This window comes from Hypanus sabinus, chromosome 3 (assembly GCF_030144855.1).
Source record: "Hypanus sabinus isolate sHypSab1 chromosome 3, sHypSab1.hap1, whole genome shotgun sequence".
NCBI classification, from domain to species: domain Eukaryota; kingdom Metazoa; phylum Chordata; class Chondrichthyes; order Myliobatiformes; family Dasyatidae; genus Hypanus; species Hypanus sabinus.
Window position 1 is genome coordinate 88,861,230 of NC_082708.1, and position 72,089 is coordinate 88,933,318.

The 72,089-nt window shown below is 45.2% G+C and overlaps 1 protein-coding gene across 1 annotated transcript; it reads left to right on the forward strand.

Annotated features, from left to right (window-relative positions):
• The first annotated feature begins 2,391 nt into the window (after positions 1-2,391).
• On the forward strand, positions 2,392-56,191 carry LOC132390916 (uncharacterized). Its single transcript, XM_059963451.1, has 4 exons — positions 2,392-2,524; positions 6,297-6,394; positions 23,616-24,687; positions 56,106-56,191. Exons 1-3 carry the CDS (start codon positions 2,392-2,394, stop codon positions 24,252-24,254), a joined length of 870 nt encoding a protein of 289 aa, XP_059819434.1. The 3' UTR covers positions 24,255-24,687; positions 56,106-56,191.
• The last annotated feature ends 15,898 nt before the right edge of the window (positions 56,192-72,089 follow it).

A 72,089-nucleotide genomic window follows, 5' to 3' on the forward strand; every position in this document is an offset into this window, starting at 1 on the left:
AATTCAATTCTGGCACTGTTCTGTAAGGAGTTTGTACGTTCTCCCTTTTTCCTTCCACATCCCAAAGTCATACCAGTTATTGGTTAATTGGCCATTTAAAGTTGTCCTGTCTTTAGGTTACTTTTAATCAGCCTTGTTGGGGGTTACTTGGCTGCAAAGGGCCAGAAATGCCTACTCAGCTCTATATCGCTAAAATACACGAAAAATAAAAAATACGTAAAGTCGCCTGGTCAGAGGGGGAAATGAAAACTATGAATTGTAAAAAGTGGCTAGCAGCTCAGGCACAGGGAGTGGAACACAGAGGTAGGGATGGCTAGTTCAGATCCCATGAAGCTGGAAAATGCCATCCAGCCTGGAGGACGGAATATAGCCAGACAGATGAGGTACAGATCCCCATCATCAGACAGCAGGTTTCAGATGGAAAGATGAAATGGGAATTGGAATGGGCAGTTCTACATGCAGATAACTGCAAGCTCAGCCTCACCCCTGCAGACTGAAAATGGAAGTGCCAAAATTTTGATGTTGAATCTGCTATGGCTGTATGGGGAAGTGTTATGTTTCGTAACTCCAAAACATAAAAGCAAGTTGAAATGAAGGCAAGGGGGTTGGAAATGTGAGTACTACTTCGCTTTTACCTGAGGCGAGGTGTATACGTATGACACGGCAGCATACTGACACATGCCATTTACGTACGTTTATATATAGTCCACAATGTATCATGTAAACTCCAAAGAATGCTTAATCAAACAATATATTTGCAATATTACTGAAATATTAAATACACAACACTCCTCCCTGCCTATATACACAGTATACTACATTATAGAATGACTATAGAGACATCCAGCACATAGTAAAGTTCCAATAAAAAGTATTAACCCCCTCCTTGGAAGTTTTCATGTCTTAATGTTTTACAACATTTTGCTGCATTCATTTTACCCTCTATCTTCACAACCTTCCAGGATCTGCTGCAGTGAAGCATCCCCACAGCATGAAGCAGCCACCACCATGCTTCACGGTAGGGATGGTGTGTTTTTTTGTGATCTGCATTGTTCGGCTTACACCAAACGTAAGAGTTTAGTCAAAAGGCCAAAAAGCTCAGTTTTGGTTTCATTGGACCATAAAATCTTCTTCCAGCTGATTTCAGAGTTTCCCACAGGCCTTCTGGTAAACTCTAGTCAAGATTTCATGTGAGTTTTTTTCAACAGTGGCTTTCTCTTTGCAACTCTCCCATAAAGCTGCAACCTGGGCAACAGTTGTCATATGTGCAATCAAACTCATCTCAGCCACTGAAACTTGTAGCTTCTCCAGAGGTGTCATAAGTATGGTGAACTACATATACCAGTCTGGACACGACCCCCCCGCTGACTGCTCCTGTGGCTCCACCCACTGACTGTGGCTCCTCCCACGGACCCCGGTATAAAGGTGATTGGAGACACTGCCCCGGCCTCAGTCTCCAGGATGCAGTGTGGTGGTCAATTGCTGCTTGTTCTTTCTTCCAGACAATAAAAGCCTATATCTCGCCTCTCGTCACCAAGAGTTATTGATGGTGCATCAATTTTATTGGCTGGAAGTTTTAAAACATGGAAAGTATTTTATGTCCGGAAAAATTAGACATGGAACCCCAAGCTCTAGAAGCAGCTCTTGCCTTTGAACTCTGGCTTGCATGCTTCCAATCATACTTGGAAGCGATTCCAGTGACTGAGCCTGCCACAATGTACAAAATACTGCTATCCAGAGTAAGTCTGAAAGTATTCTCCCTTAACAGGGACCTGCCAACCTACCAAGGGGCACTGGACGCCCTCAAAAGACAGTACCTGCGGCCGGTGAACACCGTCTACACAAGACATCGCTTAGCGACGTGGCGACAGCGACCCGACGAGTCAAGCGGGCAGTTTCTCCGAGCCCGACAGACACTTGTGCGAGCTGGCGACTGCAAAGGACTGATGGTGGAACAACATGCGGAGCTGCTAGTACGAGACGCCTTTGTTACGGGGATCAGGTCAGTGTACAGGCACCAGCGGCTGCTGGAAAATGCCGATCTTACCTTATGCTCGGCGATCAAGAGGGCCAACATGCTGAAGACTGCTCTGCACAATGCTGACACTGTCCAGCCGCTAGATCACCCGCCGGTTCTGTGGTCGCTGCAGACCCCGCCAACTGGATCCACCAACGCCGCTGCCAGTCGCAAGTCCACGAACTCCCTGAAACCGACCACAGCTGCTGCTAGTCACAAGTACACACAGTGTTACTTCTGCAGACTCGAAAAGAACCCCAAAAACGCTGCCTGGCCCGAGAAGCTACCTGCTCCAGCTGCGGAAAGAAGGGCCATTTCGCCAAGGTCTGTAAGTCAGAACCACGAGCGGGGTCAGGCAGCACTGCATGTGAGGCATGGGGGCCGCCATCTTGCCTGTCCGCCTCGTGCAAGACATGGGGGCGGCCATCTTTCTCGACATCACCTCGCCCTGCCCCCGACCCACCAGTGCTTACTGGGCATCAAGACGGCGGTTCAACTCTGGCCTCTGTAACCCTCGACCAAAGCACCTCCACACCAGCTTGCAAGGTCAATGATGGACATCCTGGTGGAGTGGCATAGGACTAGCTGCCTGTTTGACATGGACAGCACTGAGAGTTTTATTAACCTGGACATGGTGCAACGCTGCAGACTCGTGACACGGCTGGTAAGCCAACAGGTCACCAGGGCTTCTGGGACGCATTCCACAGATATCCGGGTGGGTTGTGTAGCGACATTGGTGGTGCAGGGCACAGAATATCGGAACTTTGCATTACTGGTCATGCCTCAATTGTGCGTGCCTGTGCTATTGGGGCTGGACTTCCAGAGCCACCTCGAAAGTGTGACTATGGCATATGACCGGCTCCTCCCACCACTCACTGTCAGGAATCCTCAGTTTTGTGGGACTTCGTCATATATTCCACTACTGACCACACACACACACCAACCCACACATCCCACCCAGCACCATGCCAACAGCTGCGCTACTGACACCACTTGCAGCCTCTCCACCCTCAAGATCACTTCCCCACCGCTATTTGCCAACCTGACCCCCGACTGTAAACCTGTGACAACTAAAAGCAGAAGGTACAGTGCAGGGGACAGGGCCTTCATTCAGTCAGAGGTGCAGCGGCTGCTCAGGGAGGGGATCATTGAGCCAAGCACAAGTCCTTGGAGGGCCCAGGTGGTTCGGTCCGGGCAGAAAAATAGGATGGTCGTGGACTATAGCCAGACCATCAATAGGTTCACGCAGCTTGACGCATACCCCCTACCCGGCATCGCGGATATGGTCAACGAGATAGCTCAGTACAAGGTGTACTCGACAATAGATCTGAAATCTGCTTATCACCAGCTCCCCATCCACCCAGAGGACCGTCTCTACACCACCTTTGAGGCGGGCGGCAGGCTCTATCACTTCCTGCGCGTCCCCTTTGGTGTCACAAACAGTGTCTCTGTTTTCCAGAGGGAAATGGACCGGATGGTGGACCAGTGCCAACTGAAGGCCACATTTCCCTATCTGGATAATATCACCATCTGTGGTCACGACTGGCCGGATCACAACGCCAACCTCCAATGATTTTTCCAAGTGGGCAAAGCCCTGAACATTACTTATAACAGGGACAAGTGTGTGTTCGGAACCACCCGACTCGCTATCTTTGGGTATGTCATGGAGAATGGAGTCATTGGCCCTGACCCCGACCGTATGCGCCCCCTTTTAGAACTCCCTCTTCCTACCACCCTCAGAGCCCTCAGATGGTGCCTGGGCTTCTTTTCCTATTACGCCCAATGGGTCCCTCACTACGCAGACAAGGCCCGCCCCCTGGTCAAGTCTACCACATTTCCCCTCTCTGCCGAGGCCCGCGCGGCCTTCAGTCGCATTAAAGGGGACATTGCCAAAGCAACGATGCATGCGGTGGATGAGACCATTCCCTTCCAAATAGAGAGTGACTCCTCCAACTTCACGCTGGCTACTACCCTCAATCAGGCAGGCAGGCCAGTAGCATTCTTCTCTCGTACCCTTCAAGGCCCTGAAATTCGGCACTCCGCGGTGGAGAAAGAAGCCCAGGCCATAGTGGAAGCTATTAGGCACTGGAGGCACTATCTCGCCGGCAAAAGGTTCACCTTGCTGACCGACCAGCGCTCAGTTGCGTTCATGTTTAGCATCCAACAGCGGGGCAAAATCAAAAATGATAAAATTTTGCGGTGGAGAATAGAACTCCACCTACAACTATGATATCCTGTACCGGCCTGGAAGGCTCAATGAGCCCCCTGATGCCCTATTCCGGGGAACATGTGCCAGCGTGCAGCTCGACCAGCTATACGCCCTCCATGCAGATCTTTGCCACCCGGGGGTCACCCGATTTTACCATTTCGTGAAAGCCCGGACCATGCCTTACTCCCTTGAGGACATCAGGATGATGACCAGGGACTGCCAAGTCTGGGCTGAGTGCAAACCGCACTTCTACCATCCTGAAAAGGTGCAACTTATCAAGGCCACCCGCCCCTTTGAGCGACTGACTGTTTACTTTAAGGGCCCCACTTCCCTCCACCGACCACAATGTCTACTTCCTCAACATTATCGAAAGTACTCGTGGTTCCCTTTTGCCATCCCCTGCCCCGACGCCACTGCCACGTCCATCATAAAAGCCCTGTGCCAGCTCTTCACTCTGTTCAGATATCCTTGCTATATCCACAATGATAGAGGGTCCTCCTTTATGAGTGACGAGCTGCGCCAGTACCTGCTGGCTAGGGGTATTGCTACTAGTCGGACCACGAGCTATAATCCCCGGGGAAATGGACAGGTGGAGAGGGAGAATGCTGCAGTATGGAAGGCCATACTTCTAACCCTTAAGTTGAAAGGGTTGCCGGTCTCTCGATGGCAGGAGGTCCTCCCCGAGGCACTCCACTCTATCCGCTCCCTGTTATGTACGTCCACCAATGCCACCCCTCACGAGCGCCTCTTTTCTTTTCCCAGGAAGTCTGCCACTGGGACCACCCTACCGGCTTGGCTGACATCCCCAGGGCCAGTGCTGCTCCGGAAACAGGTGAGGAGCAATAAATACTCCCTGCTGGTTGATAGGGTTCACCTTCTACATGCGAACCCCCAGTATGCCTAAATGGTCTTACCTGATGGGCGGGAGGACACGGTCTCCGTCTGTCATCTGGCGCCTGCAGGAGCAGCAGACCACTACCCCAAACACTCCACTGTAACTATGAACCCTGTACCCGAGGTGACACCGCGCACACCGAGCCCTACACAGACTCCTCACGACACTCCTATACCGGGCGTCTCGCACGCACATATACCAGGTGCCTCGCACATGCATGAGGGATCACTGACGCCCAGAGGGCTGACAGCTCCAGTTAGGCCGGAACCAGCACAACCACCGGCACCTGTGCAATCACACCTGTGCTACGTAGATCGCAGCGACAGATTCGACCACCTGATAGACTTAACCTGTAAATATACTTGTAAGAAACTTTGCCCCATGGGGACTCTCTTTTAAAACAAAGGGGGGGTGAATGTTGGGAACTACATATACCTGTCTGGACATGCCCCCCCCCGCTTACTGCTCCTGTGGCTCCTCCCATGGACCCCGGTATAAAGGCAATTGGAGCCTGAGTCGCGGCCTCAGTCTCCAGGATGTAGTATGGTGGTCACTTGCTGCTTGTTCTTTCTTCCAGCCAATAAAAACCTATATCTCGCCTCTCGTCTCCGAGAGTTATTGATGGTACATCAATAGGTCTCTTGGTGGCCTCCCTCACTTGCACGGTCACTCAGTTTTTGAGGACGGCTCCAGGCAGATTTACAACAGAGGAGCTTGGTGTGTTCCTTTGTTTTCATGGCATAGTTTTTGCCAGGATACTGACTCACCAGCAGTTGGACCTTCCAGATACAAGTGTATTTTTCCTACAGTCAATTGAAGCACCTTGACTTCCCATAAGTCTCCAATAACAGGTTTCCATTTAACTAATTATGTGACTTCTAAAACCAATTGGCTACCTTAGTGATAATTTGGTATGTCATATTAAAGCGAGGGGGGGGGTATGAATACTTATACAATCAATTATTTTGTGTTTTATATTTGTAATTAATTCAGATCACTTTGTAGCGATCTGTTTTCACTTTGACATGAAAGAATCTTTTTCTGTTGAGCAGTGTCAACAAATAGCCAAATTAAGTCCACTGTGATTCAATGTTGTAAAACAATAAAACATGAAAACTTACAAGAGTGGTGAATACTTTGTAAATTTTTTGTAAATTTTAAATTTTCCCACTCAGGTCAAAGGCTTAATTGCTATGGAGGCTTTGTTTTACTTCTAAGGAATAATGTCTTTCTTGACATGGTGCTGGGGGCTTACTTTGCTTGGCAGGTGGCTGTAAAACAATCTCCGTGGTGGTTGTAGAAGCTGTCTCCAAGACTGCAGGAAATGATTCTGATAGTGGTAGCAATCTCCCCGTGTAGTAGAGTGGTCCTGCCCTGTCCTTAATCTTTCCGAGTACCCATTTTTAATCACCCCTGTTGTACCTGGCCAAGACTGCTTGTTCAGGAGTGAAACATCAAACCTTATTGTTTGATGAGCCTTTAGTTTGTCTCAGCTGTTTGTCCTGCATCCTCCTTCAGAGTCCTGAATAAGGGTCTCAGCCCAAAACTCAACAGTTTACTCCTTTCCACAGATACTGCCTGACTTGCTGAGTTCTTCCAGCATTTTGTGTGTGTTGCTTTGGATCTCAAGCATTGGCAGATTTTTTTGTGTTTGTACTCTTTCTGAGACTGGTTGTGAGGAGGTCTAAGCAAGAGTGTGAGGAACAACCCAGGAACAGCATAGCTAGTAAGTTTTTGGTTGTGGAGTGTGCTGCTTTGTGATATGGTAGGTTTTAGTGTGCTTCTGATGATGTGCTGCATTTGGCTTACACCAAGCATAGTGTTTAGTCTGATGGCCAAAAAGCTCAATTTTGTTTTCATTGGACAATAGAATCTTCTTCCAGCTGACTGCAAAGTCTCACACATGCCTTCTGGTAAACTCTTGTTGAGATTTCATGCGAGTGTTTTCAACAGAGTCTTTCTCTTTGCCACTCTCTCATAAAGCTGCAACTGTTGAAGCACCCAGGCAACAGTTGTCATATGCACAATCTCTCCCATCTCAGCCAATGAAGCTTGTAGCTCCTCCAGAGTTGTCATCGGTCTCTTAATGGGCTCCCTCACTAGTTCCTTTCTTTCAGGGTTGCTCAGTTTTTGAGGATGGCCTGCTCAAGGCAGATTTACAGCTGTGCAATATTCTTTCCATTTCTTCATGATTGACTTAACTGTACTCCAAGGGATATTCAGAGACCTGGAAATTTTCTTGTATCCATCTCTTAACTTGTGTTTTTCAATAACATTTTTGTGGAGTTGGTTGGAGTGTTTCTTTGTCTTCATGGAGTGTTTTTGCCAGGAAACAGATTCACCAGCTGCTGGACCTTCCAGGTATAGGTGTATTTTTCCTACAATCAATAGACAATAGGTGCAGGAGTAGGCCATTCAGCCCTTCGTGCTAGCACCACCATTCGCTGTGATCATGGCTGATCATCCACAATCAATACCCCGTGCCTGCCTCTCCCCATATCCCTTGACTCCACTATATTTAAGAGCTCTATCTAACTCTTTCTTGAAAGCATCCCGAGAATTGACCTCCACTGCCTTCCGAGGCAGAACATTCCACAGATCCACAACTCTCTGGGTGAAAAAGTTTTTTCCTCAACTCCATTCTAAATGGCCTATTCCTTATTCATAAACAGTGGCCTCTGGTTCTGGACTCCCCCAATATGATCGGGAACATGTTTCCTGCCTCCAGTGTGTCCAATCCCTTAATAATCATATCTTTCAATCAGATCCCCTCTCATCCTTCTAAATTCCAGTGTATACAAGCCCAGTCACTCCAATTTTTCAACATATGACAGTCCTGCCATCCCGGGAATTAACCTCGTGAACCTACGCTGCACTCCCTCAATAGCAAGAATGTGTTTCCTCAAATTTGAAGACCAGAACTGCACACAATACTACAGGTGTGGTCTCACCAGACCCCTGTACAACTGCAGAAGTACTTCTTTGCTCTTATACTCAACTCTCCTTGTTATGAAGGCCAACATGCTATTAGCTTTCTTCACTGCCTGCTGATTCTCCATGCTTACTTTCAGTGACTGATGAACATGGACACCTGGATCTCATTGTACTTCCCCTTTTCCTAACTTGACACCATTCAGATAGTAATCTCCCTTCCTGTTCTTGCCACCAAAGTGGATAACCACACATTTATCCACATTAAACTGCATCTGCCATGTATCTGCCCACTCATCCAAGCTGTCCAAGTCACCCTGCATGGCCATAACATCCTCCTCACATTTCACACTGCCACCCAGCTTTGTATCATCTGCTGCTGTTACTTTTAATCCCTTCATCTAAATCATTAATGTATATTGTAAATAGATGGGGTCCCAGCACCGAGCATTGCGGTACCACACTAGTCACTGCCTGCCATTCTGAATTCAAAGATTCAAAGTACATTAATTATCAAAGAACGTATAAATTATACAACCATGAAATTTGCTTGCTCACCGGTAGCCACAAAGCAAGAAACCCGAAAGAAACTAATAAAAGAAGCAGAATCAAAATAAAAGACCAACACCTGATGCACAAGCGAAAGGAAAAAAAAAACAAAAAAAAATGCAATCAATTGAAGTGAAAGCAACATTGCAAACCAATCTATTTCCTCAGAACCAAAACCTGAAGTAGGCCCAAAGTTTTGCATATAAATTCATTATATTAGTGGGCATGGAACACAGCAGCTGGGGCAGTCTTCATTGCCTCAGTACCATGGAGAGAGGAGTGACCATCATTGAGAGCGAGCAAAATTGGCATTCACCTTGGATCCTGACACCCTGTCTGTCTGGGCCAGCGTTTAAACTGACGAAACTCCAGAACAGTAAACGACTCCAGTGCCCTGGAAAGAGAAGCAAATATGGTGAGCGAGCGAAATTGGCTCTCAACTCCAATATGAGCCAGAATTTATATAGACTAAACAGTGGATTCTACCTAACACTAGGACCGAGATACCGCAAAGGACTTGGAGACTAGAATACGCAACCCAGTGACTTGCTCTGGGCCCAGATTTCACTATCCAGGCCACAGACACTCTCGAAAACTTCAAATCACTCAGCGCCCAACGTCATCCATACTCCCTCCCTGTCCAGTTGTACGGGTGTCGAGCTATACACAGAGCGATCCATCCTCACTTCCTGCCCAGTTGTACGGCTGTAGAGCTATACCCAGAGTGATCCATCCTCACTTCCTGTCCAGATGTACGGGTGTCGAGCTGTACCCTGAGTGATCCATCCTCACTTCCTGTCCAGTTGTATGGGTGTCGAGCTGTACCCATAGTGATCCATTCTCACTTCCTGTCCAGTTGTATGGATGTCGAGCTGTACCCAGAGTGATCCATCCTCACTTCCTGTCCAGTTGTACGGGTGTCGAGCTATACCCACAGTGATCCATCCTCACTTCCTGTCCAGATGTACGGGTGTCGAGCTGTACCCATAGTGATCCATCCTCACTTCCTGTCCAGATGTACGGGTGTCGAGCTGTACCCTGAGTGATCCATCCTCACTTCCTGTCCAGTTGTATGGGTGTCGAGCTGTACCCACAGTGATCCATCCTCACTTCCTGTCCAGATGTACCGGTGTCGAGCTGTACCCAGAGTGATCCATCCTCACTTCCTGTCCAGTTCTATGGGTGTCGAGCTATAACCTGCGTGATACATCTTCACTTCCTGTCCAGTTGAACGGGGATCGAGCTGTACCCAGAGTGATCCATCCTCTGCTCCTGTCCTGTTGTACGGGTGTCGAGCTGCACCCAGAGTGATCCATCCCCACTTCCTGTCCAGTTGTATGGATGTCGAGCTGTTCCCAGCTTGATCCATCCTCACTTCCTGTTCAGTTCTACGGGTTTCTTGCTGTACCCAGAGTGATCCATCCTCTGCTCCTGTCCTGTTGTACGGGTGTCGAGCTGCACCCAGAGTGATACATCCTCACTTCCTGTCCAGTTGTACGGGTGTCGAGCTATACCCACAGTGATCCATCCTGACTTCCTGTCCAGTTGTACTGGGTGTCGAGCTGCACCCAGACAGATCCATCCTCACTTCCTGTCCAGTTCTACGGGTGTCGAGCTGTACCCAGAGTGATCCATCCTCACTTCCTGTCCAGTTGTACGGGTGTCGAGTTGTACCCACAGTGATCCATCCTCACTTCCTGTCCAGTTGTACGGGTGTCGAGCTATACCCACAGTGATCCATCCTCACTTCCTGTCCAGTTGTACGGGTGTCGAGCTGTACCCTGAGTGATCCATCCTCACTTCCTGTCCAGTTGTATGCGTGTCGAGCTGTACCCACAGTGATCCATTCTCACTTCCTGTCCAGTTGTACGGGTGTCGAGCTGTACCTTGAGTGATCCATCCTCACTTCCTGTCCAGTTCTATGGGTGTCGAGCTATAACCTGCGTGATACATCTTCACTTCCTGTCCAGTTGAACGGGGATCGAGCTGTACCCAGAGTGATCCATTCTCACTTCCTGTCCAGTTGTACAGGTGTCGAGCTATACCCAGAGAGATCCATCCTCTGCTCCTGTCCTGTTGTACGGGTGTCGAGCTGCACCCAGAGTGATCCATCCCCACTTCCTGTCCAGTTGTATGGATGTCGAGCTGTACCGAGAGTGATCCATCCTGATTTCCTGTCCAGTTGTAGGGATGTCGAGCTGTTCCCAGCTTGATCCATCCTCACTTCCTGTCCAGTTCTACGGGTTTCTTGCTGTACCCAGAGTGATACATCCTCACTTCCTGTCCAGTTGTACGGGTGTCGAGCTATACCCACAGTGATCCATCCTGACTTCCTGTCCAGTTGTACTGGGTGTTGAGCTGCACCCAGACAGATCCATCCTCATTTCCTGTCCAGTTGTACGGGTGTCGAGCTGTACCCAGAGTGATCCATCCTCACTTTCTGTCCAGTTGAACGGATGTCGAGCTGTACCCAGAGTGCTCCATCCTGATTTCCTGTCCAGTTGTACTGGGTGTTGAGCTGCACCCAGACAGATCCATCCTCATTTCCTGTCCAGTTGTACGGGTGTCGATCTATACCCAGCTTGATCCATCCTCACTTCCTGTCCAGTTGTACGTGTGTAGATCTATACCCAGAGTGATCCATCCTCACTTCCTGTCCAGTTCTATGGGTGTCGAGCTATACCCTGCGTGATACATCTTCACTTCCTGTCCAGTTGTACGGGGATCGAGCTGTACCCAGCGTGATCCATTCTCACTTCCTGTCCAGTTGTACGGGTGTCAATCTGTACCCAGAGAGATCCATCCTCTCCTCCTGTCCTGTTGTACGGGTGTCGAGCTGTACCCAGAGTGATCCATCCTCACTTCCTGTCCAGTTCTATGGGTGTCGAGCTATACCCTGCGTGATACATCTTCACTTCCTGTCCAGTTGTACGGGGATCGAGCTGTACCCAGTGTGATCCATCCTCACTTCCTGTCCAGTTGTACGGGTGTCGAGCTGTACCCAGAGAGATCCATCCTCTCCTCCTGTCCTGTTGTACGGGTGTCGAGCTGTGCCCAGAGTGATCCATCCCCACTTCCTGTCCAGTTGTACATGTGTCGAGGTGTACCCAGAGTGATCCATCTTCACTTCCTGTCCAGTTGTACGGGTGCCGAGCTGTACCCAGAGTGATCCATCCTCACTTCCTGAACAGGTGTACGGGTTTCGAGCTGTACCCAGAGTGATAAATCCTCACTTCCTATCCAGTTGTATGGATGTCGAGCTGTACCCAGCGTAATCCAACCTCACTTCCTGTCCAGTTCTACGCGTTTCGAGCTGTACCCAGTGATCCATCCTCACTTCCTGTCCAGTTGTACGGGTGTGGAGCTGTACCCAGAGTGATCCATCCTCAATTCATGTCCAGTTGTACGGGTGTCGAGCTGTACCGAGAGTGATCCATCCTCACTTCCTGTCCAGTTGTACGGGTGTCGAGCTGTACCCACCGTGATCCATACTCACTTCCTGTCCAGTTCTACGGGTTTCTTGCTGTACCCAGAGTGATACATCCTCACTTCCTGTCCAGTTGTACGGGTGTCGAGCTGCGCCCAGACAGATCCATCCCCACTTCCTGTCCAGTTGTATGGATGTCGAGCTGTACCGAGTGTGATCCATCCCCACTTCCTGTCCAGTTGTATGGATGTCGAGCTGTACCGAGTGTGATCCATCCCCACTTCCTGTCCAGTTGTACGGGTGTCGAGCTGTACCCAGAGTGATCCATCCTCACTTCCTGTCCAGTTGTACGTGTGTCGAGCTGTACCCAGAGTGATCCATCCTCACTTTCTGTCCAGTTGTACCCGTGTCGAGCTGTACCCAGAGTGCTCCATCCTGATTTCCTGTCCAGTTGTAGGGATGTTGAGCTGTACCCAGCTTGATCCATCCTCACATCCTGTCCAGTTGTACGTGTGTAGATCTATACCCAGAGTGATCCATCCTCACTTCCTGTCCAGTTCTACGGGTGTCGAGCTGTACCCAGAGTGATCCATCCTCACTTCCTGTCCAGTTGTACGAGTGCCGAGCTGTACCCAGAGTAATCCATCCTCACATCCTGTCCAGTTCTATGGGTGTCGATCTATACCCATAGTGATCCATCCTCACTTCCTGTCCAGTTCTACGGGTGTCGAGCTGTACCCAGAGTGATCCATCCTCACTTCCTGTCCAGTTCTACGGGTGTCGAGCTGTACCCAGAGTGATCCATCCTCACTTCCTGTCCAGTTGTACGAGTGCCGAGCTGTACCCAGAGTAATCCATCCTCACTTCCTGTCCAGTTCTATGGGTGTCGAGCTATACCCTGCGTGATACATCTTCACTTCCTGAACAGTTGTATGGGTTTCGAGCTGTACCCAGAGTGCTCCATCCTGATTTCCTGTCCAGTTGTAGGGATGTTGAGCTGTACCCAGCTTGATCCATCCTCACATCCTGTCCAGTTGTACGTGTGTAGATCTATACCCAGCGTGATCCATCCTCACTTCCTGTCCAGTTCTATGGGTGTCGAGCTATACCCTGCGTGATACATCTTCACTTCATTTCCAGTTGAACGGGGATCGAGCTGTCCCCAGCATGATCCATCCTCACTTCCTGTCCAGTTGTACGGGTGTCGAGCTGTACCCTGAGTGTTATCTCCCCACTTCCGGTCCTGTTGTACGGGTGTCGAGCTAAACCCAGAGAGATCCATCCTCACTTCCTGTCCAGTTGTACGGGTGCCGAGCTGTACCCAGCGTGATCCATCCTCACTTCCTGAACAGTTGTATGGGTTTCGAGCTGTACCCAGAGTGATCCATCCTCACTTCCAGTCCAGTTGTACGAGTGTCGAGCTGTACCCAGCGTGATCCATCCTCACTTCCTGTCCAGTTGTATGAGTGCCGAGCTGTACCCAGAGTGATCCATCTTCACTTCCTGTCCAGTTGTACCTGTGTAGAGCTATACCCAGAGTGATCCATCCTCACATCCTGTCCAGTTCTATGGGTGTCGATCTATACCCAGCGTGATACATCCTCACTTCCTGTCCAGTTGTACGAGTGTCGAGCTGTACCCAGCGTGATCCATCCTCACTTCCTGTCCAGTTGTACGGGTGTCGAGCTGTACCCAGAGTGATCCATCCTCACTTCCAGTCCAGTTGTACGAGTGTCGATCTATACCCAGCTTGATCCATCCTCACATCCTGTCCAGTTGTACGTGTGTAGATCTATACCCAGAGTGATCCATCCTCACTTCCTGTCCAGTTCTGCGGGTGTCGAGCTGTACCCAGAGTGATCCATCCTCACTTCCTGTCCAGTTCTATGGGTGTCGAGCTATACCCTGCGTGATACATCTTCACTTCATTTCCAGTTGAACGGGGATCGAGCTGTCCCCAGCATGATCCATCCTCACTTCCTGTCCAGTTGTACGGGTGTCGAGCTGTACCCTGAGTGTTATCTCCCCACTTCCGGTCCTGTTGTACGGGTGTCGAGCTAAACCCAGAGAGATCCATCCTCACTTCCTGTCCAGTTGTACGGGTGCCGAGCTGTACCCAGCGTGATCCATCCTCACTTCCTGAACAGTTGTATGGGTTTCGAGCTGTACCCAGAGTGATCCATCCTCACTTCCAGTCCAGTTGTACGAGTGTCGAGCTGTACCCAGCGTGATCCATCCTCACTTCCTGTCCAGTTGTACGGGTGTCGAGCTGTACCCAGAGTGATCCATCCTCACTTCCTGTCCAGTTGTACGGGTGTCGAGCTGTACCCAGAGTGATCCATCCTCACTTCCTGTCCAGTTGTATGGGTGTCGAGCTGTACACAGAGTGATCCATCCTCTGTTCCTGTCCAGTTGTAGGGATGTCGAGCTGTACCCAGCGTGATACATCCTCTCTTCCTGTCCAGTTGTACGGTGGTCGAGCTGTACCCAGCGTGATTCATCCTCACTTCCTGTCCAGTTGTACGGCTGTCGAGCTGTACCCAGAGTGATCCATCCTCTGTTCCTGTCCAGTTCTATGTGTGTCGAGCTGTACCCAGACAGATCCATCCTCACTTCCTGTCCAGTTGTACTGGGTGCCGAGCTGTACCCAGACAGATCTATCCTCACTTCCTGTACAGTTGTACGGGTGTCGAGCTGTACCCAGAGTGATCCATCCTCACTTCCTGTGCAGATGTACAGGTGCCGAGCTGTACCCAGAGTGATCCATCCTCTGTTCCCATCCAGTTCTATGGGTGTCGAGCTGTACCCAGCGTGATTATTCCTCACTTCCTGTGCAGTTGTACGGGTGTTGAGCTATACCCACAGTGATCCATCCTCACTTCCTGTCCAGTTGTACGGGTGTTGAGCTATACCCACAGTGATCCATCCTGACTTCCTGTCCAGTTGTTTGGGTGTCGAGCTGTACCCAGAGTGATCCACCCTGACTTCCTGTCCAGTGGTAGTGATGTCGAGCTGGACCCAGTGATATCCATCCTGATTTCCTTTCCAGTTGTAGGGATGTCGAGTTGTACCCAGCTTGATCCATCCTCACTTCCCGTCCAGTTCTACGGGTTTCTTGCTGTACCCAGAGTGATACATCCTCACTTCCTGTCCAGTTGTACGGGTGTCGAGCTATATCCATAGTGTTCCATCCTCACTTCCTGTCCAGTTGTACGGGTGTCGAGCTGTACCCAGAGTGTTCCATCCTCAATTCCTCTCCAGTTGTATGGGTGTCGAGCTATACCCACAGTGATGCATCCTCACTTCCTGTCCAGTTGTACGGGTGTCGAGCTGTACCCAGAGTGTTCCATCCTCACTTCCTGTCCAGTTGTACGGGTGTCGAGCTGTACCCAGAGTGTTCCATCCTCACTTCCTGTCCAGTTGTACGGGTGTCGAGCTGTACCCATAGTGATCCATCCTCACTTCCTGTCCAGTTGTACGGGTGTCGAGCTGTACCCATAGTGATCCATCCTCACTTCCTGTTCAGTTGTACGGGTGTCGAGCTATACTAATTGTACTGGAGGATTGAAGGGAGGCGAATTTTGTCCCCTTGTTCAAAAAAGTAGTAGGGATAGTCCAGGTAATTATAGACCAGTGAGCCTAACGTCTATAGTGGGAAACCTGTTGGAAAAGAGATAGGATCTATGGGCATTTAGAGAATCATGGTCTGATCAGGGACAGTCAGCATGGCTTTCTGAAGGGCAGATCGTGCCTAACAAGCCTGATAGAGTTCTTTGAGGATTTGACCAGGTATATAGATGAGGGTGGTGCAGTAGATGTGATCTACATGGATTTTAGTAAGGCAGTTAACAAGGTTCCACACTGTAGGCTTATTCAGAAAGTCAGAATGCCTGGGATCCAGAGAAGTTTGGCCAGGTGGATTCAGAATTGGTTTGCCTGCAGAAGGCAGAGGGTCATGGTGGAGGGAGTACATTCAGATTGGAGGGTTGTGTCTAGTGGTGTCCCACAAGGATCTGTTCTGGGACCTCTACTTTTAGTGATTTTTATTTATGACCTGGATGTGGGGGTAGAAGGTTGGGTTGGCAAGTTTTCAGACGACACAAAGGTTGGTGGTGTTGTAGATAATGTAGAGGATTGTCGAAGATTTCAGAGAGACATAAATGATCTGGATGATGGGGTGGTAAATTGGATTAGTAAGTATGCTGATGATACTAAGGTAGGAGGTGTTGTGGATAATGACGTGGGTTTTCAAAGCTTGCAGGGAGATTTATGCCGGTTAGAAGAATGGGCTGAACGTTGGCAGATGGAGTTTAATGCTGAGAAGCATGAGGTTCTACATTTTGGCAGGAATAATCCAAATAGAACATACAGGGTAAATGGTAGGGCATTGAGGAATGCAGAGGAACAGAGAGATCTAGGAATAACAGTGCATATTTCCCTGAAGGTGGAGTTTCATGTAGATAGGGTGGTGAAGAAGGCTTTTGGAACGCTGGCCTTTATAAATCAAAGCATTGAGTACAGAAGTTGGGATGTAATGTTAAAATTGTACAAGGCATTGGTAAAGCCAAATTTAGAATATTGTGTGCAGTTCTGGTCACCGAATTATAGGAAAGTTATCAATAAATTAGAGAGAGTGCAGAGACGATTTACTAGGATGTTACCTGGGTTTCCGCACTTAAGTTACAGAGAAAGGTTGAACAAGTTAGGTCTCTATTCATTGGAGCGTAGAAGGTTGAGGGGGGATTTGATTGAGGAATTTAAAATTTTGAGAGGGATAGATAGAGTTGACGTGAATAGGCTGTTTCCATTGAGAGTAGGGGAGATTCAAACGAGAGGACATGATTTGAGAGTTAGGGGGCAGAAGTTTAAGGGAAACACGAGGGGATATTTCTTTACTCAGAGAGTGATAGCTGTGTGGTATGAGCTTCCTGTAGAAGTAGTAGAGGTCAGTTCAGTTGTGTCATTTAAGGTAAAATTGGATAGGTATATGGACAGGAAAGGAGTGGAGGGTTATGGGCTGATTGCGGGTAGGTGGGACTAGGTGAGATTAAGAGTTCGGCACGGACTAGGAGGGCCGAGATGGCCTGTTTCCGTGCTGTGATTGTTATATGGTTATATGTTATATTGATAGGATGCAGAAGTGGGCTGAGAAGTGGCAGATTGAGTTCAACCCAGAGAAATGTGAGGCGGTACACTTTGGAAGGACAAGCTCCAAGGCAGAGTACAAAGTAAATGGCTGGATACTTGGTAGTGTGGAGGAGCAGAGAGATCTGGGGGTACATGTCCACAGATCCCTGAAAGTTGTCTCATAGGTAGATAGGGTAGTTAAGAAAGCTTATGGGGTGTTAGCTTTCATTAGTCAAGGGATAGAGTTTAAGAGATGTGATGTAATAATGCAGCTCTATAAAACTAGTTAGGCCACACTTGGAGTACTGTGTCCAATTCTGGTCACCTCACTATAGGAATGATGTGGAAGCATTGGAAAGGGTACAGAGGAGATTTACCAAGATGCTGCCTGGTTTAGAGAGTATGGATTATGATCAGAGATTAAGGGAGCTAGGGCTTTACTCTTTAGAGAGAAGGAGGATGAGAGGAGACATGATAGAGGTGTACAAGATATTAAGAGGAATAGACAGAGTGGACAGCCAGCGCCTCTTCCCCAGGGCACCACTGCTCAGTACAAGAGGACATGGCTTTAAGGTAAGGGGGGGGAAGTTCAAGGGGGATATCAGAGGAAGGTTTTTCACTCAGAGAGTGGTTGGTGCATGGAATGCACTGCCTGAGTCAGTGGTGGAGGCAGATACACTAGTGAAGTTTAAGAGACTACTAGACAGGTATATGGAGGAATTTAAGATGGGCGGTTATATGGGAGGCAGGGTTTGAGGGTCGGCACAACATTGTGGGCTGAAGGGCCTGTAATGTGCTGTACTATTCTATGTTCTATAAACCAGCAGCAATAGAGTTCACTCTTGAAGTCTGGTTCTGATGTTAAAACCACTATCTTTATTATTATCTACTTATAATATAGCAACTTAACCAACATAAACAGAAGTTAACAGTGTTATGTGTGTGTGTGTGTGTAAACTATCGAGCTCAGGGGAACAAGGATCAGAGTCATGAGATGATAAAGCATGGAATTTCAGTTCATCCATGGAATAAGTGATGGGAGAGAGATGTTTGTAATCCAAGGTAAAACGTAGGGAGAAGGCAATTACATCAAATTCCACAGGTTCCATGATGGAAATTAATAAATTTCAGTGGTCGAAGATCCTCCATCGAGCCGTTCCAAATCCACATGTGAATTACCACCAACGTGATCTGTCACAGGAGTGTCATCTTCAAGGGGTCACCACATAACATGCCCAGGCAAGGGTTAACTTCGAGCGGTCCCACAAGACATTCCTATGGATTATACGAAGTGACAGTCAGTCACACATTCGATGTGCACTGGATCGATAATCAACCCACCCTTGTGGGTATAGCAGAGTTACACATCCCCAGCTTCGACAAGCTGGAGCTGCTACCTTTTCCAGGTGCGCTTCTCTCTCTCTCTCTCTCTCTTCTTCTGACTTCTGACTCTGACTGTGACTGTCTGTGTCCTTGTTTTAAAGGTAAACAAGCTGCGAGTCAGTCAGTGAACAACATCATAGTCCTGCCTCACTGAAGCGCTCTTTTAAAGTGACAGTCCACAGCAAACGAAACCTGTGGGTTCGTAATGCAGTCCATTGAGTCTGCTCCAGTATTTCAACACAGCAGATCCATTTCCCTCTCAAATGCACTCTCCTGCCTCCCCCCTGTAAACTTTCATGCCTTGACTAATCAAGAACCTATCTACTCCATCTTAAATACACCCAGTGTCTTGGCCTTCACAGCTGCCTGTGGCAACAAATTCCATGGATTCACCACCCTCTGGCTAAAGAAATTCCTCCCCATCTCTGTTTTTAATGGGCATCTCTCAATTCTAAGGCTGTGTTCTCTGGTCCTAGACTCTCCCACCATAGGAAACATCCTCTCCATATCCACTGTATCTAGGCCTTTCCACATTTGATAGATTTCAATGAAAATCCCCCTGATTCTTCTAAATTCCAGTGTGTAAAGGACCAGAAACACTAATTATTCCTCATACGATAAGCCTTGCATTCCTGGAATCGTTCTCATGAGCCTCTTCTGAACCCTGGATAAAGTCAATACATCCTTTCTTAAATAAGGGGCCCAAAATTGCTCACAATACTACACGTGAGGCCTCGCCAGTTCTTTATAAAGCCTGAGCATTACATCCTTGCTTTTATATTCTAGTCCTCTTGAAATGAATACTAACATCGCATTTGCCTTCCTCATAAATGACTCAACCTGCAAGTTAACCCTTAGGGAATCCTGCAGAAGGACTCCCAGGCCCCTTTGCACCTCTGATTTTCAAATTTTCTCCCTGTTTAGAAATTAGTCAATGCTTTTATTCCTTCTACCGAAGTGCATAACCAGACACTTCCCTACACTGTATTCCATTTGCCATTTCTTTACCCATTGTCCTAATCAGTCCAAGTCCTTCTTCAGCCTTCCTGCTTATTCAGTACTACCTGCCCTTCCATTTATCTTTGTATCATCCACAAACTTGGCCACAAAGCCATTATTTCTGTCATCCAGATCATTGACATGTAACTTAGAAAGAAGCCGTACCAACACTGATGCCTGCAAAACACCATTAGTCACTGCCAGCCAACCAGAAAAGACTCACTTTGTTCCTCTGTTTGCCTCCTGCTGATCAGCCAATGCTCTATTCTTGCTAGTATCTTTATAGGTACATTAGCACAGCTTACGCCATTGGTGTTTAGAAAGATAAAAAGTTTGAGAAATTATTAGTATCATGTTTCACTTGAGAAACACACATTTTCAATCACATAGGGATGTATGGGGTGACCAGGGAGGGGTAATAACTCTGGTGAAGGGACCATGTCCATTCCAGGGCAATTCATTCACATCTGATCCCCACTAAACACACAGCTCTCCCTATGGTTTAAAGCAGCAACAGTGGCCACACCCCACTTCATTGCCTTGACATGTGGACTAAACCAGGTGAGGGTAGTGGCAGGCCTCTCATCGCGGTGGGTCACCAACATGCATGTCCTACAATCTAAAGTCAGGTAGGGTGGATTGGATCAAATTGACCAACGATGAGATCAAGCAACACACACAAAATACTTAGCAGGCCAGGCAGCTTTCATGGAAAAGAGTACAGACAATGTTTCGGGCAGAGACCCTTCGTCAGAACTTGTTTACTCTTTTCCATAGTTCCTCCAGCATTTTATGTGTGTTGCTTTGATTTTCAGCAGCTGCAGATTTTCTCTTGTTAGAGATCAAATAGCCAGGAAGGTGGGACTGCAATGCTTCATGGTGAGTGAAGGGGATGAAAAGCCAGAGGAGAAGTCTTGGTAATCCACTGCAACCAGTTGTGACAATTGCCCACACCACTGGACTGATACGAGGCTGATAGAGGGGAAATGCTCCAGTGCAACAGCGTGTCAACTTAAATAAAACTCTCCCACACAGGTTTCTTCACATTTCAGAACAATCCAAATCAGAATCAGGTTTAATTTCACTGGCATATGTCGTGGAGTTTGTTAGCCTTGCAACAGCAGTTCAATGCAGTACATAATAATATAGAAAAAACCTGTGAATAACATTAAATACATGTATATATTAGTTAAATTAAATAAGAAGTGCAAAACCTAGAAATAAAAGAAGTAGTGAGGTAGTGTTGCTGGGTTCAATGTTCATACAGGAATTGTATGGCAGAGGGGAAGAAGCTGGTCCTGAATAGCTGAATGTCTGAGTGACTCCAGACATCTGTACCATCTTCCACACGGTAACAACAAGAAGAGGACAAGTCCTGGGTGATGAGGGTCCTTAATGATGGAAGCTGCATTGTTGGGGCATCGCTCATTGAAGATGTCTTGGATATTATGGAGGCCATGATGGAGCTGACTACATGTATGAATCCCTGTAGAAATCCGTCATTGTTGGATATGGCAGACAACCATTCAGGGTAAGATCAATAAACAGTTATAGGATACAAGGTTAACTTTATTGGGCACACTGAAACATACAGTGATGTTTGCTTCTAGGACACAGTTCCAGGGTATGCTGGGGCAGCCCGCAAGTGTCGTCATATTTCCAGAGGCAGAGCAGCATGTGCACAGTTCACTAACTCAGGACTGGGGCAGGAAGCTGAAACACCCAGAGGCAAGACAGCATGTGCATAGTTCACTAACCCAGGATGGAAGCAGGAAGCTGAAGCACCCAGAGGCCAGACAGCATGTGCATAGTTCACTAACCCAGGACTGGAGCAGGAAGCTGAAACACCAAGAGGCCAGACAGCATGTGCACAGTTCACTAACCCAGGACTGGAGCAGGAGTTTTCGTGATCTTTTTACTGAAGGTAGTTTGATGTCTTTTGGCCAACTTTCCAACAAATTTAAGTTACCTAAATCTAATTTTTTTAGATATTTACAAATTAGAAATTTTTTATATAAAGTTTTACCATCCTTTCCTAATTCAACTTTAATAGATTTTTCAGATATGATTTTTACTTTGAATCCCTGTCAGAAGGGATTAGTGGCTCTTATTTATAATATGATTATGAAGATACAACCAGAGGTATCAGGTAGAATTAAACAAGAGTGGGAAAAAGAACTTCAATATAATATATTAACAGAAAAATGGGAAAAAAATTACAAATGGTTAATTCTTCTTCTATATGTGCTAAACATGCTTTAATACAATTCAAGGTCGTACATAGAGCTCATATGTCTAAAGATAAGCTTGCTCGGTTTTATTCTCATGTGAACCCTCAATGTGACAGATGTCATTCAGATGTGGCCTCATTGACCCACATGTTTTGGTCATGTCCTACCTTACATAACTATTGGAAGGACATATTTGCTACCATTTCCTCAATTTGGAATATTGATTTACAACCTCGTTTTATCACTGCAATTTTTGGTATACCAAATGAAGACGGTAGTCGACTTTCCCCTTCAATTAGATGAATAATCACCTTTGCAACATTAATGGCCAGAAGGTCTATATTACAAAATTGGAAAGAAGTAAATCCTCCTACCACATTTCAGTGGTTCTCTCAAACTATCTCTTGTCTGAGCTTAGAAAAAATTAGAAGTACTATTTTCGATTCATCAATTAAATTTGAAGAAACTTGGGGACCGTTCATTCGACACTTTCATATGAATTAATTTGGCCTCTTCCAGACCTTCTCTCTTTTTATTCTTGTTCTGGTATGGAGTTCCGGAGTTTTTGACACTATCATATACAAATAAACTATTATTATTGCCCATGTTAGTTTAGGTTTTTTTTTAATATACATTTTTTCTTGCATTTTTTCTTTCTTTTGATGATTATTCTTATCCTTTTTCATGTATAATCAATATAGGTTTGATTGATTATTGTACAACTTTTTTGCTGATATTTTAATAAGATATTGGTATCTTATTACTAATTTAACTTCAAGTCTAGTGTATTCATAACCTATTTAATACAATATTATGTTATGTTTTTTATATGAAATTTAATAAAAAGATTGTAAAAGAAAGGACTGGAGCAGGAAGCTGAAGCATCCAGAGGCAAGACAGCATGTGCACAGTCCACTAACCCAGGACTGGAGCAGGAAGCTGAAACACCCAGAGGCAAGACAGCATGTGCACAGTTCAGTAACCCAGGACTGGAGCAGGAAGCTGAAGCATCCAGAGGCAAGACAGCATGTGCATAGTTCACTAACCCAGGACTGGAACAGGAAGCTGAAGCACCCAGAGGCAAGACAGCATGTGCATAGTTCACTAACCCAGGACTGGAGCAGGAAGCTGAAGCACCCAGAGGCAAGACAGCATCTGCACAGTTCAGTAACTCAGGACTGGAGCAGGAAGCTGAAACACCCAGAGGCCAGACAGCATGTGCACAGTTCACTAACCCAGGACTGGAGCAGGAAGCTGAAGCACGCAGAGGCAAGACAACATGTGCACAGTTCACTAACCCAGGACTGGAGCAGGAAGCTGAAACACCCAGAGGCAAGACAGCATGTGCACAGTTCACTAACCCAGGACTGGAGCAGGAAGCTGAAGCACCCAGAGGCAAGACAGCATGTGCACAGTTCACTAACCCAGGACTGGAGCAGTGTGGTGAACTATGTGCCTGTCTGGACACGCCCCCTGCTGACTGCACCTGTGGCTCCTCCCACAGGCCCCTGTATAAAGGCGATCTGAGGCCTGCCGCTCAGCCTCAGTCTCCAGGACATAGTATGATAGACACTCACTCCTGGTTCCTTCTTCCAGTCAATAAAAGCCGATATCTCGCCTTACGTCTCAGTGTGAGTTATTGATGGTGCATCAAGCAGGAAGCTGAAACACCCAGAGGCCAGACAGCATGTGCACAGTTCTCTAACCCAGGACTGGAGCAGGAAGCTGAAGCAGCGAGAGGCAAAGCAGCATGTGCACAGTTCACTAACCCAGGACTGGAGCAGGAAGCTGAAGCACCCAGAGGCCAGACAGCATGTGCACAGTTCACTAACCCAGGACTGGAGTAGGAAGCTGAAGCACCCAGAGGCCAGACAGCATGTGCACAGTTCACTAACCCAGGACTGGAGCAGGAAGCTGAAGCACCCAGAGGCCAGACAGCATGTGCACAGTTCAGTAACCCAGGACTGGAGCAGGAAGCTGAAGCACCCAGAGGCAAGACAGCACGTGCACAGTTCACTAATCCAGGACTGGAGCAGGAAGCTGAAGGACCCAGAGGCAAGACAGCATGTGCACAGTTCACTAACCCAGGACTGGAGCAGGAAGCTGAAGGACCCAGAGGCAAGACAGCATGTGCACAGTTCAGTAACCCAGGACTGGAGCAGGAAGCTGAAGCACCCAGAGGCCAGACAGCATGTGCACAGTTCAGTAACCCAGGACTGGAGCAGGAAGCTGAAACACCCAGAGGCCAGACAGCATGTGCACAGTTCACTAACCCAGGACTGGAGCAGGAAGCTGAAACACCCAGAGGCAAGACAGCATGTGCACAGTTCACTAACCCAGGACTGGAGCAGGAAGCTGAAACACCCAGAGGCAAGACAGCATGTGCACAGTTCACTAACCCAGGACTGGAGCAGGAAGCTGAAGCAGCGAGAGGCAAGACAGCATGTGCACAGTTCACTAACCCAGGACTGGAGCAGGAAGCTTAAACACCCAGAGGCAAGACAGCATGTGCACAGTTCACTAACCCAGGACTGGAGCAGGAAGCTGAAACACCCAGAGGCAAGACAGCATGTGCACAGTTCACTAACCCAGGACTGGAGCAGGAAGCTGAAGCAGCGAGAGGCAAAGCAGCATGTGCACAGGAAGATGTACAGGCTCCTTGCACATTGCTTGAGCTCTCTACTGAACTTGAAAAACAATGTTACATTGGGCCTGTCAATGCTACAAATAATCTTGTAAAAATATCGCCTTGTTTTCTAAATTTTTGGCATTGTTTTTCAAATATTCCTTTCTGAGGGAGGGAATGCAGAGACAACACAGGTCTATAAATCATTTTCACATCCCCCTGACACTCCACTCATTCACTTTATCCTGCTAATTTTAAAAATATGACTTCTGGACACAATCCTTCATCGAGAGGTATGTATGTCAAACTTACAAGTGATAGATTATCAATTATAAGTAGACTGAGTATATAAATTTTAATTCATCATGTCTTGAATTTCATTTCTCAAACCTGTTTTCTCAGTTATCTGACATCCACACATACTGTATATTTAGTAAACACTTTGAAAATTGCACTTTTCCTCCAATTAAAACCCGTTGAAAGTAGTAACACTCTAAAATTAGTTTAATCAAGGGGCTTATATTTTTAAAAATTTGTTTTCAAAAGAGAATCAACGTCTTACTTCATATGATTTTCAATGTGATAATTTGCACAAATTTGTGATGTAGATTAAAATTGTTTCTGTGTGATGTATGAATTTATGGATATGTAGCATGAGATAGTTAATTTCAGATTTTTAACCAGTTTGTATGTGTTATTTTACAACACAAACATGAAATTCTGCAACATTAGAACTGACCAGCTTTCGATCAGCAACACACACAAAATGCTAAAGGAACTCAGCAAGCCAGACAGCGTCGATGGAGAAGAGTACAGTTGGTGATCAAGGGTTTTGGCCCGAAACGTTGACTGTATTTTTTTCCATCAATGTTAGCTGACCTGCCGAGTTCCTCCAGCATTTTGTGTGTGTTGCTTGGATTTCCAGCATCTGCAGATTTTCTCTTGTTTGAACCTCAGTCTAAAAATTACTATTACTGATTAATGAATTCAGAAAGTATTCTTAAATCTTTAGCAAACCTAACACTCCTGAGATTCTGGATTACCTGTCCTACCGTGTCCAGTATATATTTTATATCATCTTCAATTCTGACAGCTGACAGCAACTGGTGTCAGTAACAGCTTTGATTGGTAAGGAAGTTAATGGGGAGAAAGCAGGTAAATGAGGTTGAAAAGGATAGCCATGATTGAATGGTGAAACAGACTCATTGGGCTGTTTGACCTCATTCTACTCCTACATCTCATTGCCTTTTGATTCTGCCCCTTCATAGTTGGTAGCAAATCTCATTAAACTGTCTTAAACCATGCAGTGAAGTACAGCAACAGTAGGGAGCAGGCCATGATTTCAGGCGATGAAACAGCATCAAGACACACGTAAACCAGCAGTGTAGTCTCCATAATTATGTATGTGTTGGATGACTAATTAGGGGAAAGTAGATTTAAATTTCTGACTGATTAACCTGCATAGACAGTATGTTTAAACAGCGATATTACACTCATATATATGATCAGACCCACTGTAAGACTCTGGATTAGATGACAAAGTTAATTGCTTTACAATATTAAACTGTGATTCAATGTTTTTCTCTTTTCCTTTTGTTACTTTCCCTTTAAATATTACTTCAGTTTCAATTTTTTAAAATGCATTAATGAGAGAGACATTTAAGATAATTAAAAAAAAATCCTCTCAGCATTTATAGCCAACAGAGCTGGAATAGTTTTCTGAGAAATTTTGGGTAAGCACCTCATTGGCAGTTCTGTTAACGCTCAGACACCCTCCATGCCAGCTATTGGAAGCTGAGGTGCTTTGGGCCAGAAACGGAAGTTACGAATGGGTGGGACAGTGTGGTAAGCTATGTATACCTGTCTGGACATGCCCGTCTGCTGACTGCTCCTGTGGCTCCTCCCACAGACCCCTGTATAAAGGCGATTGGGGCACTGCTCCTCCCTCAGTCTTCGAGATTTCGTGCTCCCTTTTGCTGTTAATAAAAGCCTATCGTTCACTTCCAGTCACCAAGAGATACTGATGGTGCATCAATTTTATTAACAGCAATTTTAAAACATGGAGAGCATTTTACGACCCGACAGATTGGATCTCGACCCTCAATCCTTGGAAGCTGGCAATGCTTTCAAACTCTGGCTAGCCTGCTTCGAATCGTACCTGGAGGAGATTCAATTGGTCGAGCCTGCCACGATGTGCAGAGTTCTCCTCTCTGGGGTCAGTCCATGGGTCTACTCCATGATCAGGGAACAACCGAGCTACCAGGGCATGCTGGATACCCTCAAAAGATGATACCTGCAGACGGTGAACACCGCCTATGCAAGACATAACTTAGCGACACGGCAGCAGTGGGCAGGAGAGTCGAGCGCTGAGTTTGTCCGGGCCCTACAGACACTCGTGTGGGCCTGCAATTGCCAGGGGCTGATGGCAGAACAGCATGCAGAGCTCCTAGTAAGAGACGTGTTGTCACGGGGATCAGGTCAGCGTACGTACACCAGTGGCTGCTGGAACACGCCGATCTTGCATTACATTCGGTGATCAAGCTGGCTGACATGCTGGAGGCTGCTCTGCACGACACTGACGCCCTCCAGGTGTGCGATCTCCCACCGGCCTCATGGACGCTGCAGACCCCACAACCCGCCGGTGAATCGACCTCGGCTGCTGCCAGTTGCAAGTCTGTGAAGTGTTACTTCTACAGACTCAAGAAGCATCCCCAAAAACGCTGCCCGGCCCTAGAAGCTATCTGCTCCGGCTGCGGAAAGAAGGGCACATTCCACCCAGCACCATGCCAACAGATGCACTGCGGACACCACTTGCGGCATCTCCACCCTCAAGATCCCTCCCCCACCGCTGTTCACCAACCTGACCCCCGACTGTAAACCTGTGGCAACTAAAAGCAGGGGGTACAGCGCGGGGGACAGGGCCTTCATTCAGTCAGAGGTGCAGCGGCTGCTCGGGGAGGGGATCATTGAGCCAAGCACAAGTCCTTGGAGGGCCCAGGTGGTCGTTGTTCGGAACGGGCAGAAAATAGGATGGTCGTGGACTATAGCCAGACCATCAATAGGTTCACTCAGCTTGACGCATACCCCCTACCCTGCATCGCAGATATGGTCAATCAGATAGCTCAGTACAAGGTGTACTCGACCATAGACCTAAAATCCGCTCACCATCAGCTCCCCATCCGCCCAGAGGACCGCCCCTACACCGCCTTCGAGGCGGGCGGCAGGCTCTATCACTTCCTGTGCGTCCCCTTGGGTGTCACGAATAGTGTCTCTGTCTTCCAGAGGGAAATGGACTGGATGGTGGACCAGCGCCAACTGAAGGCCACGTTCCCATATCTGGATAACATCACCATCTGCGGTCACGACTGGCAGGGTCACAACACCAATCTCCAAGAATTTCTCCAAGCGGCCAAAGCTCTTAACCTTACCTATAACAGGGACAAGTGTGTGTTTGGAACCATCCGACGCGCTATCCTTGGGTATGTTGTGGAGAACGGAGTCATTGGTCCTGACCCCGAAGTATGCGCCCCCTGTTAGAACTCCCTCTTCCCAACACCCTCAGAGCACTCAAACGGTGCCTGGGCTTCTTTTCCTATTACGCCCAATGGGTCCCTCACCATGCAGACAAGGCCCACCCCCGGTCAAGTCCACCACATTTCCCCTCTCAGCCGAGGCCTGCGTGGCCTTCAGCTGCATTAAAGGGGACATTGCCAAAGCAGCACTGCATGCGGTGGACGAGACCATTCCCTTCCAAGTAGAGAGTGACGCCTCCGACTTTGCGCTGGCTGCTACCCTCAATCAGGCACGAAGGCCGGTAGCATTCTTCTCTTGTACCCTTCAAGGCCCTGAAATTCGGCACTCCGTGGTGGAGAAAGAAGCCCAGGCCATAGTGGAAGCTATTAGGCACTGGAGGCATTATCTCGCTGGCAAAATGTTCACCTTCCTGACCGACCAGCACTCAGTTGCGTTCATGTTAAGCAACCAACAGCGGGACAAAATCAAAAGTGATAAAATTTTGAGATGGAGAATCAAACTCTACACCTACAACTATGAAGTCCTGTACTGGCCAGGAAGGCTCAATGAGCCCCCTGATGCCCTATCCCAGGGAGCGTGTCCAGCACGCAGCTCGACTGGCTATACGCCCTCCATGCAGATCTTTGCCACCCGGGGTCACCCAGCTTTTCCATTTTGTGAAAGCCGGGAAAATGCCTTACTCCCTTGAGGAAATCAGGACGATGACCAGGGACTGCCAAGTCTGCGCTGAGTGCAAACCGCACTTCTACCGTCCTGAAAAGGCCACCTGCCCCTTTGAGCGACTGAGTGTCAACTTTAAGGGCCCCCTTCCCTCCCCGACCGCAATGTCTACTTTCTTAGCATAATCAACGAGTACTCACGGTTCCCCTTTGCCATCCCCTGCCCCGATACCACTGCCACATCCGTCATAAAAGCCCTGCGCCAGCTCTTCACTCTGTTCGGATATCCCTGCTATATCCACAGTGATAGAGGTTCCTCCTTTATGAGTGACGAGCTGCGCCAGTACCTGCTGGCTAGGGGCATTGCTACTAGTCGGACCACGAGTTATAATCCCCGGGGAAATGGACAGGTGGAGAGGGAGAATGCCAGAGTGTGGAAGGCCACACTCTTAACCGTTAGGTCAAAGGGACTGCCGGTCTCTCGCTGGCAGGAGGTCCTCCCTGAGGCACTCCACACCATCCGCTCCCTGTTATGCACGTCCACCAATGCCACCCCTCATGAGCAATTCTTTTCTTTTCCCAGGAAGTCTGCCACTGGGACTACCCTACCAGCTTGGCTGACATCCCCAGGGCCAGTACCGCTCCGGAAACATGTGAGGAGCAATAAATACTCCCCGATGGTCGAGAGGGTTCACCTACTTCATGCGAATCCCCAGTATGCCTACGTGGTCTTACCTGATGGGCAGGAGGACACGGTCTCCATCCACGACCTAGCGCCCACAGGAGCACCAGACCCCTACCCCGAACACTCCCCGGTGACTATGAACCCCGTACCCACCAATGTATATACCCACAAGACACTGCGCACTCCAAGCCCTACACAGACATCTCACGACACTCCCATACCAGGCGCCACGCACATGCATGAGGGGTTGCTGATGCCTAACAGGCTGGCATCTCAAGTCAGGCCGGAGCCAGCACAACCACTGTCACCAGTGCAATTACCACTGGCAATGGTGCAGTAACCACCGGTGCTACATAGATCACAGCGACGGACTTGACCACCTGATAGACTTGACCTGTAAATATACTTGTAAGAAACTTCGCCCCATGGGGACTCCCTTTTAAAACAAAGGAGGGGTGAATGTGGTAAACTAGGTATACCTGTCTGGACACGCCCCTCTGCTGACTGCTCCTGTGGCTCCTCCCACAGACACCTGTATAAAGGCGATTGGGGCACTGCTCCTCCCTCAGTCTTCGAGATGTTGTGCTCCCTTTTTGCTCTTAATAAAAGCCTATCGTTCACTTCCAGTCTCCGAGAGTTATTGATGGTGCATCAGACAGTGAGGGGGGAGGAAGCGGTGCTGGTCAGGGGTCTGGGGACTACATGCAAATAGTGATTCTTTGCAGAGGACTCATTTAGCATGATCAGGCAGCCCAGTATATTTCTTCTTGTTGTTAAAGACCATTTCCAGGAATGTAATTTTGTAAAATTATTTTTATTCTCACCAACCTGGTACCTTCAAACAAAACTGAGAATGTATAAAGACCCGTTTAAAGTTAATCCACAGACCAGCTCATGTACCTCCTTGAATTGAAACAAAATGTTCCAGATTTACATGGGTTTAAGCCTGCTAAAGCCTTGTTTTTTTCTAAAGAAAGTAACTTAACTATTTGGGACTTGCCTTTTAAGGAGGTTGATCATGAGTTGCTTCCAGGGCTTTTCAAAAGCCTGATATCTGGCTCCTTGTATTCTAATTCACCAATTCTTGGACCATCTGACCCAAGTCTATTTCCCCAAGAATTGTGAGTAGGACAATTTTTCCACCAGTTTATTTGGTTGTCCATGGTGTTTGCTGATTCTCACTGAGAGCTTATGGGTTTCCACGAGCTGTCCTCCCAGATGTGATGGTTAGATTTATTGGCTACTGTAAGCTGCCCTGATGAAGGTAGATGTCAGGATAATTACAGGGCAGTTGATAATCTGTTAAAATGGGTAGTATAGATGGGTAATTGATAGTCCACAGTCATGGTGAGCTAAAGGCCCTGATTCTATACTGTCAGACAATGTGATTCTATGTCTAAAGTTGTATTTGAATTTGCAGGAAGGTGCAAGTCTTGTGAAAACAAAATAACCTGTTTGATTGTTGGCATGGTTTCAGCGAAAATGTGGTTAGCCATTTATATCCATAAACACAGAGGAGTGTTGGGGATCACGAGCTGTCTCAAAACTCCAGTGACCACTGATGCTTTCTGCATGTTCTCCTTGTAATTGTTTAACCCCAGATGCTCTGCTTCTCCCCCACGTGCAAAAGACAGGCTGGTTGTTAATTTAATTGATCCCTAATTTACAGTAAGAAGTAAGGTGTAAGAATCTGAACGGAACAAGGTTTTATTAACAGACATGCAAGCTGATAGTCTACAGGAACAATTAACAGGAGAAAATAACTGATGAAATTGCACTGATATCTTGCACAGACTCAGCAGAATAATTATCCTCCTTGTATCCACACAATCTATGAAATACTTACAGAAATTTCAATCTATTTTTTTGGGAAATTGTACTCTCACTTTTACTCCATGAATTCTCTATTCATTGCCTCCACATTCTCAGCCCTGTACCTTTCTCACTTTTGGACACAAGTTTGATTAATAATTGCACATGATTCTGATAGGATTTACACTGACATTTCTCCATCATCTCCAGGTTGATTCTACAATTCCACCACTGCATTTTGTGAATGTCTTTACTATACTCAACAGAGGCCCATCACAAGTACGAGAAAATTTGCAAATGCTGGAAATCCAAAGCAACACACACAAAATGCTGGAGGAACTCAACAGGCCAGGCAGCATCTATGGAAAACAAAGTACAGTTGACATTTCAGGCCAAAACCCTTCTTCAGGACTGGAAAAAAAGTTAAGAAGTCAGAGAAAGAAGGAAGGGGAAGGGGAGGAAGAGGTAGGTGATGGGTGAAACTGGGAGGGGGAGGGCTGAAGTAAGGAGCTGGGAAGTTGATTGGTGAAAGAGGTAAAGGACTGGAGAAGGGGGAATCTGAGAGGAGAACGTAGAAGACCATGGAAGAAAGGGGAGAGGGAGGAGCACCTGGGGGTGGCTGATGAACAGGTAAGGAGATAAGGTGAGAGAGGAAAATGGCAACAGTGAAGTGGGAAGGGTGTCAATTAATGGAAGTCAAAGAAATTGATGTTTATGCCATCAGGTTGGAGGCTAGTCTGGTGGAATATAAGGTGTTGCAACCTCTAGCCTAAGTGTGGCCTCCTGACGGCAATAGAAGAGGCCATTGACTGATAAGTTAGAATGGGAAGGGAAATAGAATTTCCTATTTCTGGGAAATAGGAAATTGCTGGCCACTGGGAGATTCCGCTTTTTCTGGCAGATGGAGCAATGGTGCTCAGCGAAGCAGTCTCCCAATCTACGTTGGGTCTCTTCGATATACCGGAGGCCACACATTATCCCTCCCCCCTCTCCTGATTTCACCTATCACCTACCACCTTGTACTACCTCCTCCCATCCCCCACCTTCTTGCTCTGACATCTCATTTTTTACTCCAGTCCTGAAGAAGCGGCTTACCCAAAACGTCAACTGTTTATTCTTTAACATAGATGCTGCTTGGCCTGCTGAGTTCTTCCAGCATTTGGTGTGTGTGGCCTACCAGAGCTTTATAGAAAGGAAACAGATGATGGTTCTCTCATTGATTCATTAATTTTGAATGTAACTTGGAAACAGGTCCTTTAGCCCAGCTTGTCTACGCCAACCAAGATGCCAAACTAGGCTAATCCCATTTGCTTGCATTTAGCCCTTACTGCTTTAAAACTTTACAATCTGTGTACCTGTCCACATGCTTTTTTAACATTGTAATTGTGCCTCTGTTGGCAGCTCATTACCATCTGTGTGAAAAACTGGACACCTGGATCTCTTTTAAACCACTGAGTATAAATCTTTGCCCTCTAACTATAGATATTCCGACCCTGGACAGGAGATGTGACTATCCACCCTACTGATGTCCCTCATAATCTTATGAACCTTAAGAAGGCACCCCTCAGCTTCCTTCACTCTGGGTAGCACTGTCTCAGACTATGCAATTTCCCCGGACAACTTCAACTCCAGTTCTGACAATATTTCTCCGAATATTTTCCGGAGCTTCGCTGGCTCAATCATTTCCCACATTTCAGATTCAGATTCATGTACATCAAAATATAAAGTGAAATTGTGTCATTCATATTAACAACCAACACACCTGGGGGCAGCCCACAGGTATCACCATACACACTCTCTCTCTCTGTCTCTCTCTCACACACACACACCCTTTGAAGTCCTTGGCCCCAGACTCTCAGATGGGTGGATGTTGGGCCCGGACTCACAGACATCAGGCCTCTGACTTCTGGACACACCCACCTAGAGCTTTGACCAGTGGGCTTTGACTTCTAGACTAGTTGACCTCAATCTTCTTCCCCAGGACTAACTGATTGTGGAATTTTGAAGTCTGGACCTCGACTTCCAGATTCATATGGTCCTCCGCTGCTGTGACTCACCTCCTGTGGGGTAGAAGCTGTAGCCCTTGGGCCCCCTGCCCATACGGATCTCTAATCATTTGAATTATGAACAAAAGGAAATGGAAGTGGATGAAGTGAATTAGAGTTCTGTGTGAAAGGCACACTGATTTTTTTATGGCTCTCTAATGGAATTGGTTACATTCTGAATCAAGGGTCCAACTAAATGCAGAAGTGTTATCAGTTTCTACTACTCCAGGCTTTTTGCCTCTGTCCTTACAGGAAACATCACTATTTATTTTATTTGATCTGTTGTTGCTCATGTAAAATGTCCTCCTTTGTCCTGGATTCATCTATATTTGAGGGAAGTTTCTCCACATCTGTCCCACTAAGCCATTTCATAAATATTCTGGATTAACTATTTTTCTTTTCGAACAAAGATTGCTTTGGCCTGCTGAGTTTTCATTATTGCTGTTTCCTCTTGATCCTCATACTACATTCACAAATATAGTGTTTAGTTTCTCTGGAATGTCTATATATTCTGTCTCTAATAACAAGGGAAGTGATGGATAAAATATGCTGCATTAGGAGCCCAAACTCGATTGTCCTGGTATTACTGGAATGCTGTATTTTTCAGCAGAATCATCACATTGAAAATGCCTACTGCTCTGATTTCTCAGATAGTACAATGCATGCCTTCAGAAATAGAAATATTGATAATTATCAGGTCTCCTATTGTTATAGGGGAACAGCCCACCAAGTCACACTACTATTCTGAAATTCTCGAGGAGGGCTACAATGGAATATTTCTTGAATAATTGTTGCAAGGGATTTGCCAGTGGGCAAAAAGCAGACCCTCACATTTTCTGGCAATGGGCAAAGGAGCAGGGGGCCACAAGGTCTTTATCCCAGGTGCCCCAGGATGCTCTTGCAGGAAATCACAGCAGGGTGTTATGCCAGCAATGAGGTACAATAGACCTAGCCCCAGTGGCATCACTGCAGCTGATGATAGTGCCAGTGTGTCTTCTTCCTTGATGCTGAAGGCAATCGTCTAGGACACTGCCAGTTTCTGATGATGTCTGATCTGTTGTGACAGTTGGCTCTACTACCACAGAGCCAGAGCACATGGAATGGCTGACATTGCTGTAATCTATTTTTTCCCCCAATTCCCATCACACTTTGTCCCTCTGCCCACTAACTTACCTTGTAACCTTCCATTAACCTTTCACTGGTGCTGTTTTGCCTTCACCATTACAAGGTCGCACCTGTCCAATACCTTCACTCTAATCAGTGGCTTTGATGCTCGCAAAGACATGCTCAGATTTAAAAGCCTCATATCGATTAAAGCTGTATGTATACCTCCAAGTGTGATGACAACCACACGTTGAAGAGGGTCTGAGACTGTTAGACTCATTGCACTGCTGTGAAACATGATATGCCATTTCAATCCATTGTACCGCAGTAAGACTGCAGCCAAGCCAAGAGTGGGAGTTACTTTTGTGACATCTAAACATCCATGCTAAAACAAGGACAGTAAGGATGGAAGAACTCTGCCAGTCAAGTAGTATTAGTGCAGAGAAACCAATTAATATTTCTGGTTGAAGAGTTTACATCAGATTTGCCTCCAGCAAAGTGAAAGCACGTATCAGTTTTGCTCGAGAAAACCCAGATGAGGACTGCATTAGGGCAGCCCGCAGGAAGGAGTAGAAGCAGATGGATATTGAGTTGCCTGGTTGTGTATCTGGCTTGACAGCCTGTAAAGCAGATCAGGAAATGTAACATAATCGTTATCCAATATTTTTCAATGAGGCTGAAGCCTGGGCATCCTTGTTTTTCAGAAAATATTTGTTGCTCCCTCTCAATACGGACAGAGCCATCAACAGAGTGAATTGCTCTCCATCAGGAAATAAAACCATTGATGCCCAAGGTAATGCCAGTGATTGTGTGCAGCAAGAAGCTTATCTCCCCCCTCAAAGCACCAACATATGTGCTTCACCACAGTTACTGTGGCAGGAATCACCCTGTTGCTTTCGGCCAACGAGATCAAGCTGATTATAATTGTGCAATCCTAAACTGGGCCATCCAGGTCCAGAGCTCATTGTAGTCAATTGGCTGCTCATTTGTTGGCTCAGGCTCTAAAAGGGAACATTTTTTCAATTAACACAGCCACAGTCAAGGGAAGGATAGGCAATCAGGCAGAAAATGGAAGCACAGAGGGAATAGTCACCATGATCACTATTAAATGTTGTGCGAGTTTGGGTTCAAGTATCTTACAATCATATTTGGAAGATAAAATTATTTGAAAGTTGCTTTCACGGATTCCTCTGCAGTACTTTGGCAAGAATGACAAATGGGGAGAGAGGAACACAGTCACTTAGTCAATAGCTTGATAGTTGATTTTAAGCATTAGCAAGGCATAGAATAAGGGTAGGATGGCTTTGTGAAGAACATCAGATGACTCTCTGAAATGCATACTAATGTCAACTGATATAGAAATAAAATTATTTAGTTATGACTGTTGATTCCATCTTGTAGTTCAAGGATGCACATTTTTTTAATGCAATGGACCCTTACCATTAACCAAGGGGTCCATGGACCCCAGTTTGGGAACCCCTGTCAGTCAATTACCCTTAAGACTGTATGTGTTCATAAATAAAATGAAGAGGCATTTTACATTTAAGAAAAAAATGTAACAACTTGTTAACTATGAACCAAACACAGAACAAAAAGCTCAGTAAATAACCTCAGGTCATGACTTTATTATGTCAGACCAGCCTCTTAAAGTGAACGCACACTCAACATGGGTTGTTGAACATTTTCACCCCTTACATTGCCCTTCACAGGCCCCTCGACAGTTCACTGAAACCAGCATAGTGAGCCTGTCTGGAGCTTGGATCCTGTGTTCCATGGGTGAAGTAACTCCAGGTGTCTCTGCTTATCCAGAGGTGTGTTGACATGGTTAAGGCTGATTTATATTTTTGCGTAGTAGCCTATGCCGCAGCCTTCGTAAGTGGCCTGCGCCGTTGCGAGCATTTATACCTGTGCATTGGTGTGTCTGCATTACTCTGCAATTCACTGCCAAAACGCTGGTTGGCGGTGGGGTTTCTAATGGTGACTGAGAGCTTCATGTTGGAGTTGGAGCTAACAAATGTTGAATAAGGGTTACTTTTACTGAAATTACTGCAACGCAGAAAAGAGAGAAGACGTCGGAGGAGATGGTGTGTACGACCATTGAATGGATTGAGGCAGAAGGAGGGTGAATTTTCTGTGCTTGTCCGGCCACTGAGAGACATGGACGAGGAAATGCATTTCAAATATTTTCGCATGTCGGCAGGTAGATTTGACGATTTGGTTCATCGTCTCCAACCATTTATTTTGCATCAGTGTACACACAGTATGCCTACAGACAGGAGGAAATGTGATGCTAAGAAGTGGACCAATCACAGTTGTTGCAGACTGTGTTGCCGCGACGTGCAGTTACATTTTTGGAGAGGTACATGTCAGGTTATGGCGTAGGGTAAGGCATAGAGTACAGTGTAGGATACGCTGCTACACCGTACTTATGATGTTCATTTGATGCAGAAGTATAAATCAGCCTTTATGGTCATATAGTGATGCCAGAGGCATGGTAACAGAATCTTCCAACTTTTGGTGGGCTGGTTTAAGACGATCTACTGAAATATGCCCAGGTTTACCTCTCTTATCTATGCTAAAGGTCTTTTCTCCCCCTTCCAAAAGGCTGATCGGGCCATCGTAAGGGGGCCTAAGGAGATGTTGGTATGTGTCATGGCTGATGAAAACAAACAAGGTGGAACATTGGTCAACAGGAACCCAAGAGTGCTCTACACCATGATGAGGGGGGGTTTAGGATTGGGTAGGATTGGCAACGCAGGTGATGAATGCCCAAGCCTCGCATGTGGTATTCATCAATGATAGAGAGATGGCTCGGTCCACCTGGTAGCATGATCTACCATGGTAAGGAGGAGCGTGAAACCGTGGGAGGAAAGAGGATCAACCAGGTCCACATTGATATGGTCAGACTGTCATACAGGGATCTCAAAAGGTGTCAATGGTGTGCAAACATGACAGCTAATTTTTGCATGCTGACACTCAATACAGGCTGCAATCTAAACACACTCGTCCTTTCTAAGGCTGTGCCATATAAACTTCAGAGCAACCAGTTTCTGTGAGCCTTTCCGCTTGGATACGAGAAGCTGTGATGGAGTTAAAAACAGTTTGTGGACACTGTGGGGTGAGGTGGACCTGTTGAGACATCGCACAGAGGAGAAACCCCAGCTTCCCCAAACTTTATGTCAGCCATATTCAGGCCTGTGACTGCTGTTCAGAAAGCATGGATCTCTGGGTCAGTAGCTTGGTAGGCTGCCAACCTGGCATAGTCAACCCTATGTGTATGGTCTCAATGCTGGTCATGAGATGCATTATTTTCCCCTTGATATGTTACGTATCTGTTATGAATTCTAATATGATAATATGTAGGCCAGCTGGCATTGCTGCTGTGCAGACTAAGGGTCTGATATTTTGGCCATCTTGTGCATGGGGGGTCAACAGATGCTCTGAAATGGCAAACCTCTAGAAGAAAATAAAGATGGTGGATAAAGATGGTGGATAGCCATATAGAGACTGAGAAGCTCACAGTCAAATATACTGTACTTCCTTTCGGGGCAATGGAGCTGCTGGCTGCCCCAAACCTTTGACCAACTGCTGATGTACAGTACCCACTGCATGAGTAGTAATGGCTATGGGTGTGTTGGAGAGTACATCCTCCATTAAGATCACATCGGACAGAGCTCATTTGGTGCCATCAAATGTCTGGTCATGTCCACCCATCTATCATGCAAGCAATTAGGGTCATTGGCTTTAAGTGCACTAGACAAGGGGAGCACAAGTTCAGCACCTCACACAATAAAGCAGTGATAGAAGTTCATCATACCTAAAAACTGCTATAGATATTTTGTTTTGCAGGCCAGTGGGAAATCAATAATAATGGCTACTTTTGAGGTCTTGCACCTTTTATGGAGATGTCATGGCTGAGAAAGACAAAATTGTTGACAACCTAAACTGGCATTTGACAGGATTAATACTCAACCATGTCGGCATAAGTGCTCAAAAATTGTGTGGAGATGTGATATGTGTTCGGATTTGGATACACTGGCGACAAATATGTCACCCAGCTAAATAAAAACAAAATCAAAGCCTTTTAATGCAGAGTCCATCAGCCATAGGAAAGTCTATGCTGCATTTTTCAGCCCAAATGGCATGCATAGAAACTCAGAGGCTTAACGGAGTATTACAGTCGTTTAGGGAATGTCCTCTATGCATATAGGTACCTGATGGTAGTCCCTAACTAAGTCAAAAAAATTAACTCCCTGTCTAAACATGCCAAAAAGTCTTAGATGTGTGGGATGGGTAACAATTGGGGTGTAGTGACCTTGCTAAGATGTTGGTAATCACCACACGAGTGGCAGCCACCATTGGGCTTAGGGGCCATATGGAGGGGCAAAACCCAGGGTCTAATCAATGTAAACATAAGGAAATCTGCAGATGCTGGAAATTCAAGCAACACACACAAAGTGCTGGTGGAACGCAGTAGACCAGACAGCATCTATAGGAAAAAGCACTGTCGATGTTTCAGGCGAAGTCCTGACAAAGAATCTTGGCCCCAAACATCAACAGTGCTTCTTCCTATATATGCTGCTTGGTCTGCTGCATTCCACCAGCATTTTGTATGTGTTGTCTAATCAATGTGCATACAATGCCAAGGTTTTCATGTTGGTAACTCAGACTTTGCGGTGGCCAGCAGGCTAGTTGTGGAAATCGGCACTTGACCCCATGTTCTGTGACTCTCATGGAGAATATGGGCTTAGTGAAGTTTGGGAATTCACCCAGCAGTCAAGTAAAGTCACAGAGTTATAATGGGGAACTTACTGGGGGAGCAGGGTAATGGCTTGAAGTCCCTGACATCCACAAGCCGGCAGTTCTTTAGATCAACCAACCATGGGGTACCTTATCAAATGCCTTGCTGAAATCCATATACACTACATCTACTGCTCTTCCTTTATCAATGTGTTTAGTCACATCCTCAAAAAATTCAATCAGGCTCATAAAGGTCAACCTGCCTTTGACAAAGCCATGCTGACTATTCCTAATCATATTATCCTTCTCTAAATGTTGACAAATCCTGCCTCTCAGGATCTTCTCCATCAACTTACCAACCATTGAAGTAAGACTCACTGGTCTATAATTTCCTGGGCTATCTCTACTCCCTTTCAATGAAATGTTTCCAAAACCTATTGATGCATTTTCAATGACTCTTCATCTCATGCTTACAATAATTATTGCCTATTTATTTATTATTATTTCTTTCATTTTGTATTTACACATTTTGTTGTCTTATGCACACTGGTTGAACGTCAAAGTTGGTGTGATCTTTCATTGCTTCTATTACAGGTATTATTCTATTGTGGAATTATTGAGAATGCCAACAGTAAAATTAATCTCAGGGTTGTATATGGTGACATATATGTACCTTGATAATAAATTTTCTTTGAAGTTTGAAGAAATAGTGCTGGTTTAGAGAGTGTGTATTATGATCTGAGATTAAGGGAGCTAGGACTTTACTCTCTGGAGAGAAGGAGGATGAGAGGAGACATGATAGAGGTATACAAGATATTAAGAGGAATAGATAGAGTGGACAGCCAGTGCCTATTCTCCAGGGCACCACTGCTCAATACAAGAGGACATGGCTTTAAAGTAAGGGGTGGAAAGTTCAAAGGGGATATTAGAGGAAGGCTTTTTACTCACAGAGTAGTTGGTGCATGGAATGCACTGCCTGAGTCAGTGTTGGAGGCAGATACACTGGGGAAATTTAAGAGACTTCTAGACAGATATATGGAGGAATTTAAAGTGGAGGGTTATATGGGAGGCAGGGTTTAAGGGTCGGCACAACATTGTGAGCCGAAGGGCCTGTACTCTGCTGTACTGTCCTATGTTCTATGACCTTACACCAGCTGACAATCAAAAGTACAGTAGAAAATTGAGGTTCAGTTGTTTATTGCCCAGGCAAAATAGGACACTAGTAACTGGAACCATCTGTTTACAGACAGTCATTTTAGAAATAGGACATTACTTCTCAATATGTAAATTGTCATCCAATATATTTATGCACATTTTTGCAGAATAATTTAAAATTGCTCTGACATGTTTTATTCAATTTCACCGTGTTGATTTGAAGTCTATTATTCATCTGGAACAGTTTTGTTCTTAAAACTGTACCATTAAAATTAAAACACTTCTATTAATTTTGCTGACATCTTTTGGCTAAATGTGGGGAAAGATTTATGTGAGGCCAGCTACCAAAAAGTTAAATGGCAAAATCACAACTGGCTGCAATGCAATTAAGATCAAGTTTTAAATGCAGCAACAACTTTATTCTTCCCGATACATTTGTAATTATAACAATTAATTTCATATTGCACCAGCTCCCACTGTTCTTGTCAAAGCTGAACTTGCACATTTTCCATCTATAGTACTGAACAAATTGATCAGGATTTCTTTCTGAGAAAGAAATGTAAGGCAGTCTGTCTCCTCCTGAGGCTTTTGATTTTCATTTTATCTTATTCTTAATGTTGCTATGTTTCTTAAATTTTAGATAAACACCATATGTTTAAAGTAATCTATCATTAGACAAGACCATCAAGAATGAAAAGCCAACAGGACAGAATGAATCACAAAAGCAATATCATAGATTTTTTTATGATTAAGCAAGGCTATGGATAAGGGTTAGAAGCTAAAGGTGAGGGGAGGGTTTCTGTTGGTCAAGAGTTGACCATGGATATTATGGCCTTACTGTCTAGATATGCAAGCCTAAGCAGTGCAAAATGTAGAGCAAGCTGTTGCCCATGTAGCAAGCTCCCCCTCTCCATGCAGCTGATGAATCCAAGGGAACAGAAGAGACCGATACAGTTCGGTACCAGCAGCGACACAGGAGTTGCCAGTCAGTATTGAACTCAATGTAGGACTGCCTTAGAGACTCCAGCTCCACATTTTTCCCTCAGGGTTTACTCCCGAAGCCTTCCATATGAGTGGGTAAAGCTGCAGGGCAGCGGAGGTTTAACATCAGAGTTTTCCTTCTCCCAGATGAGCTGCTAACAATGGCTAACAAGCCCCATTTGCCTGAAGCGACTGGTTTTAAGGCATCAGTAACTTGCCTTTGCCCCTTCTCCTGTCAGTAGAAATGGTTCTGCTGGATTTAGTAGCTAAGCCACACCTGAAGGCCAGGAGCTGGACTTGGTTGTCAGAGACTATTTGAGGTGCACGCTACTGGGAGCATTTAATGGATAGTGGGAGCTTGTCCCCATTTCCACTTGCAGCTATAACAACCTTAAGAAACTAAAAATAAATTCAGCATTAATGATGTTTCTTTTAATGTGGTTGAACATCCCAAAGGGGTTCACAAAAACTTTAACAAAGATCATTTGATACTGAGACCTAAGGACAGAAAACAAATTTCGATTAAAGAATCAGGTTGCAAGAAGCTTCTAAGAAAAAAAAGTCGAGAAGTAAATAGTTTAGGATAGAAGTTCCATTGTTTGAGCCCAAGAGGACTTAAGCCATGGCCAGTAATTAAAATCAGGGATTCATGGGAGACCAAAATCCAATATACATGAATTCAGAAAGGAAGGACTAAGACACCACAAGTTTTCCAAAATTATTAGATCCCATAGGTATCAAGAAAACAAACAGAGGCATGGCTTTGCAATACAAAAACATATATCAATGGATATGATTCTGCACAACTACAATGCATTGGTCAGGTCCCAGTTTAAAGCACGATCACAAATGATTCTATAAAGAAAGCTTGGAAAATTTGGGGTATTTAACATCAAAAGTCATTATATGTAAACTCTCTTTAAAGTATTTAGTTGTTTAATTGTGCTAAGGAAAGTGTTGTCATGGAGTTACAGGGTACACAGACAGATAGTTCAACCACAGAATGCACATTAATTCTTTCACACAAATCCACACTAATTTCTTGAAAGGTATAGATCAGTTGGAAATGTCTGACAATTCAAGATGGAGTTTAATCTGGACGTTTGAAGAATTGCACATTGCACGGTCACATGTAGGAGGAAAGTATACAAAAAAGAATTATTGCCACTTTTTTTGCTGAGCAAGTATCAATGAAGGTGTATGACACTTGCTTCAAATGTCATTGTGTTGAGTATAACATTCAGCAAGTCATGTTGCGGCTATCTAAAACTTCGATTAGATCACACTTGGAATAATGGGACCAGTTCTGGGGCCACGTCACAGGAAAGCTGAGAAGGTTTTGGAAAGGGAGCAGAAGAGGCTCATCAGGATGCTGGCAAAATTGAGTGTATTAGATACAGGCAGAGGTTGGACAAACTTAAATGGTTTTTGTTTGATTGTGGGGCAGCCTGGTACTCATATAAAATTATGTGAGGCAAAGATAGAACTGAAAGTCAGGGCCTTTGTCCAAGGGTGGAAATGTCAAATACATTACAGGGAGAAGGCAAGAGGATGGCATCGAGAGGGATCAGTCATGATGGAATGGCTCAGCAGACTCCATGGGCTGAATGGCCTATCTCTGCTCCTGCCTTATTGTCTAACTAGAGGGTATTCCTTTAAAGTGAGAGGGGGAAGTTGGGAAGGAGACGTATGAGACTGGATATTGTACACAGAGATTGGTACATGCCTGGAACAACAGTCAGAGGAAGGGATGGAGACAGACACAATTCAATATTTTAGAGACATTTAGACACACACAGGGACTGAAGGAATATGGTTCATGTGCCGGCAATTGGGATTAATTTAGATTGGCATCATCATCAATGATGACAGATCCTATGGGCTGAAGGGTGTGTTCCTGTGTTCCGATCAGAATCAGAATCAGGTCTAAAATCACTGCAATATGTCATGACATTTGTTGCTTTATATATTGTGGTGAACTGCATATACCTGCCTGGACATGCCCCCTGCTGATTGCTCCTGTGGCTCCTCCCACAGACCCCTGTATAAAGGCGATCAAGACTTGAGCCCGGCCTCTCAGTCTCCAGGATGTAGTATGGTGGTCACTCACTGTTTGTTCCTTCTTCAGTCAATAAAAGCCGATATCTCGCCTTATGTCTCAGAGTGAGTTATTGATGGTGCATCAATTTTATTGACTGGAAGTTTTAAAACATGGAAACCGTTTTACATCCGGAAAGATTGGATTTGGACCCCCAAGACCCTGAAGCAGCTCTTGCTTTTGAACTCTGGCTTGCATGCTTCCAATCATACTTGGAGGAGGTTCGTGCAACTGAACCGGCTGTTATGCACAGAATTCTCCTCTTGAGGGTCACCCCAAAAGTTTATTCATTCATCAGAGACCTGCCGACCTATGAAGTGGCACTGGACACCCTCAAAAGACAGAACCTGCGGCCGATGAACACCGTCTACGCAAGACATCGTTTAGCTACCTGGCGACAGCGGCCTGGAGAATCGAGCGCCGAGTTTCTCCGAGCACTACAGACACTCGTCCGAACTTGTGACTGCAAGACACTCACGGCAGAACAGCATGCGGAGCTGCTAGTACGAGACGCCTTTGTGACAGGACTGAGGTCAGTGTACGTGCGTCAGCGGCTGCTGGAAAAAGCCAATCTTACCTTACGCTCGGCGATCGAGACGGCCGACATGCTGGAAGCTGCTCTGCACAGCGCTGATGCTGTCCAGCCACACGATTCCCCGACAGTTTCATGGACGCCTCAGACCCCGCCACCACTGGTTCCGTGAGCGAATTCGCCAACGCCGCTGCCAGTCGCGATTCCACGAGCTCCCAGAACCCGACCACGGCTGCGGCCTGTCAAAAGCCTATGCTGTGTTATTTCTGTGGAGTCGGAAAACATCCTCGAAAACGCTGCCCGGTGCAAGAAGCGACCTGCTCCAGCTGCAGAAAGCGGGGCCACTTCGGCAAGGTCTGTAAGTCTAAACTATGAGCGGAGTACAGCGGTACAGGTGAGACATGGGGGCCGCCATCTTGCATGCCCGGATGTGCGTGGCCATCTTTGTCGGCGTCAACATGCCCCGCCCCCGACCCGCCGGTGTTTACCGGGTACCAAGACGGCAGTTCAACTCTGGCCACCATAACCCTTGACCAAAGTGCCCCACACCAGCTTGCAAGGTCAATGATGGACATCCTGGTGGAGGGGCACAGGACTAGATTCCTGTTTGATACGGGCAGCACTGAGTTTTATTGACCCAGACACAGTGCAACGCTGTGGACTCATGACACAGCCGGTAAGTCAGAGGATCAATTTGGCTTCTGGGTTGCATTCCACAGGCATCCGGGTGGGTTGTGTAGTGACATTGGTGGTGCAAGGCACAGAATATCGGAACTTTGCGTTACTGGTCATGCCTAAACTGTGCGCACCTGTGCTATTGGGGCTGGACTTCCAGAGCCACCTAGAAAGTGTGACTATGGTATATGACGGGCCCCTCCCACCACTCACTGTCAGGAATCCTCAGTTTGGTGGGACTTCATCACTACTGACCACACACACACTGGCCCACACATCCCACCCAGCACCATGCCGACAGCTGCGCTACCGACACCACTTGCAGTCTCTCCACCCTCAAGGTCCCTCCCCCACCGCTGTTCGCCAACCTGACCCCCGACTGTAAACCTGTGGCAACTAAAAGCAGGAGGTACAGCACGGGGGACAGGGCCTTCATTCAGTCAGAGGTGCAGCGGCTGCTCAGGGAGGGGATCATTGAGCCAAGCACGAGTCCTTGGAGGGCCCAGGTGGTTGTTGTTCAGACTGGGCAGAAAGATAGGATGGTCGTGGACTATAGTCAAACCATCAATAGGTTCACATAGCTTGACGTGTACCCCCTCCCCTTCATCACGGATATGGTCAACCAGATAGCTCAGTACAAGGTGTACTCGACCATAGATCTGAAATCCACTTATCACCAGCTCCCCATCCGCCCAGAGGACCGCCCCTACACCGCCTTCGAGGCGGGCGGCAGGCTCTATCACTGCCTGCGCGTCCCCTTCGGTGTCACGAATGGTGTCTCTGTCTTCCAGAGGGAAATGGACCGGATAGTGGACCAGTACCAACTGAAGGCCACATTTCCCTATCTGGATAACATCACCATCTGTGGTCGCGACTGGCCGGATCACAACACCAACCTCCAACGATTTCTCCAAGTGGCCGAAGCTCTGAACCTTACTTATAACAGGGACAAGTGTGTGTTAGGAACCACCCGCCTTGCTATCTTTGGGTATGTCGTGGAAAACGGGGTCATTGGCCCTGATCCCGACCGTATGTGCCCCCTGTTAGAACTCCCTCTTCCCACCACTCTCAAAGCCCTCAGACGGTGCCTGGGTTTTTTTTCCTATTATGCCCAATGGGTCCCCCATTACGCAGACAAGGCACGCCCCCTGGTCAAGTCTACCACTTTTCCCCTCTCTGCTGAGGCCTGTGCGGCCTTCAGCTGCATTAAAGGGGATATTGCCAAAGCTACGATGCATGTGGTGGACGAGACCATTCCCTTCCAAGTAGAGTGTGACGCCTCCGATTTCGCTCTAGCTGCTACCCTCAATCAGGCAGGCAGGCCAGTAGCATTCTTTTCTCGTACCCTTCAAGGCTCTGAAATTCGTCACTCCGCGGTGGAGAAAGAAGCCCAGGTCATAGTGGAAGCTATTAGGCACTGGAGGCACTATCTCGCTGGCAAAAGGTTCACCTTGCTGACCAACCAGCGCTTGGTTGCGTTCATGTTCAGCAACCAACAGCGGGGCAAAATCAAAAATGATAAGATTTTGCGGTGGAGAATAGAACTCTCCACCTACAACTATGATATTCTGTACCGGCCTGGCAGACTCAATGAGCCCCCTGATGCCCTATCCCGGGGAACATGTGCTAGCACTCAGCTCGACCAGCTGTACACCCTTCATGCACAACTTTGCCATCCGGGGGTCACCCGATTTTACCATTTTGTGAAAGCTCGGAACCTGCCATACTCCCTGGAGGACATCAGGACGATGACCAGGGACTGCCAAATTTGCGCTGAGTGCAAACCGCACTTCTACCATCTTGACATGGCACAACTTGTCAAGGCCACCCACCCTTTTGAGCGACTGAGTGTTGACTTTAAGGGCCCCCTTCCCTCCACCGACTGCAATGTCTATTTTCTCAATATTATCGACGAGTACTCGCGGTTCCCCTTTGCCATTCCCTGCCCCGACACCACTACCACGTTCGTCATAAAAGCCCTGCGCCAGCTCTTCACTCTGTTCGGATATCCCTGCTATATCCACAGTGATAGAGGGTCCTCCTTTATGAGTGACGAGCTGCGCCAGTACCTGCTAGCTAGGGGCATTGCTACTAGTCGGACCACGATTTATAATCCCCGGGGAAATGGACAGGTGGGGAGGGAGAATGCCACAGAGTGGAAGGCCACACTTTTAGCCCTTAGGTCAAAAGGGTTGCCGGTCTCTCGATGGCAGGAGGTCCTCCCTGAGGCACTCCACTCTATCCGCTCTCTGTTATGTACGTCCACCAATGCCACCCCTCACGAATGCTTATCCTCTTTTCCCAGGAAGTCTGTCACTGGGACCACCCTACCAGTTTGGTTGACGTCCCCGGGGCCAGTGCTGCTCCAGAAACATGTGAGGAGTACTAAATACTCCCCGCTGGTCGAGAGGGTTCACCTTCTACATGCGAACCCCCAGTATGCCTACGTGGTCTTACCTGATGGGCAGGAGGACACGGTCTCCATCCGTGACCTGGCACCCGCAGGTGCAGCAGACCACTACCCTGAACACTCTCCGGTAACTATGAACCCTGTACCCGAGGTGACACCGTGCACACCAGGCACCAGACTCCTCACGACACTCATATACTGGGCTTTTCGTACGCATATATACCAGGCACATGCGTGAGGGATCACTGACGCCTAGTGGGCTGGAACCAGCACAGCCTCCATCTCCTGTGCAATCACCACCACCGGCACTGGCACCTGTGCAATCACAGCCGGTACTATGTAGATCGCAGCGACAGATTCGACCACCTGATAGACTTAACCTGTAAGAAACTTCGCCACACGGGGACTCTTTTAAAGGGGGGGGGGGGGGGTGAATGTGGTGAACTGCATCTGGACACGCCCCCTGCTGACCGCTCCTGTGGCTCCTCCCACAGACCCCTGTATAAAGGCGATCAAGGACTGAGCCCGGCCTCTCAGTCTCCAGGATGTAGTATGGTGTTCACTCACTGTTTGTTCCTTCTTCCAGTCAATAAAAGCCGATATCTCGCCTTTACGTCTCAGAGTGAGTTATTGATGGTACATCATATATATATATTCAAGATTCAAGATTCAAAAACTTTATTGTCATTCTAACCATACATCAGCTCTGCAGGGCAGAATGAGACAGCGTTTCCCAGGAGCAGAACAATCATAACATAACAAATGCAACACTAAATAATAAACATAACAGTAAATAGTAAAACACAACAGCCACATGTCAGTTAAAAACAAGTTATAAGTGTCCAGTGCAAGTTAAGTGTCCAAAGCAGAGTCAGGTAGAGCAGCTATTTAGCAGTCTGACTGCCTGTAGGAGGAAGCTGTTTAGTAGCCTTGTGGTTTTAGTTTTGATGCTCCTGTAATGTTTGCCTGATGGCAGAAGAACAAACAGTTCATGGAGAGGGTGTGAGGGGTCAATAATGATGTACTGTGTCTTCTGGAGGCATCGACTCTGAAAGAGGTCTTGGACAGAAGGTAGGGAGACCTCAATAACCTTCTCTGCTCCCCTAACCACCTTCTGCAAGGCTATTTTGTCGGTAGCACTGCAGTTGGTGTACCAGGTTATGATGCAAAAGGTCAGCACACTCTCAACCACGCGTCTGTAGAATGTAGTTAAGATGTTAATGGGGAGTGATGCTTATTTAAGCTTCCTCAGAAAGTGCAATCTCTGCTGGGTTTGTTTCACAATCCCAGTGGTATTCCTGGACCAGGTGAGATTGTTCGAGATCTGCACCCCAAGGAACTTGATGTTTTCCACTCTCTCTACTGTGGAGCCACTGATGCTGGGGGGTGTGTGCTCAGGCTGAGACCGTCTGAAATCAACGATCATCTCCTTGGTTTTGGTGACATTAAGCATCAAGTTGTTGTCACTGCACCAGTTCACATATGTGTGTGCAAAAGTAGAAATAAGAAATTAGTGAGATAGTGTCCATTCAGAAATCCAATGGCGGAGGGGGAGAAGCTGTTCCTTAATTGCTGAGCGTGTGCCTTCAGACTCACCTTTTTGAGGCATCACTCCTCAAGATGTCCTGGATGCTGGGCTGGATATAACTGAATTTCAACTTTCTGCAGATTATTTCAATCCTGTGCAGTGACCCCTTCCCCCACCATACCAGATGGTGATGCAACCAGTCAGAATGCTTTCAACGGTACATCTGTAGAAATTTGCGAGTCTTTGGTGACATATCAAGTCTCCTCAGACTCCTACTGAAATAGAGCCACAGCCATACCTTCTTTGTAGCTCTGTCAGTAAGTTGGGGCCAGAATAGATCCTCAGAGATGTTGACTCCCAGGAATTTGAAACTGCTCACCCTTTCCATTTCTGATCCCTCGATGAGGACTGCTGTGTGTTCTATGTTCTAGGTTCAGTTTATTCTCTCCACATTCCCATCGGGACTCCCCAACGTGACCTGCAAACAATGAGCCATTTGACCTGCCAACCTGCATGCTTGTGGGATGTGGGAGGAAACCAGAGCAACTGGAGGAAGCCCACACTGTCACAGGGATGATGTGCAAACTCCTTACAGACAGCAGCTCAGGGATGAACCTGCATAACTGCAGCTATGTCTCACTCAGCAATTTTAATTAAACATTGCAAATTATATTGCTGATAATATTTTATGAAAAAAGGTAGAACAATAAAATTACCAGGTTATTTGAATTAAGCAGCTGTGATTTAAGAACTGATCTTAAGCTACAATTGTTGCAGCTTTCTGTGCTTTGGTAATGAATGTTCATTAAATGCATGACTAGTTCCTCATTAAATTCCTTACGTACAGTCAGACTAAATAGTTAATCTGGAGACATAAACACAGATTAGTATTTCTTGCTGACCAACTCTGAATTATTGAACCATATCTTGGAAGAAAATTACTCACTTGTGGCTAAACTGCTAGCAGTTAGTTTAAAAGAGATATGAACTAAGTTCAAAGTTCCAAGTAAATTTATTATCAAAGTGTATATCTGTCATTATGTATCACCCTGAGATTAATTTTCATGCAGACATTGATAGTAGAATAAAGAATTAGAGTTGAATCAGTAAAAAAAACAGATGCACAAAGACTAACAAATGTGCTGAAGAAAATAAACTGTTCAAAAGCAAATAATAAAACACAAATCATACTGAGAACATGAGCTGTAGAGTGTTTGAAAGTAGGTTGAGAGAGTACATTTCAGTGTACTTAGTCTCAAAACTTCATAATTACTTTGAACTTCAATCTTTTGAACTTTGATATCTCCTTTTAAAGAACACATCTCTTACCTCAGGTTTTAGAACAGTAAGTGATGCCTTTTCCATCAGTAGTGAACTAATCTGAAAAGTTATGTATAGATGAACTGCCAGAGGGATCAATGGCTTTATATGCTCTTCAGCCTTGCTATTGAAGCAATTTATTTAATGAATGAATGGAATCTACAGATCCAAGTGGCATCCTCCTCATTTGCTAAATTCAATATAGTAAAACAGTTGTATTTATTGAAAGTACAATCCCTGACAACGTGCACAGTAACCAGAGTTACAATAATGAGTAGCATAAAGACCCCAGCTGCATGCTATTCATGGCCTGATTTCATCTATTTGGCAGAGTCCAGAAATTACCTACCATGACTATCAATATCAGAAGTAAATGGTGATATACACACAGTGGCCAATTTAATAGGTCCCTAATAAAGTGGCCACTGAGTGCATGCTTGCAGTTTTCTGCTGCTGTAGCCCCTCCATTTCAAAGATGGATGTTTGTGCATTCAGACATACTCTTCTGCATACCACCGTGTTACACGTGGTTATTTGGGTTACTGTTGCTTTCCAATCAGTTTGAACCAGCCTCGCCATTCTCTTCTGACCTCTCTCATTAACAAGGTGGTTTTGTCCACAGAACTGCCACTCACTGGATTTTTTTTTCTTTTCACACCATTCCCTGTAAACTCTAGAGATGGTTGTACATGAAAATCCCAGGAGATCAGCAGTTTCTGAGATATTCAAACTACCCCATCTGGCACCGACATTCATTCCACGGTTAAAGTCACTTAGATCACATTTCTTTCCCATTTTGATGTTTAATCTGAACAATAACAACTGCTTGGCCACATCTGCCTGCTTTTATGCATGGAGCTGCTGCCATGTGATAAGCTGAGTAGATATTTGTATTAATGAGCAGGTGTACCTAATAAAGAGGCCACTGAGTGAATTCTAGAGTGGATGAATTTAAATAATTTTTTTTCACTGAAACCTATTTTAATAATTATAACCTTAACATGCCAATATCTCACTAAAATATTTTATCCTGGCTTATTTATAATTGTTACATAATGGCTCCAATAAGAACATAAGGCATAGGAGCAGAATTAGGCCATTCAGCCCAACAAGTCTGCTCTGTTTTCCATCATGGCTAATTTATTAATCCTCTCAACACCATTCTCCAACCTCCTCCCTGTAACATTTGATGCCCTGACTAAACAAGAACCTTTCAACCTTTGTTTAAATATACCCAATGACTTGGCCTCCACATTCATCTGTGACAATGAATTCATCACCATCTGCCTAAAGAAATTCCCCCCATCTATTCAGAATAGACATTTCTTTATTCTGAGGCTGGTCATACACTCATCCACTATAGGAAATATCCTCTTCACACCAACACTGTCTAGGCCTTTCAATATTTAATAGATTTTAATGAAATCCAATCTCATTCTTCTAAAATCCAGTGAGTACAGACCCAGAGACATCAAATGCTCCTCACATGTTAACCCTTTTTGTTCCCAAAATCATTTTCATGAATCTCCTGTGGATCCTCTCCAATGATAGTACAGTTTATCTTACATAAGGGGCCAAAACCTGCTCACTATGTCTCAGTCTGACCAATGTCTCATAAAACCTCAGTATCACAGTTTCCTAATGAAATGAATGCTAACATTGCATTTGCTTTCCTTACCACTGCAAGATAACCTTTAAGGAACCCAGCACAAGGCCCCCAAGTGCTTTTGCAGTTCTAATTGTTTTTTTTAATTTTTTCTCCCCATTTAGAAAATAGTCTTTATTTCTATCAAAGTGTGTGATCATGGATTTCTCTACACTGTGTTCTATCTGCCACGTCTATGTCCATTCTTCCAATCTGTGAAAGTCCTTCTTCAGACTCCGTGCTTCCTCAACACTATTTGTCCTCCACCTACCTTTCTAGTCTCTGCAAACTTGGCCAGAAGGTCATCAATCCCATCATCCAAGTCATTGACATTTAACCTGAAAAGCATCTGTCCCAATGTCGAACTCTGCAGAACACCACTTGTCCCCGGCAGTCAACCAGATGAGGCCCCTTTTGTTCTCACTTTTTGCCTCCTGTCAGTCAGCCAATCTTCTATCTATGCTGCTATCTGTCCTGAAATACCATAGGCTCTTATATTTGATAAGTAGCCTCATGAACAGTACCGTTTCAACAGCCTCTTGAAAATCCAAGCATCCACTAATTCTCCTTTCTCGATACTGATTATTTTTTTAAAGAATTCCAACAGAGTTGTCAGGCAAAATTTCCCCTTACGGAAACCATGCTGACTTTGTTCCACTTTATCATGCACATCCAAGTACCCCAAACCGCATAGTTAATAATGGACTCCAACATCGTCCCAATGTAAGACCATAGTTAGACAGCAGTTGGAGTACTGTGTTCAGTTTTGTTCACCTCATTACAGGAAGAGAGTACAGAGGACATTTACAAGGATGTTGCCTGGATTGGAGACTGTGCCTTATGAGAATAGGTTGAGTGAACTTGGCCTTTTTCCCTTGGAGTGACGGAGGATGAGAGGTGACCTGATAGAGGTCAATAAGATGATGAGAGGCATTGATCGTGTGGATATCCAGAGGCTTTTTCCTAGGGCTGAAATGGCAAACACAAGAAGACACAGTTTTAAGGTGTTTCGAAGTAAGTACAAGGGGAATGTCAGAGGTAAGTTTTTCACACAAAGTGTTCTGCCAGTGACAGTGATAGAGGTGGATACAAGAGGGTCTTTTAAGGAACTCTTAGATAAGTACATGGAATGTAGAAAAATAGAGGGCTATGCAGTAGGGTAATTCTAGGCAGTTTCTAAAGTAGTTTAGATGGTCGGCACAACATTGTGGGCTGAAGGGCCTGTAATGTGCTGTAGATTTCTATCATTCTATGATTCTATCACTGAAGTCAGGCCTATAATTTCCTTCCTTCTGCCTCACTCCCTTCTTAAAGAGTGGAATGATTTTTTCAATGTTCCAGTCTTCTGGAACCTTTCCAGAATCTAGTGATGCATGAAAGTGTAGCAGTGTGCTACACGCAGCGCTAAAATTACGACACAGAGTCGGTAACTGCAGTCGAAGGAAAACTTTATTCGAAATCCTCAGCCTCACTTTTAAGCCTCCCTCAACCTGCCCCCCGTGGCGCAGAGGCTCCAAAGCTCTGTGCTCGCAAACCCCCGTAGGCTATCTAATTGTGAGCCGGTTCGGATGTGCCAGGAAATGGGTCGCCACAAAAGATCATTATAATGCCTCCACAATCACTTCAGCTACCACTTTCAGAACCTTGGGGTGTAATCCATCTGGGCCAGGTGACTTACGTATCTTTAGACATGTCAGCTTCCCAAGCATTTTCTCCTTAGTAATAGCAGCTACTGTCACTTCTGCTCCTTGACACTTCTGAATTTCTGACATACCTCTCATGTATTCCACAGTGAAGACTGAAGTAAAATACTATTCAGTTTGTCTTTGTCCCCTGTTGCTAACTGTCCACAATCATTTTCCAGTGGTCTGATATCTACTCTCCCCTCTCTTACTCTTTCTATATCTGAAAAAATATTGGTATCCTTCTTCATATACTTTTTACCACTGGGGTAATGGTGATAAAGGATTAAGGAGGTGATTTCGTTTGGTTGATGCCGGGCTACAACAGAGCTTCTTTCTGCACATTTGCTGTGTGATCATTGAATAGTTTAGGTCAGGTTAGAATGGATTTTATTTTCATTCAGCTCCCTCACATGGTCAGAGACAGAATAACTCCTTGAAGAGTCTTCCATTGAATTATTTTAGTAGTATTTTTTAATTTAAGCAATCTGAAATTAAATAAATAGTTTATACTAATTGCTATAAAATGTATTGTGGTGGCAGAAAAGCAAATCAATACCAAAAGCAAAGCTTTTAAAGGCTCCCATGGTCAGTTTTGATTTTGACATTTTGTCAGCCCCAGACTTGGCACTTTGCATAAGCCCAAACTGAGCAGCTCTGGTTGAGTGGGAAATATTTATTGAGATCCATCTGCATAATTGGCATTAGATATTGGCTCTGGTCGCACCTCCACAGGGAGCTTGTCTGAACGATGAGATCAATCTCAAACATTTAACAGTCACATCTGTTGGTTTAGTAAGCCATTCCTCTTTCCCTTATCTCCGCTTCATTATTTGTAAACAAGTTAAATTCTCCATTTGTTGGTAACCACTGGGGCCCAACAAAGAATCCTGAGCTGAATTCCATCCCCAAATATTTGATCATATTTAGTGGTTATTTTATCAAAGGGTCCTTAAATAAGCAAAACCCAAATGTGGAGATTTTAAAATTATTTTTGTGCACTTACATTGTATCTTAAGGAAATCTATAAGTGTTTTCTACACTTATTGGCACTTTGCAGTGTTGTCAAACGTAATTTAGGAAATGCAACAGCTGACAATAACCTCCCGTAAACAGAAGCATGGCAATTATCAGGCAATCAGATTTAATAACGTCGGTTATTGAACATGTTATCTTCAGAGTTAACTGTTTCAAAAATACCCTGAACCGATTTCCCTCCTCTTAGACAGCATAAACCACTTTCAACAATTCCCCGGTCTGTGCTTAAAGTTGGATCAAAGAGGGGAGGGGAATTGTTAACCATTTTTTATCAGTACAGACAGTATCTTTCAACCAGCACCATCATCAACAGCAATAAAGTAACTAATTTAGACTTTGTTGAACATGGGATTACAAAGTCCTGTCACTATGCTTAGGTTCATCATTTTGAATCAGGACGACATTCAATCTACAGTGGAGATCTGTGAAAGGTACACAAGTTATCTTCATAACCAGTTCCTACATTGGTCTGTATGTCAGTGGAGGGATTGTAGAAAGGGTTTGCCTAGTCCAGGAGCCCATATAGAGATACCATATGGCAATAGGCCCATCGGCCTACCAATTTCACAGCAAGAATTAAACATCTATTTACATTATAATCTTACATTCTCCTCACACTTTCATTAGCTGTCCCCAGAGAATTCTCCTCACCTACACATTCACGGTAATTTACAGTGGCCAGATAATCTACGAATCCACACATCCCTGAGATGTAGAAGGAAACTGCAGTAACTGGGGAACTCCACATGGTCAAAGGGAGAAGCAGAAAGCTCATCACAGACAGGTTCTGGCAGCTTTCCACTTCTTGTGCACCCAAAAGTATGTCCATGCCTCTGAACTGCGAGGGGCATTAGAGTCAGGAATCACCGCTTTCCAATTAATCATATCAAGTACAAAGCCGCCGTAAGACCATGGTAACTACAAACACCAAACGCAAATAAAGAGTTTTAGTCAATATCTGAAAAAATGGAGAGGAAAGGTAGGGTGCAGGGGACTGGTGTGAATTTAGAACAGAATAGAATGCACCCACTGGTCCCTCTTCTCCACCTATTTTACTGAAATTCTACTTAGTATTTATATATTTGTATTTACAGCTCAATCTGCTTTTTCCTGCATTGTTAACGATTAACAGTACAGTTAAATTTATCAGGATTTGAGTAAGTGATCTTTTATACTCATGAAATAAGCTTTGTCACAATGAATTGCTCTGAACCATCTTCTGGTTTTGTTTGTACAGTTTTATATACAGGGACTCTTGCTTTACAAGGCTGTTAGATTGAAGTTTTGTTTATTCCATGCCAACGCATTATAGGAGCCTGTTTCTGCTGGACTGACTTTCCCTAGAATGCCAATTTAAAAAATAACATGCACATATCAGCAGACTACTTAAGTGAGTGCATCACTCAAAACAATAGCAAGTGGCTCATTTTACTGTGCTGAAATTGAATTATCAAACAAATACAAAAGCAAGGCTTTTATCATGATAAACAATGGTCAGCAACAAAGGATATCTATAGCACAGTATTATTTCAGCACATGAAAGTGAGTTTTGATACTACACAAAAGCTGTAGGAGGATACTTAAGATCTCTTCAGCATGGATAAAAGTACTTTATGTGTATTAGGAAAGTAAATGAATAAAGCAAACTTGCATTAAGTGTTCTTGTCAATATGTGTGTGGAGTGTTATTGAAAGAAGAAGTCCAATCAATCACAAACAAGAGAAAATCTGCAGATGCTGGAAATCCGAGCAACAAACACAAATTGCTGGAGGAACTCAACAGGCCAAGCAGCATCTATATAAAAGAATACAGATGCCTTTTGGGTCGGGTCCTGCCGAAGGGTCTCAGCCTGAAATGTCAACAGTACTCTTTTCCATAGATGCTGCCCTGTCTGATGAGTTCTCCAGCATTTTATATGTGTTCACTGTAAAAGCATTGATTTAATACAGCAAGGACTTCCTCAGTGTTTGGTCACCAGTGATTTATTTTATACACACTAGAGCTTCAAAAGCTTTTGTCTTATCATATCCTGATCCTGTGTTTCTTTCTCTCAACTAACATGACAAAGGAATTTGGAGTCTTCAAGCAGTTAAGCTTAATCTTTGGCACTTCTTGAGATTCTAAATACAGATAAGCCATCATGGATATTTCTTCCAACAGTCTTGAAATGATGATGATTAACTGCTGCCACAGTACATACTCAGTGGCCACTTTATTAGGTACACCTGTGCACTTGCTTGTTAATGCAAATATCTAATCAGCCAAACATGTGGCAGCAACTCAATGGCCAAGAGGTTCCGTGGTTCTTCAGACCAACCACCTGAGTGTGGAAGAAATATGATTTAAAGACTTGGACCGTGGAATGATTGCTGGTGCCAGACGGGGTGTTTTGCATATCTCTAGAGTTTACAGAGAATGGTGCCAAAGAAAAACAAAAAACTCCAGTGAGCAGTAGTTCTGTGGATAAAACCAATGTGTTTATGGGAGACATCTGAGAAGAATGGCAAGACTGGTTCAAATTGACTGGAAGGCAACAGTAACTCAACATGTTCCAGTAGTGGTATGCAGAAGAACATCTCTGAATGCACAGCACATCAGACCTAGAAGTGGATGTGCTACAAGACCATAAACATACACTCAATGCTCACTTCATTAGGGACAGAATGTACAAAATATACTGGACACTGTACAATTTAGAATAATTCTGTATGTGTCTTTATTGACGTGCTTGAGTGCTTGATGGAGGGTGCTGATGCTTTTTTGCTGATGGGGTGGGGCATGTTGCTTTGCTGTTGCTTGTGCATGGAAGGTGGGAGCTGGGGGAACTGTCATTCGTTTTTGGGGTATTCCTCTGTTTTTGTGGATGTTTGTGAAGAAAAAGAATTTCAGGATGTATATTGTATACATTTTTCTGGCATTAAATGTACGTAATGAACATATTAAAACCTATGTGATCAAGAACTGCCTGGAGATTTCTTCCTCTTAAGTAAAACATTGATTGTATCAGTGGTAACAAAAGATACAGAAATTCTTGTCAGGGAAAATTTGTATTTTATTTCAAAGTTAAATGGCAAAATTGCACAATAATTTTCAAATTGCATGAATATTCACATTTAAAATGCATGTGAAAATGGAAATATTTAAATCTAACAGCCTTGTTTTGCTTAGAAGCAAATTGCACATATGAAATGTTTCAATTATTTTGCTTTATAATCTCCAAGTGATATTTAGAATGTGCTTTTATTAGTGTCAACTTCTATCATTTCCGAGAAATGCACTTAGACTAAATCACAGTAAGTAGAACAATTTTTCACTGAACGAAAACACTGAAGCATCAGTCACATCAGAATACATTACTTGCACTCTACCTCTGCTCTAGATGTATTTTTTTCTCCTCCAATGAACATTAGTTTTACATTTTCATTAGCTCATGTTCAACCCAGATGCCATCTCATCTGATTTAAAATCCTGATTGCTCTGGAAAGGGAGATGAAGTGGACTAACAAAAGCACTAAGCATTTACCTCATGGGCATGATTTGTGTCGACTTGACCAATCACTGCTCTGCCCTGGATCTATTCCACCGTGATAATATGATGTTGAGTGTGAGGTGAAATTTGGGAAAGTGCATGGCAGGGTTACAGCGCACCCGCTGTGAGAGACAATGCCCCAGAAAGACAGCTTTTCCCATCTGGTACAAACATGTTGTGTCACACAACTCTGAGTTCTAAATAAAGAAACAGCACAGTTCAGACAGAGTGCACGGATTAAAGTCGTGAATAGGCAATCAAAATAACTGTAGGGTACAGACCAGTCTGTCACTCTTTCTCTGTCTGGTCAGCTTGTGATGGATTCATTTCTTTCTGTACCCTGACCCCCGAGATATGCTTAATTTTCCATTGCCAGTCATGTGGAAATAGTGGCTGGGGTGGTACAGTTAAAATAAACCAACTTTTATTGAGATAAGGGTTGTGAAAGAGACCTGATGGCTGCCTGACAAATCACATTATACTGATGTGCAAAATGAGTTTGATGATTCTATTGCTCAGTAAGAAGTGGAAATGGATCTAAACACCCTGTCCTGATTCTTGGGAGCTGTAGAGAGTTTCCACTTCAGTCTTTTTGTATTCTTTGTTTGAAAACAGCAGGCAGAGATCAAAAGACCGTGTCACCTTTCCAAACAGCTCCTATTGCTCGTTCGGTGATGCCACAAGGGAAGGTCCACTTGCTTAATTATGACATTGTACATTGTAACAACATACAACAAAAGCCAATTACTGTGATTATCCATCTGTGTCAGATTGGCTGACATAAATAAAACAGTATCACTTTTGTGTTACTGAGATCACAAAGCAAGCAGCAGGAACAGTGTACTGAGTGGACAAATGAGATCAATTATTTTAAACTCTAATCTAGATCTATTTATTATACATATTTATTCACTTCTTCCAAATCACATTTTTTTAAGAAATACAAATTCAGGAGCAATATTGTAAGGAAAAAGGAGTTTCTACTTTTAATTAAATTTTTATGAAATCTTTGAAATGTTTCCATAATTCCATAAGCAGTGAAAAATATAGCTCATCAAAAAATAAGCTTGGTTCACTTCTTAACCCTCACCTGGCTTGATCCAATTCTATCAAATCAAATCAAGTCTATTCCATGCTGATGCTCCCACTCTCCATCTCAAAGTAGCCTTCAGGTGAGGAGTATCTCTGGCTGTCTATTCAGCTGCACTCAACAGTTCCCATATATCAATTCAAAGCAAAGAATTCTCAAAATCCTCTGGTGGGCCATTACTATTCTCATTAAATTCCAGAGCATCGTATGAATCTGGATTTTTTTATATCTCATCAAAATTAACTAATGACCAAGATCCAACAGGCTCAGGAGGATGTCAGGTTCAGGAAGTCTAGCATCACCATTGATAGATCACAGAAAAGGGCCAGCAATTTCAGAAACAACATTCCACGGCCACGTATATTAAAAACAGTACAGAAGAGCTAGAGATAGTATCAGAGTGTTAGAGTTATTGGGAGTATCATTATAAAAACCAGGAATGCCTGAAGTTGTGTTGGAAGACTGGAGCACCACGGATCGTGACAGGACCAGGGAGGCAACACTGCTGTTGCAAAGGTGATTCAAAATTTTATGATTTATGTAATTTGATATGTAATAGTATGTAATAGTTAGAAATTTCCTTTGTAAATTTAGCAATTTACTTTGAATTAAATCAATTTTCTTACACTTAGCACCAAAAGAGTGTTATGGAATTAAATTTATCGGCACCTATCTGTTTAACTATTAATTTGATGTCAGAGCAATCTTCAATTTCATACCCTGCCATCTGTAACATCCTGCATAAACATACTGAAATCACCAACTGTAAAGTAATTTAGAAAGTCCTGAGGACATCATGTTCAGGTGTAATTGACAATACACTATTGCATGGAAAAAATGTTAAAATTAGATAATATAAAAACTCTTGTTAGTAATTGTGATTAATATGTTTGAGTAGAAGGGCAGTAGCTTAGTGCTCTACCCCTCTACAATTATGAGTACAAACAAACCTAACAGCACTTCATTAGCCATGCTATAGGACATCCCTTGCATTGGGAACATTGTCAGCACCCTCACTGAAGCCAATATCATCAGAAACAAAAGTGACTCCAGCTCACTGCAATGAGCATTGTGGATTAATCAAGCCCTGCACACTCGGCTCACCCATGTTCAGAGAGAGTGGTCTTTAGAAGAAACAGACTGAGATTTACCTTAATGGAGCTGGTGCAGACACAAGTTTGGAAGGTAGTTAACCAATTGGTACCACAGTCTAGTTGCCCATTTGTGAGAAGTGTTCTGTACTTGAAACTGAACGAGATAGAAAGGAAAGAAGCCAACAAACAAGCAGGTAGCTGACCTGCAAAAGAATGTTTGCACCTTCTGCAAATGTGCAACGCACTACTAAAGAAACACACGGAAGCAGAGAGAGCTGAACTCAGAATGCCTTTACTCATTCAAAATTGTGCACTTAAATATCCCGTCCCATGGGCCCCTGCGACCCGCGGGGCGGATGTGACATCAGACTATCCCCGAAAGGTCCGCCCCGAGCAGGAAGTTCCAAACATGCTACCGTGTGTCTGCCCGTGGCTCCCGATAGTGGTTCAAGTCCCGCATGTGCGGGCCGCCACCCCCTCCCAGAAACGTCCATCGGGGGAGTGGAGCCCCCAGTCTGTGTGGTAGCCTGTGTGGCCGGCCTTGCCGCCATGGTGCGGGTACCTTCACTGGTTGCTCAATGTCCAAGTGCGCCGGTTTGAGGCGGTCTACTGTAAAAGTCTCTTCCTGGCCTCCACGACACACGTGGTTCCATTGTGCCGGATCAACTTGAAGGGTCCCTTGTATGGCCGCTGTAGAGGTGACCTGTGCATGCCCCTGCGAATAAAAACATACTCACAGTCTCAGAGGTCTTTAGGGGTGAAGGATGGCGTGGGGCCATGCCTGGAGGTCGTGACCGGTGCCAGGATCCCTACCTTGTCCCGCAGCCTCGTTAGCACTGCTGCTGGAGTTTCTTCCGAACCTCGGGCCTCTGGTATGAACACACCCGTGACTGTCAGGGGGACGCTGTAGACTAATTCCGCCGAGGAGGTGTCCAGGTCCTCCTTGGGGGCTGTGCGGATGTCCAGTAGGACCCAGGGAAGCTCATCCGTCCAGTTGGGGCTGACTTGAGATGCCGGTGGAATCGCTCTACCAAACCGTTGGACTGGGGATGGTGCGCTGTGGTGTGATGCGGCTGGGTGCCCAGGAGCTGCGCCAGTGCTGTCCACAACCCAGACATGAACTGTGCCCCTCTGTCGGAGGTGATGTCAGTTGGGAGGCCGAACCTGGCGATCCAGTTGGCAATGAGCGTCCTGGCGCAGGACTCAGTGGACGTGTCTGCGAGCGGTATGGCTTCCGGCCATCTGGTGAACCTGTCTACCATGGTAAAGATGTTCCTGGCGCCCCGGGAGACTGGCAGGGACCGACGATGTCCACGTGGATGTGTTGGAACCTCCTGTGCGTTGGCTGGAACTGCTGGAGGGGAGCCTTCACGTGCGGCTGGACTTTGGTGGTCTGGCAGTGTACGCAGATCCTGGCCCAGTGTCTGACCTGTTTGAGCAAACCGTGCCAGACGAATCTGTCCGCTACCAGATTGATGGATGCCTGGATGGACGGTGGGCCAGGTCGTGTAGCGTGTCAAACACCTGGCGCCTCCATGCCACTGGTACCACGGGTCGGGGTTTGCTGGTAGACACGTCACACAGGAGTCGATCCGCTGCCGGGCCGATGGAGACGTCCTCCAACTGGAGCCCCAAAATGGCAGTGTGGTAAGCCGGGATCTTGGTGTCCGGCCGTTGTGCTTCTGCCAGTGCTATGTAGTCTATTACTGAGGACGATAAGCCTACTGAGTGGGGACAGGGCCGAGACAGTGTGTCAGCAACATCGTTGTTCTTCCCTGTGATGTGGTGGACGTCCATGGTGAATTCTGAAATAAAGGACAGGTGCCGACCATGGGTCCGATACCTTGGCCAGTGCGAAGGTGAGGGGCTTGTGGTCCGTATACAAGGTGAACACCCTTTCCTTGAGGAAGTACCGGAAATGCCGGACAGCCAGGTAGAGCGCTAACAACTCTCTGTTGAAGGCGCTGTACTTCACTTCTGGTGGCCGTAGGTGCCGGCTGAAGAAAGCGAGTGGTCGCCACTGGTCCTCGTCGAGCTGCTCCAGGACTCCCCCGACTGCCATGTTGAAAGTGTCGACTGTGAGTGCCGTGAGTACATCGACTCTCGGGTGCACTAGGAGGGCCGCCTTTGCCAGCGCCTCCCTGGCCTGCTCGAACGCCTCCGTGGACTGAGTCCCATGCCACTCCTTTGGCTTTGCCAGCCATCAGGCTGAACAAGGTTCTCATGATGCAGGCCGCCACCGGCACGAACCAATGATAAAAGTTGACCATCCCTACGAACTCCTGCAGGCCCTCGACCGTGCTGGGCTTTGGGAACTGGCAGATGGCCTGGACCTTGTCCGGTAGGGGAACTGCGCCATGTCGGTTGACTCTGTGGTCCAAGAAGTCGATCTCCATCAGCCCGAACTGGCACTTTGCTGGCTGGATTGATTGCCAGTCTGTGGTCGCTCAGGCATTGGCAGAGCTGGCGCAAATGTGCCACGTGCTCTTGGTGCGAACTGCTGGCCACCAGGATATCGTCCAAGTAAATGAAAACGAAATCCAGGCCATGTCCCACCGAGTCCATGAGCCTTTGGAAAGTTTGGGCTGCATTGTTGAGACCGAAAGGCATCCTCAGGAATTCGAACGAGCTGAATGGGGAGACGAGGGCTGTCTTAGGGCACATCATCGGGGTGCACTGGGATCTGATGGTATCTCCTGACCAGGTCGATTTTGAAGAAGATGGTCACTCCGTGCAGGTTCGCTGTGAAGTCCTGGATGTGGGGTACCGGGTATCTGTCAGTGGTTGTGGCGTAGTTGAGCCTTCTGTAGTCTCAGCACAGCCTCCATCCTCCTGTGGTCTTGGGCACCATGTGCAGCGGGGATGCCCACGGGCTGTCTGAGTGGCGTACGATCCCCAGCTCTTCGATCTTACGGAACTCCTCCTTGGTGAGGTGGAGCTTGTTGGGAGGGAGCCTGCGAGCTCCGGCGTGCAGCAGCAGTCCTTGCGTGGGGATGTGCACTGCACGCCGTGCTTGGGGTCGGCCGCGGAGAACTGTGGGGTGACTATGGAGGGGAATTCCGCCAACGCCCTGGCGAATCCGTTACCCAAGAGCATCACGGAATCCAGGTGGAGGGCCAGTAGCTTGGCTTCTCCGAGCTGGAAAGTCTGGAATGTTTTGGCGTGGACCAAAAGCTGGCCTTTTAGGTCAACCAGGAAGCAGTTGGCTCATAGGAAATCTGCCCCTAGTAGTGGCTGTGACACTGCTGCCAATGTGAAAGTCCAAGTGAAATGGCTGGACCCAAAATGCAGTGAGAAAGTTCGCAGGCCGTACGTCCGAATACTGGTGCCATTTGCAGCGGTGAGTTCAGGGCCTGGGACCGCATTACGAGTGTCCATGTTCGAGGGGTGGAGTACGCTGATTTCCTCCCCGGTGTCTACCAGGAAGCACTGCCCGGAGTGTCGGTCCCAGAGGTACAGGAGGCTGTCTTGGTGGCCAGCCATTGTAGCCATTAGTGATGGCTGGCCCCGGCATTTCCTATCACAATGCATATCACAAATGTTATATCACAATGCATGAAGTATAAGAAATAAGGTGGATGATCTTGTTGCACTATTTCAGATTGTCAGGAATGACATTGTGGGCTTCACTGAATCATGGCTGAAGGATGGTTGTAGTTGGGAGTTGAATCTCCAAGTTACACGTTGTATTGGAGGGATAAGAAGGTAGGCAGAGGGGATGGTGTGGTGCTGCCAGAATGGCATCAAATCAGTAGAAATATGTGACACTGCATTGGAAGATGTTGAATCTTCATGGACTGAGTTAAGAAACTGCAAAGAAAGAAGGACCCTGATGGCTGTTATATACAGGCCTCCCAACAGTAACTGGGAGGTGGACCACCGGTTACAACAGGAAATAGAAAAGGCGAGTCAAAAGGGCAATGTTATGATAGTCATTGGAGATTTCAGCATTCAGGTTGACTGGGAAGATCAGGTTGGTAAAGGACCTCAAGAGAGTGAGTTTCTTAAATGCCTATGAGATGGCTTTTCAGAGCAGTTTGTCATTGAGCCTATTAGAGGATCAGCTATACTGGATTGGGTGTTATGTAATTAAAGTGATTAGAGGGTAACAGAACACTTAGGATACAGTGATCACAATATGATTGAGTTCAATTTGAAATTTGATAAGGAGAAAGTAAATCTGAAAAAAACACTATTTCAGTGGAGTAAAGGAAATTGCAGTGGTATGAGAGAGGAGCTGGCCAAAGTAAATTGGAAGGAGATGCTAGCAGGGATGACATCAGAGCAGCAATGTTGTGAATTTCTGGAAAAAAATTAGGAAGGTGCAGGATAGATGTATTCCAGAAATGAAGAAATACTCCCATAGCAAAATAGTACACAATGGCTAACAAGAGAAATCAAAGCTAATGTTAAAGCAAAAAAGAAGACATACAACAAAATCTAGAGAGAGCAACTAAAAGAATCATTAGCAGGGAAAAGATGAAATATGAAAGCAGATTAGCAAACAATATCAAAGTGGATAGTAAAACCTTTTTCAAGTATGTAAAAAATAAAAGAGAGATGAGAGTGGATGTAGGACCACTAGAAAATGAGGCCACAGAAGTAATAAAGGGGGCCAAGGAGATGAAGATGAACTAAATGAGTATTTTGCATCAGTCTTCACTGTGCCAGATGTTGAAGGATGTGAGGGAAGAGAAGTGAGTGCAGTTACTGTTACATGGAAGAAGGTGCTCAAATGGTTGAAAAAACTAAGGGTACATAAGTCCATGGTGGTGGAGTTTAAGTCAAGAGGGCACAGCCTCAGGACAGAGGGGCATCCATTTAAAACAGTGATGTGGAGCCAGAGGTTAGTGAATTTGCGGAATTTGTTACTGGGGCAAGGTCGCTGAGTGTATTTAAGGCAGAGATTGATTGGTCTTGATTGGATGCAGCATCAAAAGTTAATGGGAGAAGGCTGGGGAGTGCAGCTAAGGAGGGGAAAATGGATCAGTAATGATCAAATGGCAGAACCGATTCGGTGGGCCAAATAACCTACTCCTACTCCTATGTCTTATTGTCTAATGAAGGCCAACACACTGTACATCTTCTTAACAACAGATTCTCACAAATCAGTGAATATGTTGTTAAAAAAAAGATCACTCCCTACTTGTACATAGTTTTTTTTTCCTTTTGCTTGTTTTTCTTTCCACTTTTTTCTATAAGTGTATACCTCAGATAAATACTTTGTGGAGATTTGTGATATATGTGATTATATGATGTATATGTACAATGTCGGAAATACATCTTATGGAAATGTTTGTTTGATGATGAACTTCAATAAAAAAATAAATTACAAAAAAAACAACAGCATCAACCTGTGAGGCAACTTTGAAGAGTCTATGGACATACACACCAAGATCACTCTGCCAAGAAACCTTTCATTAACCCTACATTCCACCAACAAATTCAACCTTCCAAAATGAAGCACTACATATTTTTACTGGTTGAATTCCATCTGCCCAGCTCTACATCCCGTCAATGTCCCACTGCAACCTACAACAACCCACCACACTATCCACAACTCCACCAACTTTTGAATCATCTATAGATTTACTAACCCACCCTTCCACTTCCTTATCCAAGTCATTTATAAAAATCAAAAAGTGCAGGGGTCCCAATAAAGATCCCTGTAGAACAGCACTGGTCACCGGGCTCCAGGCAGGAGACACTCCATATACTACAACCTCTGCCCCCTCTGAGCAGTCCAATTCAGTATCCTCATAGCCAGGTTCTCTTGGATCACATGCTTCCTGACTTCCTGAATAAGCCTTCCATGGGGAAACTTATCCAATATTACTAAAATCCATATACACCACATCCACTTCTCTACCTTCATCAATGTACTTCGCAATATCCTCAAATAATTCAATTATGTTTGTGAGGTATGACCTGCACTTCATAAAGCCATGCTAGCTATCCCTCATCAGCTATGCCATTCCAAATGTTCTTAAATCCTAATTCTGAGAATCTTCTCCAATAATTTTCCCACCAATGAAGTAAGTCTCACAGGTCTGTAATTCCCAGGGTTATCCCAACGTCCTTTCTCACACAATGGAGTAATATTTGCCATCTTCCAATCATCTGCTAATATTCCTCTGGCCAGTGAGGATGCAAAGGCACAGCAATCTCTTCCCTTGCTTTTTATAATAACCTGGATCATATCCCATCTGACCCTGGGCTGACCCTGGGGATTTACCTATCCAAATGTTTTTCCATTGTTCCAACACATCCTCTTTGTTAACGTTGGCATGCTCCAGTACATCAGCTTGTTTTACACTGTCCTCACAAGATCTCACTGGGAATACCAAAGCAAAGTATAAATTGAGAACCGCCTCCTGCCTTTTCTGACTCCAGACATAGGTTTCCTCTACTGTCCCTGATCAATCCTAACCTCACTCTGGCCATCATCCTGTTCTTCATGTACATGTAGAATTTCCTTTATTCTATTTAACATGGTCTTCTTATGCCCCTCCTAGATTTCCTATATCCATTCCTCAGCTCCTTCCTGGCTACCTTGTAACTCCAGAGTTCTTTCTTCCCAAACATCAAGTAAACTTTTTTCTTCCTCTTGACTAGACATTTCACACCTTTTGTCCTTCATAGTTCCTTGACCCTACCATCCTTTCCCTGCCTCAGTGGGAAGAAATTAAGAACTTCCTGCAAATGCTCCCTGAACAACAGCCACATTTCTGTTTTGCATTTCCCTGAGTACATCTGTTTCAACTTATTTTTCTCAGTTCCTGCCTCATAGCATCATAATTCCCCCTCTCCCAATTAACTACATTCCTTTACCTTTCGTTTCCTGTCCATCTCTAAGACTATAGGACAGGTCAGGGTACTTTGGTCACTGACTCCGAAATGCACCCCCACTGATAGAGCCGACACCTGACCTGGTCCATTGCCTGTACCAAATCAAGTATGACCTCTCCTCTGATTGGCCTATCTACATATTGAGTCAGGAATCCTTCCTGGACACACCTAACAAATTCCGTGCCATCCATGCCATTTGCTCTAAACAGATACCAATCAATATTAGGGAAGCTGAAGTCCCTCTTGACATTAACCGTGTTTTTTTTCACGTTTTCAAAATAAACCTCTCTATCTGTTCCTCAGTGTCGTTGTTGTTATTGGCGATTCTATAGGATACTTCCAATAGAGTGATTGCTCCCTTCCTGTTTCTGGCTTCAACCTACACTATCTCAGTGGACAACTGCTCCGTGATATCCTGCATTTCTGCAACTGTGATATTATCTCTGATTAGCAATGTCCAGCTCCCACCATTTTTACCTCTCTCCCTGTCCCTTTTTGAAATATGTATGGCCTGGAATACCCAGCAACCACTTCTCAGCATTAATCTCTATCTACGTCCTGTTTACTTATTTCAGCAGTCTCTCTAGGTCCTCACAATGTTCATTAATAACCACATATCTTTGAAATTATACCCAAAGATATGCCATTAATATTGAATATTGCATTAATATTGTCCAATATTGCATTGAACAATATCATTTGTTTAAATTTTGCTAACTAAACCATGATATTAATACTCTGACAATCCTGAATACTCACGATTTAGTGGTGTCAAGCTGAAAAGCTTTCCAGACTATTGACCAATATTCCAATTTGGAATGAACATGGTTTAAATCACTTCTATTAGGAGTTCTGCACTGCAGTAGTGTGACAAATTTTCTAGTGAATCTGGTAAGTTTCAAGGAAATATGGGGAACAGAACCAGGCATTTTACAAAGTATTTTAGGAAACAGACCCAGGTCAACCTAAAGGGAGTGAGGGAAATAGGTCTCTATTGAGTTTAATGGGAGCACAGCAAGCAGGTGCCAGTGAGTTTAAAGGGACCATGGGAACCATACCCCGTTTAATGTAAAGGGGGTGCAGGAAATGAGACCGCAGTGGGAACCAGCAACCAGTTAGTCAGATACCAACCACAGAGAGCAGATTATCATATTACAAATAAGAAAAAAATCTGCAGATGCTGGAAATCAAAGCAACACAAACAAAATTCTGGAGGAACCCAGCTGGCCAGAGGCACTTATGGAAAAGAGTATAGTCAATGTCTCAGCCCGAAATGCCGACTGCATTCATTTACATAGAAGCTGCTCAGTCTGCAGGGATCCTCCAACATTTTGTGCAGATTATCATATTTTTACTTTCCATAGAATTTTGTCAAATGTATTCGATAAATGATATCGGGACAATCAAATGTATTTGTTAAGTGATATCGGGCACAATCAAATGTTTTTGATAAATGATATCGGCACACTCAAATATTTTTGGTAAATTATGTCGGCACAATCAAATGTATTTGTTAAATATCGGCACAATCAATTGTACTGTCACCATCTACTTTTATTGTTACTTCATTAAGGAGCTAAATCAATTTGCCTTGATATGCATTCATTTGTCCATTATTAGCAAAATGTAAATTTCATTTGGATTACTCCCTTGGAAGTTTCCATATCATGCTCTTTACATTTACAGGCTGGCAAGTTTTGGATATATTCTGTTCCTGTTTTTTAAAACAAGTTTGCAGTGTTTGCACTTTTTCAGAACTTTATAATTGTACTCTAAGGAATGACTTTTATTGATGAATTTAAAACATGGAAAGGTACAAGATCAGCACAGGAACAGACCCTTCAGCCTAATGATGTTATACCAAACTAACTGAGATAATGAGGCTAATTACACAAATCCTTTCTGCCTGAACAATGTCCATATTCCCCATTATCTCCATCTTCATGTGTCCATCCCAGAACCTCTTAAACCCTTCGATAGTATTTGCCTGTGTCATCACTACTGGCTGCTCATAGCAGGCACCCACCACTGTGTGTGTCAGCAACTTGCTCCTCACCTCCTTTGAAGTTTCCCCCTCTCATTATAAATTATTGCTCTCTGGTATTCAGCAACTGAATCCCCGGAGAAAGATACTCCAATGACAGAATCTTGGTGATGTTTAATATGTAATAATGATCCATGCAGAGACTGAGAGTACAATAATTTCCTCATAGTGGATTATGTACAATAGAACCAAAGAAAGGAAATAGAAAAAAACTTCAGGAGCTGGAATCTGAATTGAATTGAATTGACTTTAATTCTTACGTCCTTCACATACATGAGGAGTAAAAATCTTTATGTCTCCATCTAAATGTGCCATGTGCAATCATAGCAACTTATAATAAATAGAACAGTCAATGTAATACAGAGTATACTCAGATCAGTGTGAGTTCATCAGTCAGATGGCCTGGTGGAAGAAGCTGTCCCGGAGCCTGGTGGTCCCGGCTTTTATGCTGCAGTACTGCTTCCTTGATGGTAGCAGCTGCAACTGTTTGTGTTTGGGATGATCTGGGTCTCCAGTGATCCTTTAGGCCTTTTTTACACACCTGTCTTTGTAAATGTCCTGAATAGTGGGAAGTTCACATCTACAGATACTCTGGGCTGTCCATACCACTCTCTGCAAAGTCCTGCGATTAAAGGAGGTACAGTTCCTATACCAGGCAGTGATGCAGCCAATCAGGATGCTCTCAATGGTGGCCCTGTAGAAAGTCCTTAGGATTTGGAGGCCCATATCAAACTTCCTCAACCGTCTGTGCTGGAACAATAATAAATGCTGGAGGAATTCAACAGGTCATGCAGCATCTGAGAGAGAAAAGAATTCACTGATGATTCAGGTCAAATCAAATGATGCAATTGAGATTGGCGTAAAACTTAGAGCGGTCCTGGATTGTGTTTTTGTATAGTAGTTTCTGCAGGACCTTTACAACACCAGAAATGTTTTAATCTGTTCTAGATTTGGCGTTTGGAAAGTGCTGACAGGGAAGTAATGATAGCCAATAGATTGAAGATACTGCATGCTGTATTAAAAACTGTACTACAAATGAAAAATCAGTGCCTTAATGATAGTTAAACTATTATAAGTTAGCTTTATAAATCAGAGCATTGAGTATAGAAGTTGTGATGTAATGTTAAAATTGTACAAGGCATTGGTAAGGCCAAATTTGGAGTATTGTGTGCAATTCTGGTCACCAGATTATACAAAAGATGACAACAAAATAGACAGAGTATGGAGAAGATTTACTAGAATGTTACCTGGGTTTCAGCACCTAAGTTACAGGGAAAGGTTGAATAAGTTAGGTCTTTATTCTTTGGAGCTTAGAAGGTTGAGGGGGGACTTGATAGAGATATTTAAAATTATGAGCGGGATAGATAGTGTTGACGTTGATAGGCTTTTTCCATTGAGAGTAGGGTAGATTCAAACAAGAGCACATAAGTTGAGAGTTAGGGGGCAAAAGTTTAGGGGTAACATGAGGGGGAACTTCTTTACCCAGTGAGTGATAGTGTGGAACAAACTTCCAGTAGAAGTGGTAGAAGCAGGTTCGATATTGTCATTTAAAGTAAAATTGGATAGGTATATGGACAGGAAAGGAATGGAGGGTTATGGACTGAATGCAGGTTGGTGGGATTAGGTGAGAGTAAGCGTTTGGCACGGACTAGAAGGGCCGAGATGGCCTGTTTCCATGCTGTAATTGTTATATGGTTATTTTTTTCCTTTAATTAATATATTATTCTCCCAGTTACTTACACAACATTTCTTCAGCATTATTTACTGAAGATGTTAGAAATATATATATTGACATGCCCGCATTATGTTGTAAAAATTATTTACCTTCATAACATTAAGGTGTATTTATTAATATAACCAAAGGAAACTTCCAGTGATGAGTATGAGTTTGGGTACCAGGGAGGTTCTTGATGCTGGCAAGAACACAATTAATAGCTCAAACAATGCTACACCACAAGGATGATTTGGTCCTTGTGAGATCCTCTTTGCCCGGACGTTCCCAGTGTTAAGCTGTAGTGGGCAGCTGATGGCCGTGTTACTGACACACAGAAATGGACAGTAGGTCATTGCGGAATTATTCATTGAAGCATACGTACGCGTGAGCATTGCAGTTAACACCTGCAAAATATGGGTCTTCTACCAACTTGCCCTAATGTACAGATCCACTTTGTTTCAAAACCCTGGAAAATGAGGAACACTTCCCAGCAAAGACAGATGTTGATGGAGAAACTCACCATCACCTTCAATACCCCAACACTGCCTTAGTTCGATTGAGAAAAATGATGCTTGAAACTCATGGTTGAAATAGCTGTCAACCCTGCCGTCCTGTATGCTTTGGAGACATGGACTGCAGAGATACCATGAATGCAAAATTCTCCAAATCCATGTAATAAAGCAAATCAATGTTAGCTTTCTCTTGGGCAATATACACAGCTCTGTGTCGTGATTGTGATTGAAGTCATCGGAGAGACAATGAAGTTGATGATATTTGGCACAACGAACAGGCAGTCTTCTGGAGACCCTTACCGTAGAGTCTCTGAAACTCAAAATACATCACATTTTTATGCCTTTAAGAACAAAGGTAATATTAGGTGATTTCAAAAGTTACAAAGACATTATCTACTTCAATGCTGTGGGTTGACAGTACTTCCTTTGAGTTACATATCTACAGTAGGAATCACCACTAAGCACACAAATTTTCCAGTTATTGATCAATCAGCTATTTGATATGCATAAGTGATATTATCAGTGGTCTTTTCAAAGGTTTCGAAGGTACATTTAATGTCAGAGAAATGTATACAATATACATCCTGAAATGCTTTTTCTTCACACCCATCCACGAAAACAGAGGGGTGTCCCCAGAGAATGAATGACAGTTAAATGTTAGAAGTCCTCCCTAGCTCCCCCCTCCCAAGCATAAGCTGCAGCAAACAACGATTCCCCCTCCCCTCACTGGGAAAAAAAGCATCAGCACTCCCCATGAGCACTCAAGCATGAGCAAAGCAACAGCAAAGACACAGACTTGCAGTTACCCCAAAGACTTTGCATTTCACTTGGTATTCAACATACCACAGGCTCTCTTGCTCCCTAATGAGGGAGAAAGAGATGTCTCCGTTTCACAGCAAGGGGGAGGCATAACAAACAACTTGCAGATTGACAATGTCTGTTGTGTTGCTTTTTCCGAACTCTGGTCTCTGGGCACACATCTTCCGACTCCCCCAATGACACACCGATCTCCTGCCATGACACTGACCTTCGATCCGCCTGTGTCCAGAGCCACAAGAACTCAGTCGTCTGAGGTATGCGAAGCTTTTAGGCTGAGCCCTTGCCATGCCAAATAACGGCCAGTCACGAAACCCCAAGAGCGGGTTCCATTCCCGCAAAGCACCATAGTCGGTGTGTAACTCCAGGTCAGGTGTTCAGAAGAACCCTGAAAAGGAAAAATG

Excerpts from the sequence above, each read along its gene's own strand:
- LOC132390916 (XM_059963451.1), top strand. The coding sequence starts at position 2,392 with ATGGGGGCCGCCATCTTGCCTGTCCGCCTCGTGCAAGACATGGGGGCG. Across the intron at positions 2,525-6,296 it reads GCGGTTCAACTCTGGCCTCT|GTCAAAGGCTTAATTGCTAT; the intron begins GTAACCCTCGAC and ends TTTCCCACTCAG. Across the intron at positions 6,395-23,615 it reads ACTTTGCTTGGCAGGTGGCT|GAAGCTGAAGCACCCAGAGG; the intron begins GTAAAACAATCT and ends GGACTGGAGTAG.